Raw genomic sequence first — 70683 nt, 5'->3', positions numbered from 1 at the left:
GCCTAGTGGTTAGAGTGGAGGGGCGGCAGGGTAGCCTAGTGGTTAGAGTGTAGAGGCGGCAGGGTAGCCTAGTGGTTAGAGTGGAGGGGCGGCAGGGTAGCCTAGTGGTTAGAGTGTAGAGGAGGCAGGGTAGCCTAGTGGTTAGAGTGTAGAGACGGCAGGGTAGCCTAGTGGTTAGAGTGTAGAGGCGGCAGGGTAGCCTAGTGGTTAGAGTGGAGGGGCGGCAGGGTAGCCTAGTGGTTAGAGTGTAGAGGCGGCAGGGTAGCCTAGTGGTTAGAGTGTAGAGGAGGCAGGGTAGCCTAGTGGTTAGAGTGTAGAGACGGCAGGGTAGCCTAGTGGTTAGAGTGTAGAGGCGGCAGGGTAGCCTAGTGGTTAGAGTGTAGAGGTGGCAGGGTAGCCTAGTGGTTAGAGTGTAGAGGAGGCAGGGTAGCCTAGTGGTTAGAGTGTAGAGACGGCAGGGTAGCCTAGTGGTTAGAGTGTAGAGGCGGCAGGGTAGCCTAGTGGTTAGAGTGTAGAGACGGCAGGGTAGCCTAGTGGTTAGAGTGTAGAGATGGCAGGGTAGCCTAGTGGTTAGAGTGTAGGGGCGGCAGGGTAGCCTAGTGGTTAGAGTGTAGAGATGGCAGGGTAGCCTAGTGATTAGAGTGTAGGGGCGGCAGGGTAGCCTAGTGGTTAGAGTGTAGGGACGGCAGGGTGGCCTAGTGGTTAGAGTGTAGGGACGGCAGGGTAGCCTAGTGGTTAGAGTGTAGAGGCGGCAGGGCAGCCTAGTGGTTAGAGTGTAGAGGCGGCAGGGTAGCCTAGTGGTTAGAGTGTAGGGACGGCAGGGTGGCCTAGTGGTTAGAGTGTAGGGACGGCAGGGTAGCCTAGTGGTTAGAGTGTAGAGGGGGCAGGGCAGCCTAGTGGTTAGAGTGTAGAGGCGGCAGGGTAGCCTAGTGGTTAGAGTGTAGGGACGGCAGGGTGGCCTAGTGGTTAGAGTGTAGAGGCGGCAGGGCAGCCTAGTGGTTAGAGTGTAGAGGCGGCAGGGCAGCCTAGTGGTTAGAGTGTAGAGGCGGCAGGGTAGCCTAGTGGTTAGAGTGTAGAGGCGGCAGGGTAGCCTAGTGGTTAGAGTGTAGAGGCGGCAGGGTAGCCTAGTGGTTAGAGTGTAGGGACGGCAGGGTGGCCTAGTGGTTAGAGTGTAGGGACGGCAGGGTAGCCTAGTGGTTAGAGTGTAGAGGCGGCAGGGCAGCCTAGTGGTTAGAGTGTAGAGGCGGCAGGGTAGCCTAGTGGTTAGAGTGTAGGGACGGCAGGGTGGCCTAGTGGTTAGAGTGTAGAGGGGGCAGGGTAGCCTAGTGGTTAGAGTGTAGAGGGGGCAGGGCAGCCTAGTGGTTAGAGTGTAGAGGCGGCAGGGTAGCCTAGTGGTTAGAGTGTAGAGGCGGCAGGGCAGCCTAGTGGTTAGAGTGTAGAGGCGGCAGGGTAGCCTAGTGGTTAGAGTGTAGAGGCGGCAGGGTAGCCTAGTGGTTAGAGTGTAGAGGCGGCAGGTAGCCTAGTGGTTAGAGTGTAGGGACGGCAGGGCAGCCTAGTGGTTAGAGTGTAGAGGCGGCAGGGTAGCCTAGTGGTTAGAGTGTAGAGGCGGCAGGGTAGCCTAGTGGTTAGAGTGTAGAGGTGGCAGGGTAGCCTAGTGGTTAGAGTGTCGGGGCGGCAGGTAGCCTAGTGGTTAGAGTGGAGGGATGGCAGGGTAGCCTAGTGGTTAGAGTGTAGAGGCGGCAGGGTAGCCTAGTGGTTAGAGTGTAGGGACGGCAGGGTAGCCTAGTGGTTAGAGTGTAGAGGCGGCAGGGTAGCCTAGTGGTTAGAGTGTAGGGACGGCAGGTAGCCTAGTGGTTAGAGTGTAGAGGAGGCAGGTAGCCTAGTGGTTAGAGTGTAGAGGAGGCAGGTAGCCTAGTGGTTAGAGTGTAGAGGCGGCAGGGTAGCCTAGTGGTTAGAGTGTAGGGACGGCAGGGTAGCCTAGTGGTTAAAATGTAGGGACGGCAGGGTAGCCTAGTGGTTAGAGTGTAGGGACGGCAGGGTAGCCTAGTGGTTAGAGTGTAGGGACGGCAGGTAGCCTAGTGGTTAGAGTGTAGGGACGGCAGGGTAGCCTAGTGGTTAGAGTGTAGAGGCGGCAGGGTAGCCTAGTGGTTAGAGTGTAGAGGCGGCAGGGTAGCCTAGTGGTTAGAGTGTAGGGACGGCAGGGTAGCCTAGTGGTTAGAGTGTAGAGGCGGCAGGGTAGCCTAGTGGTTAGAGTGTAGGGACGGCAGGTAGCCTAGTGGTTAGAGTGTAGGGACGGCAGGTAGCCTAGTGGTTAGAGTGTAGGGACGGCAGGGTAGCCTAGTGGTTAGAGTGTAGAGGCGGCAGGGTAGCCTAGTGGTTAGAGTGTAGGGACGGCAGGGTAGCCTAGTGGTTAGAGTGTAGGGACGGCAGGTAGCCTAGTGGTTAGAGTGTAGGGACGGCAGGGTAGCCTAGTGGTTAGAGTGTAGGGACGGCAGGGTAGCCTAGTGGTTAGAGTGTAGGGACGGCAGGGTAGCCTAGTGGTTAGAGTGTAGGGACGGCAGGTAGCCTAGTGGTTAGAGTGTAGGGGCGGCAGGGTAGCCTAGTGGTTAGAGTGTAGGGGCGGCAGGGTAGCCTAGTGGTTAGAGTGTAGAGGTGGCAGGGTAGCCTAGTGGTTAGAGTGTAGGGACGGCAGGGTAGCCTAGTGGTTAGAGTGTAGGGGCGGCAGGGTAGCCTAGTGGTTAGAGTGTAGGGGCGGCAGGGTAGCCTAGTGGTTAGAGTTTAGGGGTGGCAGGGTAGCCTAGTGGTTAGAGTGGAGGGGCGGCAGGGTAGCCTAGTGGTTAGACTGTAGGGACGGCAGGGTAGCCTAGTGGTTAGAGTGGAGGGGCGGCAGGGTAGCCTAGTGGTTAGAGTGTAGGGACGGCAGGGAAGCCTAGTGGTTAGAGTGGAGGGGCGGCAGGGTAGCCTAGTGGTTAGAGTGTAGAGGCGGCAGGGTAGCCTAGTGGTTAGAGTGTAGAGGCGGCAGGGTAGCCTAGTGGTTAGAGTGTAGGGGCGGCAGGGTAGCCTAGTGGTTAGAGTGGAGGGACGGCAGGTAGCCTAGTGGTTAGAGTGTAGGGGCGGCAGGTAGCCTAGTGGTTAGAGTGTAGTGACTGCAGGGTAGCCTAGTGGTTAGAGTGTAGGGACGGCAGGGTAGCCTAGTGGTTAGAGTGTAGGGACGGCAGGGTAGCCTAGTGGTTAGAGTGTAGGGGCGGCAGGGTAGCCTAGTGGTTAGAGTGTAGGGACGGCAGGTAGCCTAGTGGTTAGAGTGTAGGGATGGCAGGGTGGCCTAGTGGTTAGAGTGTAGTGACTGCAGGGTAGCCTAGTGGTTAGAGTGTAGGGACGGCAGGGTAGCCTAGTGGTTAGAGTGTAGGGATGGCAGGGTAGCCTAGTGGTTAGAGTGTAGGGGCGGCAGGGTAGCCTAGTGGTTAGAGTGTAGTGACGGCAGGGTAGCCTAGTGGTTAGAGTGTAGGGACGGCAGGGTAGCCTAGTGGTTAGAGTGTAGGGACGGCAGGTAGCCTAGTGGTTAGAGTGTAGGGGCGGCAGGGTAGCCTAGTGGTTAGAGTGTAGGGGCGGCAGGGTAGCCTAGTGGTTAGAGTGTAGAGGTGGCAGGGTAGCCTAGTGGTTAGAGTGTAGGGACGGCAGGGTAGCCTAGTGGTTAGAGTGTAGGGGCGGCAGGGTAGCCTAGTGGTTAGAGTGTAGGGACGGCAGGTAGCCTAGTGGTTAGAGTGTAGGGACGGCAGGGTAGCCTAGTGGTTAGAGTGTAGGGACGGCAGGGTAGCCTAGTGGTTAGAGTGTAGGGACGGCAGGGTAGCCTAGTGGTTAGAGTGTAGGGACGGCAGGTAGCCTAGTGGTTAGAGTGTAGGGGCGGCAGGGTAGCCTAGTGGTTAGAGTGTAGGGGCGGCAGGGTAGCCTAGTGGTTAGAGTGTAGAGGTGGCAGGGTAGCCTAGTGGTTAGAGTGTAGGGACGGCAGGGTAGCCTAGTGGTTAGAGTGTAGGGGCGGCAGGGTAGCCTAGTGGTTAGAGTGTAGGGGCGGCAGGGTAGCCTAGTGGTTAGAGTTTAGGGGTGGCAGGGTAGCCTAGTGGTTAGAGTGGAGGGGCGGCAGGGTAGCCTAGTGGTTAGACTGTAGGGACGGCAGGGTAGCCTAGTGGTTAGAGTGGAGGGGCGGCAGGGTAGCCTAGTGGTTAGAGTGTAGGGACGGCAGGGAAGCCTAGTGGTTAGAGTGGAGGGGCGGCAGGGTAGCCTAGTGGTTAGAGTGTAGAGGCGGCAGGGTAGCCTAGTGGTTAGAGTGTAGAGGCGGCAGGGTAGCCTAGTGGTTAGAGTGTAGGGGCGGCAGGGTAGCCTAGTGGTTAGAGTGGAGGGACGGCAGGTAGCCTAGTGGTTAGAGTGTAGGGGCGGCAGGTAGCCTAGTGGTTAGAGTGTAGTGACTGCAGGGTAGCCTAGTGGTTAGAGTGTAGGGACGGCAGGGTAGCCTAGTGGTTAGAGTGTAGGGACGGCAGGGTAGCCTAGTGGTTAGAGTGTAGGGGCGGCAGGGTAGCCTAGTGGTTAGAGTGTAGGGACGGCAGGTAGCCTAGTGGTTAGAGTGTAGGGATGGCAGGGTGGCCTAGTGGTTAGAGTGTAGTGACTGCAGGGTAGCCTAGTGGTTAGAGTGTAGGGACGGCAGGGTAGCCTAGTGGTTAGAGTGTAGGGACGGCAGGGTAGCCTAGTGGTTAGAGTGTAGGGGCGGCAGGGTAGCCTAGTGGTTAGAGTGTAGTGACGGCAGGGTAGCCTAGTGGTTAGAGTGTAGGGACGGCAGGGTAGCCTAGTGGTTAGAGTGTAGGGACGGCAGGGTAGCCTAGTGGTTAGAGTGTAGGGACGGCAGGGTAGCCTAGTGGTTAGAGTGTAGGGACGGCAGGTAGCCTAGTGGTTAGAGTGTAGGGGCGGCAGGGTAGCCTAGTGGTTAGAGTGTAGGGGCGGCAGGGTAGCCTAGTGGTTAGAGTGTAGAGGCGGCAGGGTAGCCTAGTGGTTAGAGTGTAGGGGCGGCAGGGTAGCCTAGTGGTTAGAGTGGAGGGACGGCAGGTAGCCTAGTGGTTAGAGTGTAGGGGCGGCAGGTAGCCTAGTGGTTAGAGTGTAGTGACTGCAGGGTAGCCTAGTGGTTAGAGTGTAGGGACGGCAGGGTAGCCTAGTGGTTAGAGTGTAGGGACGGCAGGGTAGCCTAGTGGTTAGAGTGTAGGGGCGGCAGGGTAGCCTAGTGGTTAGAGTGTAGGGACGGCAGGTAGCCTAGTGGTTAGAGTGTAGGGATGGCAGGGTGGCCTAGTGGTTAGAGTGTAGTGACTGCAGGGTAGCCTAGTGGTTAGAGTGTAGGGACGGCAGGGTAGCCTAGTGGTTAGAGTGTAGGGATGGCAGGGTAGCCTAGTGGTTAGAGTGTAGGGGCGGCAGGGTAGCCTAGTGGTTAGAGTGTAGTGACGGCAGGGTAGCCTAGTGGTTAGAGTGTAGGGACGGCAGGGTAGCCTAGTGGTTAGAGTGTAGGGACGGCAGGTAGCCTAGTGGTTAGAGTGTAGGGGCGGCAGGGTAGCCTAGTGGTTAGAGTGTAGGGGCGGCAGGGTAGCCTAGTGGTTAGAGTGTAGAGGAGGCAGGGTAGCCTAGTGGTTAGAGTGTAGGGACGGCAGGGTAGCCTAGTGGTTAGAGTGTAGGGGCGGCAGGGTAGCCTAGTGGTTAGAGTGTAGGGACGGCAGGTAGCCTAGTGGTTAGAGTGTAGGGACGGCAGGGTAGCCTAGTGGTTAGAGTGTAGGGACGGCAGGGTAGCCTAGTGGTTAGAGTGTAGGGACGGCAGGGTAGCCTAGTGGTTAGAGTGTAGGGACGGCAGGTAGCCTAGTGGTTAGAGTGTAGGGGCGGCAGGGTAGCCTAGTGGTTAGAGTGTAGGGGCGGCAGGGTAGCCTAGTGGTTAGAGTGTAGAGGTGGCAGGGTAGCCTAGTGGTTAGAGTGTAGGGACGGCAGGGTAGCCTAGTGGTTAGAGTGTAGGGGCGGCAGGGTAGCCTAGTGGTTAGAGTGTAGGGGCGGCAGGGTAGCCTAGTGGTTAGAGTTTAGGGGTGGCAGGGTAGCCTAGTGGTTAGAGTGGAGGGGCGGCAGGGTAGCCTAGTGGTTAGACTGTAGGGACGGCAGGGTAGCCTAGTGGTTAGAGTGGAGGGGCGGCAGGGTAGCCTAGTGGTTAGAGTGTAGGGACGGCAGGGAAGCCTAGTGGTTAGAGTGGAGGGGCGGCAGGGTAGCCTAGTGGTTAGAGTGTAGAGGCGGCAGGGTAGCCTAGTGGTTAGAGTGTAGAGGCGGCAGGGTAGCCTAGTGGTTAGAGTGTAGGGGCGGCAGGGTAGCCTAGTGGTTAGAGTGGAGGGACGGCAGGTAGCCTAGTGGTTAGAGTGTAGGGGCGGCAGGTAGCCTAGTGGTTAGAGTGTAGTGACTGCAGGGTAGCCTAGTGGTTAGAGTGTAGGGACGGCAGGGTAGCCTAGTGGTTAGAGTGTAGGGACGGCAGGGTAGCCTAGTGGTTAGAGTGTAGGGGCGGCAGGGTAGCCTAGTGGTTAGAGTGTAGGGACGGCAGGTAGCCTAGTGGTTAGAGTGTAGGGATGGCAGGGTGGCCTAGTGGTTAGAGTGTAGTGACTGCAGGGTAGCCTAGTGGTTAGAGTGTAGGGACGGCAGGGTAGCCTAGTGGTTAGAGTGTAGGGACGGCAGGGTAGCCTAGTGGTTAGAGTGTAGGGGCGGCAGGGTAGCCTAGTGGTTAGAGTGTAGTGACGGCAGGGTAGCCTAGTGGTTAGAGTGTAGGGACGGCAGGGTAGCCTAGTGGTTAGAGTGTAGGGACGGCAGGGTAGCCTAGTGGTTAGAGTGTAGGGGCGGCAGGGTAGCCTAGTGGTTAGAGTGTAGGGGCGGCAGGGTAGCCTAGTGGTTAGAGTGTAGAGGCGGCAGGGTAGCCTAGTGGTTAGAGTGTAGGGACGGCAGGGTAGCCTAGTGGTTAGAGTGTAGGGGCGGCAGGGTAGCCTAGTGGTTAGAGTGTAGGGGCGGCAGGGTAGCCTAGTGGTTAGAGTGTAGGGACGGCAGGGTAGCCTAGTGGTTAGAGTGTAGGGACGGCAGGGTAGCCTAGTGGTTAGAGTGGAGGGGCGGCAGGGTAGCCTAGTGGTTAGAGTGGAGGGGCGGCAGGGTAGCCTAGTGGTTAGAGTGTAGGGGCGGCAGGGTAGCCTAGTGGTTAGAGTGTAGAGGGGGCAGGGTAGCCTAATGGTTAGAGTGTAGAGGTGGCAGGGTAGCCTAGTGGTTAGAGTGTAGGGGCGGCAGGGTAGCCTAGTGGTTAGAGTGTAGAGGTGGCAGGGTAGCCTAGTGGTTAGAGTGTAGAGGCGGCAGGGTAGCCTAGTGGTTAGAGTGTAGAGGGGGCAGGGTAGCCTAGTGGTTAGAGTGTAGAGGTGGCAGGGTAGCCTAGTGGTTAGAGTGTAGGGGCGGCAGGGTAGCCTAGTGGTTAGAGTGTAGAGGTGGCAGGGTAGCCTAGTGGTTAGAGTGTAGAGGTGGCAGGGTAGCCTAGTGGTTAGAGTGTAGAGGCGGCAGGGTAGCCTAGTGGTTAGAGTGTAGAGGCGGCAGGGTAGCCTAGTGGTTAGAGTGTAGAGGCGGCAGGGTAGCCTAGTGGTTAGAGTGTAGAGGCGGCAGGGTAGCCTAGTGGTTAGAGTGTAGAGGCGGCAGGGTAGCCTAGTGGTTAGAGTGTAGAGGCGGCAGGGTAGCCTAGTGGTTAGAGTGTAGAGGGGGCAGGGTAGCCTAGTGGTTAGAGTGTAGAGGCGGCAGGGTAGCCTAGTGGTTAGAGTGGAGGGGTGGCAGGGTAGCCTAGTGGTTAGAGTGTAGAGGCGGCAGGGTAGCCTAGTGGTTAGAGTGTAGAGGGGGCAGGGTAGCCTAGTGGTTAGAGTGTAGAGGGGGCAGGGTAGCCTAGTGGTTAGAGTGTAGAGGCGGCAGGGTAGCCTAGTGGTTAGAGTGTAGAGGGGGCAGGGTAGCCTAGTGGTTAGAGTGTAGAGGCGGCAGGGTAGCCTAGTGGTTAGAGTGGAGGGGCGGCAGGGTAGCCTAGTGGTTAGAGTGTAGAGGGGGCAGGGTAGCCTAGTGGTTAGAGTGTAGAGGGGGCAGGGTAGCCTAGTGGTTAGAGTGGAGGGGCGGCAGGGTAGCCTAGTGGTTAGAGTGTAGAGGGGGCAGGGTAGCCTAGTGGTTAGAGTGGAGGGGCGGCAGGGTAGCCTAGTGGTTAGAGTGTAGAGGCGGCAGGGTAGCCTAGTGGTTAGAGTGTAGAGGGGGCAGGGTAGCCTAGTGGTTAGAGTGGAGGGGCGGCAGGGTAGCCTAGTGGTTAGAGTGTAGGGACGGCAGGGTAGCCTAGTGGTTAGAGTGTAGAGGCGGCAGGGTAGCCTAGTGGTTAGAGTGTAGAGGCGGCAGGGTAGCCTAGTGGTTAGAGTGTAGGGACGGCAGGGTAGCCTAGTGGTTAGAGTGTAGGGACGGCAGGGTAGCCTAGTGGTTAGAGTTTAGGGGCGGCAGGGTAGCCTAGTGGTTAGAGTGTAGAGGCGGCAGGGTAGCCTAGTGGTTAGAGTGTAGGGACGGCAGGGTAGCCTAGTGGTTAGAGTGTAGGGACGGCAGGGTAGCCTAGTGGTTAGAGTGGAGGGTCGGCAGGGTAGCCTAGTGGTTAGAGTGTAGGGGCGGCAGGGTAGCCTAGTGGTTAGAGTGTAGAGGGGGCAGGGTAGCCTAGTGGTTAGAGTGTAGAGGCGGCAGGGCAGCCTAGTGGTTAGAGTGTAGAGGGGGCAGGGTAGCCTAGTGGTTAGAGTGTAGGGATGGCAGGGTAGCCTAGTGGTTAGAGTGTAGAGGCGGCAGGGTAGCCTAGTGGTTAGAGTGTAGAGGTGGCAGGGTAGCCTAGTGGTTAGAGTGTAGAGGCGGCAGGGTAGCCTAGTGGTTAGAGTGTAGGGACGGCAGGGTAGCCTAGTGGTTAGAGTGTAGGGACGGCAGGGTAGCCTAGTGGTTAGAGTGTAGGGGTGGCAGGGTAGCCTAGTGGTTAGAGTGTAGAGGCGGCAGGGTAGCCTAGTGGTTAGAGTGTAGGGACGGCAGGGTAGCCTAGTGGTTAGAGTGTAGGGACGGCAGGGTAGCCTAGTGGTTAGAGTGGAGGGGCGGCAGGGTAGCCTAGTGGTTAGAGTGTAGGGGCGGCAGGGTAGCCTAGTGGTTAGAGTGTAGAGGGGGCAGGGTAGCCTAGTGGTTAGAGTGTAGAGGCGGCAGGGTAGCCTAGTGGTTAGAGTGTAGAGGGGGCAGGGTAGCCTAGTGGTTAGAGTGTAGGGACGGCAGGGTAGCCTAGTGGTTAGAGTGTAGAGGCGGCAGGGTAGCCTAGTGGTTAGAGTGTAGAGGGGGCAGGGTAGCCTAGTGGTTAGAGTGTAGAGGTGGCAGGGTAGCCTAGTGGTTAGAGTGTAGGGGCGGCAGGGTAGCCTAGTGGTTAGAGTGTAGAGGTGGCAGGGTAGCCTAGTGGTTAGAGTGTAGAGGTGGCAGGGTAGCCTAGTGGTTAGAGTGTAGAGGCGGCAGGGTAGCCTAGTGGTTAGAGTGTAGAGGCGGCAGGGTAGCCTAGTGGTTAGAGTGTAGAGGCGGCAGGGTAGCCTAGTGGTTAGAGTGTAGAGGCGGCAGGGTAGCCTAGTGGTTAGAGTGTAGAGGCGGCAGGGTAGCCTAGTGGTTAGAGTGTAGAGGCGGCAGGGTAGCCTAGTGGTTAGAGTGTAGAGGCGGCAGGGTAGCCTAGTGGTTAGAGTGTAGAGGGGGCAGGGTAGCCTAGTGGTTAGAGTGTAGAGGCGGCAGGGTAGCCTAGTGGTTAGAGTGGAGGGGTGGCAGGGTAGCCTAGTGGTTAGAGTGTAGAGGCGGCAGGGTAGCCTAGTGGTTAGAGTGTAGAGGGGGCAGGGTAGCCTAGTGGTTAGAGTGTAGAGGGGGCAGGGTAGCCTAGTGGTTAGAGTGTAGAGGCGGCAGGGTAGCCTAGTGGTTAGAGTGTAGAGGGGGCAGGGTAGCCTAGTGGTTAGAGTGTAGAGGCGGCAGGGTAGCCTAGTGGTTAGAGTGGAGGGGCGGCAGGGTAGCCTAGTGGTTAGAGTGTAGAGGGGGCAGGGTAGCCTAGTGGTTAGAGTGTAGAGGGGGCAGGGTAGCCTAGTGGTTAGAGTGTAGGGGTGGCAGGGTAGCCTAGTGGTTAGAGTGTAGAGGGGGCAGGGTAGCCTAGTGGTTAGAGTGGAGGGGCGGCAGGGTAGCCTAGTGGTTAGAGTGTAGAGGTGGCAGGGTAGCCTAGTGGTTAGAGTGTAGAGGGGGCAGGGTAGCCTAGTGGTTAGAGTGGAGGGGCGGCAGGGTAGCCTAGTGGTTAGAGTGTAGGGACGGCAGGTAGCCTAGTGGTTAGAGTGTCGGGACGGCAGGGTAGCCTAGTGGTTAGAGTGTTGGACTAGTAACCGAAAGGTTGCAAGTTCGAATCCCCGAGCTGACAAGGTACAAATCTGTCGTTCTGCCCTGAACAGGCACTGTTCCTAGGCCGTCATTGAAAATAAGAATTTGTTCTTAACTGACTTGCCTAGTAAAATAAAGGTAAAAAATAAGCAGTGATATGGAATGATGGCAATTATTAATTGCTATATTATGTTACAACATTCAACCCACATAATGTGCATTTAACATTTTAAAAAAAATACATTTTTCCGAAACTGAAAACGGATTATATTTTAATTATCGAATTTAAACAGGCCTAAAAAAAAAGCACTAATCGCTCAGCACTATGAATAATTAATAGAGCCGTTAAGAGTTATTGGTTCTCTTCGCCTTGCTTCAAAACACTGAAACAGCATTTTGTAACAGTTCAACAATCCCACCAAGGCTGTAGAAAAGTCTGTCTCTGTGCATGACCTTTGGTTCTGCATCTCTGTAGAACTCTGGTAACTGAAGGGGACTACTTTTTTGAGGAGGGACAAGAAAGGGCTCCACGAGTATAGAGTTCCCATATCGAAGAATGAAGAGCCGGGTCACCTTGCACGACATGGGTGCAACTTTACATGCAATATTGTGGATCAAAACCTGAACCAAAATAGGTGGACGTGCTGTAAGACAGGATCCAGTGAAGGACAGGAAGACAGGATCCAGTGAAGGACACATTCATAAAGGGGAAAAGGTCAGAGTTTAAGAAAGAGCAGGAAGAGAAACTGTCACCTTTCTTAGCATCTCTTATTCTTTAATGATTCGCTGAATCTAAAACACAGATAAAACATGTTGAAAACTAAAACTCAAATGCTATATACAATAAATAATAATAAAATAAGCAATAACATGTTCATGTACTGCAAAGTAAGTCCATGATGATGTGTACATCAGCTGACGAGATTCCGGGAGTCTGACCTAGTGCTGTTCAGCAGAGAAACCATTACATCTGTCCGGTTCCCTGTGGAGAAGCAGGTCAGATTCCAGGAGTCTGACCTAGTGCTGTTCAGCAGAGAGACCATTACATCTGTCTGGTTCCCTGTGGAGAAGCAGGTCAGATTCCGGGAGTCTGACCTAGTGCTGTTCAGCAGAGAGACCATTACATCTGTCTGGTTCCCTGTGGAGAAGCAGGTCAGATTCCAGGGGTCTGACCCAGTGCTGTTCAGCAGAGAAACCATTTCATCTGTCTGGTTCCCTGTGGAGAAGCAGGTCAGATTCCAGGAGTCTGACCTAGTGCTGTTCAGCAGAGAGACCATTACATCTGTCTGGTTCCCTGTGGAGAAGCAGGTCGGATTCCAGGAGTCTGACCTAGTGCTGTTCAGCAGATAAACCATGACATATGTCTGGTTCCCTGTGGAGAAGCAGGTCAGATTCCGGGAGTCTGACCTAGTGCTGTTCAGCAGAGAGACCATTACATCTGTCTGGTTCCCTGAGGAGAAGCATGGCAATCAGTCAGACGAGGGTGTCAGTGGCAGTCAGACGAGAGTGTCAGTGGCAGTCAGACGAGAGTGTCAGTGGCAGTCAGACGAGAGTGTCAGTGGCAGTCAGACGAGAGTGTCAGTGGCAGTCAGACGAGAGTGTCAGTGGCAGTCAGACGAGAGTGTCAGTGGCAGTCAGACGAGGGTGTCAGTAGCAGTCAGACCAGGGTGTCAGTAGGGGTCAGACCAGTCAGACGAGGGTGTCAGTAGCAGTCAGATGAGGGTGTCATTAGCAGTCAGACCAGGGTGTCAGTAGCAGTCAGACGAGGGTGTCAGTAGCAGTCAGACCAGGGTCAGACCAGTCAGACGAGGGTGTCAGTAGCAGTCAGACCAGGGTGTCAGTAGCAGTCAGACCAGGGTGTCAGTAGCAGTCAGACCAGTCTGACGAGGGTGTCAGACCAGTCAGATGAGGGTGTCACTAGCATTCAGACCAGGGTGTCAGTAGCAGTCAGACGAGGGTGTCAGTAGCAGTCAGACCAGTCTGACGAGGGTGTCACTAGCATTCAGACCAGGGTGTCAGTAGCAGTCAGACCAGGGTGTCAGTAGCAGTCAGACCAGGGTGTCAGTAGCAGTCAGACCAGGGTGTCAGTAGCAGTCAGACCAGGGTGTCAGTAGCAGTCAGACCAGGGTGTCAGTAGCAGTCAGACCAGGGTGTCAGTAGCAGTCAGATGATCAGGAGAAAGTAGAGGGGACCGAAAGGGAACATGAAAAGTGCAATTGTCCAAAACATCCCTAAGGAAATCAAAATAATTCCACATCCATAAAATGATACTTGTCATGGTTGGTCTGCGTGAAGCCTGCATCCATCCCAAATGGCACCCTATATCCTACCTAGTACACTACTTTGGACCATAGCCCTATGGGTCCTGGTCCAAAGTAGTGCACTATGTAGGGTACCATTTTTGACGCAGACTATATCATCACCCTGCTCATTACGTCTTCATGAAGGGCTCTTCTGGGGCACACTTGATCTCCCAATATGAGTTGGAGGGGATTTCTCTTTTCCATTTTATTAGCAGCTAAGCTCTTTACACTTGTAGCATATTGCAGCAGGTTTCAAGCATATACTTTATTGTCTTACATTATTGAAAATCTAGGCCCTCAGAGCCATTTCCCCCAGGTCTAGCTTTGTGTGAGAACACATGGATTTCTCTGGCTAGTACACTGGGCTGTACTGGGGGAGGACAGGGGATATTGTAAGGGTAATACTCATTAATCCATCCTGGTTGACTTTCCTCAAAACTTTAGCCCTCCCCTATTGCATCCGTTGAGCCATGTTGATACCCTGACATCTATGAATATAATGATTCATCATGGCATTATGACTGCCAATGACTTCGTATCATATGAGGTGAACTGGAAACTGTCAGAAAGTTCTAGAAGGATAGGATACAGAGAGAGCATGCTAACGTTCTAGGAGAGATAGGATACAGAGAGAGCATGCTAACATTCTAGCAGAATAGGATACATAGAGAGAGCATGCTAACATTCTAGCAGAATAGGATACAGAGAGAGAGCATGCTAACATTCTAGCAGGATAGGATACAGAGAGAGCATGCTAACGTTCTAGAAGGATAGGATACAGAGAGAGCATGCTAACGTTCTAGAAGGATAGGATACAGAAATAGCATGCTAACGTTCTAGAAGGATAGGATACAGAGAGAGCATTCTAATGTTCTAGAAGGATAGGATACAGAGAGAGCATGCTAACATTCTAGAAAGATAGGATACAGAGGGAGCATGCTAACGTTCTAGAAGGATAGGATACAGAGAGAGCATGCTAACGTTCTAGAAGGATAGGATACAGAAATAGCATGCTAACGTTCTAGAAGGATAGGATACAGAAATAGCATGCTAACGTTCTAGAAGGATAGGATACAGAGAGAGCATGCTAACAGTCCATATCCTGTCCTTTGGAACATGCTAACATTCTAGAAGGCAGGGGAGTTGAAAAATACTGGAATAGAGAAGTGGCCTGAAAATGTGTGATCTAGTTAAACTCCATGGATAAGAATGTGGATGTTAGCTACAGTAGAAGCTACCTCCTGACATGATACATGTGAACCAAACACAGCTAGCAGTAATATGGAATTAAAACATAGTCAAACAAGAGAGACTAAAATTAAACAGAATAAATGCTGTTCACATATAATTCACTAGTTAACATACCAGACTGCCGAAGGGTAAAGATCCACAATGTACAGCAGGCAGCAGAAGCCCATGAATAGATGACATCTGGAAATAAACTTCATATAAAACACTTTTTTGAATGACAAAAACACATCTAAATGTCCACACATTGTTCATCAAAATCATACTTTATTGAAAGTTGTTTTTCCTAGTACTAAAAATAAACTATTACATTGAGTCATAACCTGAAATTTAACAGCATCAACTATAAAACTCACTGCTTGGCAAGGTGGAAATTGGCTTCAAATCATTCTAAGACGACACAAAACCAAATCTAGTGGGAAACAGACAAATCATTCTAAGACGACACAAAACCAAATCTAGTGGGAAACAGACAAATCATTGTCAAAACGGCTCTACATTTCAAGTGCAGATCAAACCATTGAAAACCGGCTGAAAACGTTCATGAGATTAACACAATTCAGGACACTATCCAAAATTAAACGATTAGCACAAATATTGGTTACAAACTTCTTATTTTATATTCAGCCAATTACATGTTAGAAAAATATATAAAATATTTATTTCACAAAAATATATTTGCAGACAGGATTATCCATTTCTAAAAAGGTTAACAATTATATAACTTTAAAACGTTTTTTACTTATCAATATTACTATTTACATGTATATTTTCTGGCAGCTTTAGAAAGCAGTCTTGATACTGGGACAATAAGTTTTTTATTTTTAAAAAACACATCCATTGACTTTAAAGGAGTATCCACATTACAGTGTAAAGTTACAGTATTAATTGTGGCTTGATGGCTCCTTCCTTATGGTTGTGTGTAGACTACACTGTAGTGGTTATCTTTCCATTCAAACAGAATGTTAGTAAGATGGTATGAAATCGTCATGTCTACTGTCTGGTTAGTAGCCATTTTCCCCATACCAGTGTTAGGTAGTGGAAACATGCGAGGCTGTACATGAAGCAGTACAGTGTTTGTGGTTAATAACAGCTAGAAAAGGCAAGGCACACTGATAAAACGGTTCACAGCCACATACACAATGGCTTGATCAAGCACTCAATCAATCGATCCGTCTCTTCATCCTCAAGGATCCTTCAGGTCTTCAAACGATCTCTGATCATGACGATAACCGATCAATACCCCATGATGTGGTTAATGTGGCCCTGAGAAGAGACTCATTATGTGACACAGGTAATCTTTATGGAATAAACAGTTTACATGATGGTAGCATTCCAAATGGCACCCTCTCCACTATATAGTGCACTATGTGGGGAACAGTGCACTGTATAGGGAATAGGGTAGTGCACTATATAGGGAATAGGGTAGTGCACTATAGGGAATAGGGTAGTGCACTACATATGGAATAGGGTAGTGCACTACATAGGGAATAGGGTAGTGCACTACATAGGGAATAGGGTGCCATTTGGGACTGAACCCATGTCATGTTCATTAATCAGTCCCTCCAGCATTTTGATGGGATTTTTGCAGAGCAAACGGCTTGATTTTGCTGCGGCAACCCTGACATTTTGCATGGCAATATGCTATGATTTAGTCCAATTTGTCGTGAAACTGAGCTGACGAGGGGGGGGGGGGGGGGGGGGGGGGGGGATAAGAGGTGTGGCTTCATTTAAACATATTATGCAGTAAATGGACTCCGATTGGTTGAAATTGCAAGCCCTATTTTTGTACTGCGGCGATGGGCCTGGTTTGTGTGACAACATTGCGATGATTTGACTTTTGCACGTGGAAAGAGTGCAGTGATTGGTCAAATTTACAAGCCCCCCCGCATAATACGCAGGGAATTATTGATTTAGCAATAAATAAATGAATAAATAAAAGTAATTGCAGAAACCTGGAGGGACTGATTAACCCGTTTAACATTAGAAAATCCAGAACGCCGACTCGGCCCAAGGTGAGCATGAAGAGCAAAGGGCTCCATGGTCAATATGGTAGGTTCTTTAGCCCGAGGGCCAACCCTTCTAAAATAGGCATCTTTTATTACGTTGATTTTATAGGTGCAACAATTGTCCCCAAAGTAAGAGACATAATATCCCATATTAGTTATAAGGAATGTTTGACTATATGTGCTATAGCTGTTAAATCCACAATTGCCACTGATGAGACATTTGTTTTGGTGTTTCTGGATGGCTTGTACAAAATGCTGGGTTATAGGCCTAGACACTGACATATGATATCAGTCACTACTGGGATATGTTCAGGCAAAAAAATCAGGACACTACTTACGGGCTCTCCTGCCAGGCACCGATTACAACATTGGCTGCCTTGGACTGCATAGACCTGTACAAGAGAAAACAAGAGCCTGGAGGGTTACTACGGCAATAATTACACTCGATTCATTTAACGGATTGTCATATTGTAGTTCTGCAATAAAACATTTTTGAGGATAAACACTGCATAGAAGACAAGACTATTCAAACTAAAATGAATTATGACAGAAGGACAAATCCACAGTGGAGTGAAAAGATACACAAATATAAATGTCAACATTGTGGCACTAGCCACATTCCTTGGGTAAGGATGAGATGCAATTTCCCAAACAGTTATTGCTTCCTTGACATCACCAGCAGTGAGGGAAAAAAACTGTCGTAAAGATAGCCAAGGCTACACCTTATAGAGATAAAGATATTGAGGAAGCATGTTGTCATGGATACGCCTAGTGTCCCTTACTGCTTGACCTATGAACCTTTATTACGACTCCAGCGTCATCATCATTCAAGGAGGAAAACATGGACCGTAAAAACACTCCTGCAATGCATGTGGGAGGCCAACTCCTTTCAAATATAGGCCTAGACTGTAGCAACAAAAGTATCCAAAATAGTTGAATATGCTAAATATATTTTGCATATTCAACTATATATATATATATATTCCAAAATAATTGAATACGCATATCTACCACGTTAGAAGCTGGGTGGTTGATGCCGACACCGATGTTTGGGACACCCTGCTGTTGCATGCTGGCATCCATGGCACCGTCAGTCACCATCCCGCCATGTTCAACCTGGACGCAGACTCCCGCTCCGTTGCACAGTCGTTTCTGAGGATTCAAACAATGCAGCATAGTTGTGTAACGTGACAGGTAATAATGATCGAGCTAGTTAGCTAAGTGGTTATAGGCATGCGTGCACTTAGCTAATGTACTAAGATAGCGTTTCTTCATGAGAGACTGTGTAGCACGTATTCATAGTGACACGTGCTTCTACATTTTGTAAACACGTTCGTTCCCTATGAGTTAGCTTAGCTTAGCTAGCTCCCATACAACCAAATATCCATGCAAGGTTAGCTAAACGAGTAGCAATCACAAATACATGCACACGTGATAACCAATACATCACTATTAACTGATTTAGCCTAAAAATAGCAACAAGCCAACTGGACAGCTATTTCAATAGCCAGATAGCTAGACTGGTGTTAGCTCAACTATAGAAATACACCAATAGCAATAATGTTTCCAGTAAAGCAAAAGGTTACTGTTTAACATTGGAAACCCGACGTTGAATTGCATTGAATTCTTCGCCGGACAGAAATGAGCTCTTGAATCAGGGAAGTTTCCTCTCACGGTCTCTCTACAATCCACAATGTTGTTGAATAGAATTGTATTTCATCGTTAATCGTTCAATGCAATTCAACGTCGGGTTTCAAGGCTATAAACTGGTTTTTAATAAGGACGGTTACCGTCATACCGCTTGGCAATCTTTTCGGGTTTGAAGGTCTCCTTCGTGGCGTCTCTTCTTCTGGAGGGCTGTCATATATTCCATGGTTGTGGAAGATTATTACACCTAGTTTTAGTATCTATCGACTGAATGTAATAACAAAATGTCAAAAGGTAACAGTAACGTTAGATATCTGGCAAGCAAACATACACAACACGTCCAGTGTCGCTAACTAGTTCAATACTAACGAGGTCTTTTCAGAAACGTCCGGCTGCGATTCCACAAATCAATGAAATTGCAACTAGAGAAGTGGCTACAAAACGGTTCGATCTCTGGCTACCTTGTTAGCTGGTTCACTATTTCACTTTCAGTTCGCTTTTCTACCGCAAGGACACGGCAACCGTCCTCTTGATTCCTCTGCTTCTGACTCTTCAAAGTGTCGTCCCCGTTTCCAAGTAGCGGGGGGCCTTTCTGGACAGCACTTTGTGACAGTGGCTGATGTAAAACGCGCTTTATTAAATACCATTGATTTGATTTATTTGTGGAATATGAGGACAATTTACCCCCGCTACCAAATGCATGCTCAACACATTTTCTCCATTATAATTATTATTATAATTATATTTTACATGCTGGTTATTCATTTTAGTTCATAGATCAGTCATAGACCGACTCTGTAGGTAGTTATGTCTTGTTCCATCCATATAGTTGCTAGAATATACCGACTGTACCATTAGCTTGTTTACACTGAGCTGCACTGGGGTCGGAAAGTCATCATTACATTCACTATGGAGCCAGGTGAGATATGGTTCGGGAAAATGTACCTCCATGCATGGGATGTGATATGCCACTGTAGTCCTCATGTTGGAGTACAGGGACATATCCCATCCCCTGCATGGAGGTACGTTTTCAGACTCTTATCTAGCGCAGGGTTTCACTGTGTTTTTCATATTAACCATGATATTGCGATCCGACCCCCGGTTCAGCTCAGTCTTAACAAGCATAAACAGTAAGGTTTGTGTCTGCTGGAAATCCACATAGAACACAATCACTCGGTGAGCGATTACACACGTCTGAAAGAACAGTAAGGTTTGTGTCTGCTGGAAATCCACATAGAACACAATCACTCGGTGAGCGATTACACACGTCTGAAAGAACAGTAAGGTTTGTGTCTTCTGGAAATCCACATAGAACACAATCACTCAGTGAGCGATTACACACGTCTGAAAGAACAGTAAGATTTGTGTCTTCTGGAAATCCACATAGAACACAATCACTCGGTGAGCGATTACACACGTCTGAAAACATGGCGACTTTAGTGGAGGCAACATCCTCGCAGCAGTTTGAGGACTTGCTATCAAAGGCTGGCAAGTATGTGTATCATTTCATAACATGACATTGAAGCCATTAGCCATTGAATGATTTTCATTCAAATAGGCCCCGTGTGATATTTAGCTTACTGTGATAGCTACTTTTCTGTTATATCGAAATCTAGCGTTAGCTAGCGTGATGTAGCTTCACCATGTTAGATGGAATGATAACTAGCTAATGTTGTCTAGCTGCTCCAAATGAAAGTGCAACTAACTAGCTAGCTATTTTAGCGGATATTTGCTTTTGCATGCTAGCTAATAACATACATGTTTATTGTACATGGTGTGAATGTAATTGATCATTGTACACGCTGATGTGTGTTACCTGATATAAACAGTCAGGCTCTTGTGTCTTGAACTCATGTGGATTTCTCTGTCACGATATGGCAGGGCTAGGCGACCTTTTCTATTAGGCCATTAGATCATGCCCGATATTCTATGCCTGATAATGTAACGTTAGGTTTAGCCCTTATATGAAAGGGAGAGATTAACCCCCCTTTATCAGACATGACTAGTGTTATCCTACATCACATCAGGTGCCTGCCCATTTCAGAGTTAGGTTGCTAACTAGGTCCATTCAGTTATTGTCCTTTTGAAATCCATCATTTACAAGTAGGCTATAAAAATAATGTTTAATTCCAGACGACCTGTTGTGATCCAGTGTCCTAGTCATGTGATGTTCAGTTGGTCAGTGATCTCGTGCATGATCATCAGTGTATGGGGAGTAAGAATTAAAGGATGTCATTTAGCTCAGCCTATTGATGGTGTATACCTATTATTGCTATGCTGAGATCTGACCCCTGTCTCTTCCTTGAGCCTCATCGGTGCACTAAAAATGTAGGACATGCATGCACACTTGCCATCTACTGTCTACCATCAATAGGCCGAGCTAACTGACATCCGTTCATTCTTACTTGCCATACAACGATGATCATGCACAAGATCACTGACCAACTGAACATCACCGTTCCAATCTAATGGGACTTTTCTGTTCCACCAGGTTCTTGACGGTGGTCCACTTCCAGGCAGCATGGGCCCCTCAGTGCAGTCAGATGAACGATGTGATGGGAGAGCTGGCAAAGGAGAACAAACACACCATGTTTGTCAAGGTACATACTATACCTTGTGATGGAGGTTACATGATGCCTGATACAAATACTATACCTTGTGATGGAGGTTACACGAGGCCTGATACACATACTATACCTTGTGATGGAGGTTACATGATGCCTGATACACATACTATACCTTGTGATGGAGGTTACACGATGCCTGATACACATACTATACCTTGTGATGGAGGTTATACGATGCCTGATACACATACTATACCTTGTGATGGAGGTTACACGATGCCTGATACACACCTTGTGATGGAGGTTACACGATGCCTGATACACATACTATACCTTGTGATGGAGGTTACACGATGCCTGATACACACCTTGTGATGGAGGTTACACGATGCCTGATATACATACTATACCTTGTGATGGATGTTGCATGTAGTGATGTTGAATTGGATACCGGAGCTTCGAGGCATGAGTCGAAATCGCTAAGCAGCTAACTTTGAAGCACAATGTGTCGAGGTGTCCATCTCTTTTTTTCAGAAGTGCGTCCTCAATATCCGAAGCATCGTTTGATCACTTGCTTTCTCAAACCGTGTGTTGCAGAGTGTGAGATCCCACTGATTTCTTCGTGCTTCCGGTGTTTTCTTCTATTCAAAGCTGCTTTCAAACACACTGACCTCTATTGGACACCGTACTTACAAATGTAGTTTCAGCTGACCGGTAGTGGAGCAGGTAGAGTAGGGAACTATGGGGATGGTCAGGTAGTTGAACGTCGTGAGGTCGAATCCCATTAGAAGGCACACTTTAAAAATATTTTTAAAATGTGAAAGCACACTTTCTGCACTGTTAAATTGTTTTATTCAGGATAGTATAAGCTTCTGTCTTAAGCATCCTAAATAATGCCATAGACAAACATGAACAACATCACTCCTGCCCAGAACCACCTGTTCTCTACTCTCTGCCATTTTGTTCCTCTACATCGCCCACGCTCTTTCAATGTGTAGATAAATGTAGACCGCATTATCTACCAAGAGAATTCTCTTCGATTATAATCACAGCCGTATATATCCCCCCCCAAGCAGACACATCGATGGCTCTGAACGAACTTTATTTAACTCTCTGCAAACTGGAAACAATTTATCCGGAGGCTGCATTCATTGTAGCTGGGGATTTTAACAAGGCTAATCTGAAAACAAGACTCCCCAAATTTTATCAGCATATCGATTGCGCAACCAGGGGAGGAAAGACCTTGGACCATTGTTACTCTAACTTCCGCGACGCATATAAGGCCCTGCCCCGCCCCCCTTTCGGAAAAGCTGACCACGACTCCATTTTGTTGATCCCTGCCTACAGACAGAAACTAAAACAAGAGGCTCCCACGCTGAGGTCTGTCCAACGCTGGTCCGACCAAGCTGACTCCACACTCCAAGACTGCTTCCATCACGTGGACTGGGAGATGTTTCGTATTGCGTCAGATAATAACATTGACGAATACGCTGATTCGGTGTGCGAGTTCATTAGAACGTGCGTTGAAGATGTCGTTCCCATAGCAACGATTAAAACATTCCCTAACCAGAAACCGTGGATTAATGGCAGCATTCGTGTGAAACTGAAAGCGCGAACCACTGCTTTTAATCAGGGCAAGGTGTCTGGTAACATGACCGAATACAAACAGTGCAGCTATTCCCTCCGCAAGGCTATCAAACAAGCTAAGCGCCAGTACAGAGACAAAGTAGAATCTCAATTCAACGGCTCAGACACAAGAGGCATGTGGCAGGGTCTACAGTCAATCACGGACTACAGGAAGAAACCCAGCCCAGTCACGGACCAGGATGTCTTGCTCCCAGGCAGACTAAATAACTTTTTTGCCCGCTTTGAGGACAATACAGTGCCACTGACACGGCCTGCAACGAAAACATGCGGTCTCTCCTTCACTGCAGCCGAGGTGAGTAAGACATTTAAACGTGTTAACCCTCGCAAGGCTGCAGGCCCAGACGGCATCCCCAGCCGCGCCCTCAGAGCATGCGCAGACCAGCTGGCCGGTGTGTTTACGGACATATTCAATCAATCCCTATACCAGTCTGCTGTTCCCACATGCTTCAAGAGGGCCACCATTGTTCCTGTTCCCAAGAAAGCTAAGGTAACTGAGCTAAATGACTACCGCCCCGTAGCACTCACATCCGTCATCATGAAGTGCTTTGAGAGACTAGTCAAGGACCATATCACCTCCACCCTACCTGACACCCTAGACCCACTCCAATTTGCTTACCGCCCAAATAGGTCCACAGACGATGCAATCTCAACCACACTGCACACTGCCCTAACCCATCTGGACAAGAGGAATACCTATGTGAGAATGCTGTTCATCGACTACAGCTCGGCATTCAACACCATAGTACCCTCCAAGCTCGTCATCAAGCTCGAGACCCTGGGTCTCGACCCCGCCCTGTGCAACTGGGTACTGGACTTCCTGACGGGCCGCCCCCAGGTGGTGAGGGTAGGCAACAACATCTCCTCCCCGCTGATCCTCAACACTGGGGCCCCACAAGGTTGCGTTCTGAGCCCTCTCCTGTACTCCCTGTTCACCCACGACTGCGTGGCCACGCACGCCTCCAACTCAATCATCAAGTTTGCGGACGACACAACAGTGGTAGGCTTGATTACCAACAACGATGAGACGGCCTACAGGGAGGAGGTGAGGGCCCTCGGAGTGTGGTGTCAGGAAAACAACCTCACACTCAACGTCAACAAAACTAAGGAGATGATTGTGGACTTCAGGAAACAGCAGAGGGAACACCCCCCTATCCACATCGATGGAACAGTAGTGGAGAGGGTAGCAAGTTTTAAGTTCCTCGGCATACACATCACAGACAAACTGAATTGGTCCACTCACACAGACAGCATCGTGAAGAAGGCGCAGCAGCGCCTCTTCAACCTCAGGAGGCTGAAGAAATTTGGCTTGTCACCAAAAGCACTCACAAACTTCTACAGATGCACAATCGAGAGCATCCTGGCGGGCTGTATCACCGCCTGGTATGGCAACTGCACTGCCCTCAACCGTAAGGCTCTCCAGAGGGTAGTGAGGTCTGCACAACGCATCACCGGGGGCAAACTACCTGCCCTCCAGGACACCTACACCACCCGATGTCACAGGAAGGCCATAAAGATCATCAAGGACATCAACCACCCGAGCCACTGCCTGTTCTCCCCGCTATCATCCAGAAGGCGAGGTCAGTACAGGTGCATCAAAGCTGGGACCGAGAGACTGAAAAACAGCTTCTATCTCAAGGCCATCAGACTGTTAAACAGCCACCACTAACACTGAGTGGCTGCTGCCAACACACTGACACTGACTCAACTCCAGCCACTTTAATAATGGGAATTGATGGGAAATGATGTAAATATATCACTAGCCACTTTAAACAATGCTACCTTATATAAATGTTACTTACCCTACATTATTCATCTCATACGCATACGTATATACTGTACTCTATATCATCGACGGTATCCTTATGTAATACATGTATCACTAGCCACTTTATACTATACTATGCCACTTTGTTTACATACTCATCTCATTTGTACATACTGTACCCGATACCATCTACTGTATCTTGCCTATGCTGCTCTGTACCATCACTCATTCATATATCCTTATGTACATATTCTTTATCCCCTTACACTGTGTACAAGACAGTAGTTTTGGAATTGTTAGTTAGATTACTTGTTATTACTGCATTGTCGGAACTAGAAGCACAAGCATTTCGCTACACTCGCATTAACATCTGCTAATCATGTGTATGTGACAAATAAAATTTGATTTGATTTGATGAAGCATATGATTTTTCCATTGTCTTAACAATGGAGTATTGCTTGATTTCCAGGTTTGAAATATACGTTTTTCCAAAAATAGTTAACGAGAAGAGTTATAGTACAACCCATCGGGCATCTCACTGCCCCCTAATCTGACATGTCTTGAAATATGCAGACAGAGGAATTACAAGTACATTTACATTGACAATACTTCTGACAGCCAACATTCTGTCTCCGCCCATCACTTTATGACATCACAACATTCCCAGAAGGCATGGATTATTGAGTCATTAATTAGTGTTACACTTAAAGACATGACTCTGCCGTTGTGCTGTAGAATTTATGAATTTTTGTCTCTTGTATAATGAATTCTGTACATTTTAGTTTGTACTGAATTTAAGCATACAAGTTATTTTGTTAGTTATGTTCCAAAATTCCCTCCAACATCTGTTATTTTTTAAGTCTTGGTTTTGGCTGTGGCAGTCATGAGACATTCAACACGTTGAGCATCTCCAGGCCTCCATCATACAAGCCACTGATGCGCCATTGGAACATCACATAAAAAAAATTGTCTAATAAATAAATGTGATATTACACCGTCACAATAAATCCAGGATTTATTTTGATTCAGGTCTAAAGAAACATGATGATATGAAGGAAATGTATTTCAGAAGAACAGAATATGAGTTGGTCTACTGTGGCTGTGATCTAATTCTGCTCCTTGCCAAAGTCAGCTAGTTCATTTAGCAGACAATATATATTTATAAGTCCTGTGCTATTATTTTATATTATATGATTTAATACTAAGAAGAATATAATTGAAGTTATCTGAATACATTAAGACGGATGTGTTTCCCGTTATGGAGCGAGTGAACATAGGAAGTGGCTATAACTAGTAGAAAGAGGAGGAAGGGAAGCGCTACTAAGGTACACAATAGTACATTTTGCTAGACAGAAGGTGCTCTTTGGTAGTAGAAAGAGGAGGAAGGGAAGCGCTACTAAGGTACACAATAGTACATTTTGGTAGACAGAAGGTGCTCTTTGGTAGTAGAAAGAGGAGGAAGGGAAGCGCTACTAAGGTACACAATAGTACATTTTGGTAGACAGAAGGTGCTCTTTGGTAGTAGAAAGAGGAGGAAGGGAAGCGCTACTAAGGTACACAATAGTACATTTTGGTAGATAGAAGGTGCTCTTTGGTAGTAGAAAGAGGAGGAAGGGAAGCGCTACTAAGGTACACAATAGTACATTTTGCTAGACAGAAGGTGCTCTTTGGTAGTAGAAAGAGGAGGAAGGGAAGCGCTACTAAGGTACACAATAGTACATTTTGCTAGACAGAAGGTGCTCTTTGGTAGTAGAAAGAGGAGGAAGGGAAGCGCTACTAAGGTACACAATAGTACATTTTGGTAGACAGAAGGTGCTCTTTGGTAGTAGAAAGAGGAGGAAGGGAAGCGCTACTAAGGTACACAATAGTACATTTTGGTAGATAGAAGGTGCTCTTTGGTAAAAGGGGTAAATTGGTCATCAAAAAGAGAGGACCAAGGCCCTCTTCATATAATTAATTAAAATGCCTTTATTTGTTCAATAGAAACAAAGTTGTTGTTTTAAACTTTGGAAGTGGCTATTTCAACAACAAATAGATAGGAAGTGGCTATTTCAACAACAAATAGATAGGAAGTGGCTATTTCAACAACAAATAGATAGGAAGTGGCTATTTCAACAACAAATAGATAGGAAGTGGCTATTTCAACAACAAATAGATAGGAAGTGGCTATTTCAACAACAAATAGATAGGAAGTGGCTATTTCAACAACAAATAGATAGGAAGTGGCTATTTCAACAACAAATAGATAGGAAGTGGCTATTTCAACAAAAAATAGATAGGAAGTGGCTATTTCAACAAAAAATAGATAGGAAGTGGCTATTTCAACAACAAATAGATAGGAAGTGGCTATTTCAACAACAAATAGATAGGAAGTGGCTATTTCAACAACAAATAGATAGGAAGTGGCCACTTTGTTGAGTGTAGAAGTCACCATTTGAAACAGGTCCTAAACACTAGACTTAGAGTTATTCAGCAGCTGTAGTTGTGAATGATACACACTTTAGATCGTCTTAGAAATCAAAACATACATAGGCTGCATGATGGGACAATAGACTATTGATGAGTTGAGAAAGTTGAGGGAAAAAAGCTTGTGCTCTTGTTCCTTGCCTCAGGCTGCACAGCTGTTCTCTCATCAAGTGGTCATGTTTTTACCCACCAGACTATTCTCAATTTAATCTCGTCTTTACTAGTATGGCAAATGACTTTCCATTTAGAATGGCCCATTATCAAGGGGCAGGAACAGGGGGGCAGGAACAGGGGGTAGGAACAGGGGGCAGGAACAGGGGGCAGGAACAGGGGGCAGGAACAGGGGGCAGGAACAGGGGGTAGGAACAGGGGGGCAGGAACAGGGGGGCAGGAACAGGGGGTAGGAACAGGGGGGCAGGAACAGGGTGTAGGAACAGGGGGGCAGGAACAGGGGGCAGGAACAGGGGGGGAGGAACAGGGGGCAGGGGACAGGAACAGGGGACAGGAACAGGGGTCGGGGGGCAGGGGTCGGGGGGCAGGAACAGGGGACAGGAACAGGGGTCGGGGGGCAGGAACAGGGGGCAGGAACGGGGGGCAGGGGGCAGGAACAGGGGCAGGAACAGGAACAGGGGGTAGGAACAGGAACAGGGGGTAGGAACAGGAACAGGGGGCAGGAACAGGGGGCAGGAACAGGGGGCAGGGACAGGAACAGGGGGCAGGGACAGGGGGCAGGAACAGAGGGCAGGAACAGGAACAGGGGGCAGGAACAGGGGAAAATGCATGTTATCTGTATGTACTCTAATAGTGAATGGAGACCCGCCAGCTTTCCCACCAGTCCGTTTTGTCGGATACTTGGGTTTTAAAGCAGCTGAGAAATACATATAACAACACTTATTTCACTCCACTGTTTTCATGTTCTCGCTGCCCGACAAGTGATATTCTACCCAAACTCTGTAAGCCACGGGCTCTCCAACCTTGTTCCTGCAGCTACCCAGTGATATTCCACCCAAACTCTGTAAGCCACGGGCTCTCCAACCTTGTTCCTGTAGCTACCCAGTGATATTCCACCCAAACTCTGTAAGCCACGGGCTCTCCAGCCTTGTTCCTGCAGCTACCCAGTGATATTCTTCCCAAACTCTGTAAGCCACGGGCTCTCCAACCTTGTTCCTGTAGCTACCCAGTGATATTCTACCCAAACTCTGTAAGCCACGGGCTCTCCAGCCTTGTTCCTGCAGCTGCCCAGTGATATTCCACCCAAACGCTGTAAGCCACAGGCTCTCCAGCCTTGTTCCTGTAGCTACCCAGTGATATTCTACCCAGTGATATTCCACCCAAACTCTGTAAGCCACGGGCTCTCCAACCTTGTTCCTTGGCCCTGAGTACCAGTACATTAGGACCTGATGGAGGAACAATAGAGCCCTGAGTACCAGGTCATTAGGACCTGATGGAGGGACAATAGAGCCCTGAGTACCAGGCCATTAGGACCTGATGGAGGGACAGTAGAGCCCTGAGTACCAGGTCATTAGGACCTGATGGAGGGACAGTAGAGCCCTGAGTACCAGGTCATTAGGACCTGATGGAGGGACAGTAGAGCCATGTGTACCAGGCCATTAGGACCTGATGGAGGGACAATAGAGCCCTGAGTACCAGGCCATTAGGACCTGATGGAGGGACAGTAGAGCCCTGATTACCAGACTATTAGCAACCTGATGGCGGGACATTAGAGCCCTGAGTACCAGGCCATTAGGACCTGATGGAGGGACAACAGAGCCCTGAGTACCAGGCCATTAGGTCCTGATGGAGGGACAATAGAGCCCTGAGTACCAGGTCATTAGGACCTGATGGAGGGACAATAGAGCCCTGAGTACCAGGCCATTAGGACCTGATGGAGGGACAACAGAGCTCTGAGTACCAGGTCATTAGGTCCTGATGGAGGGACAATAGAGCCCTGAGTACCAGGTCATTAGGACCTGATGGAGGGACAATAGAGCCCTGAGTACCAGGCCATTAGGACCTGATGGAGGGACAATAGAGCCCTGAGTACCAGACTATTAGCAACCTGATGGAGGGACATTAGAGCCCTGAGTACCAGGCCATTAGGACCTGATGGAGGGACAACAGAGCCCTGAGTACCAGGCCATTAGGACCTGATGGAGGAACAATAGAGCCCTGAGTACCAGGTCATTAGGTCCTGATGGAGGGACAATAGAGCCCTGAGTACCAGGACATTAGCACCTGATGGAGGGACAATAGAGCCCTGAGTACCAGACCATTAGCACCTGATGGAGGGACAATAGAGCCCTGAGTACCAGGCCATTAGGTCCTGATGGTAGTTGGGTACCACCAAAGCATGTGCATAGTGTATAAAAGGGGATTACCATGACTTAACGGTCACATAGAAGTTTTGAATTTGACTTGACTCATGACTGCCGGTGTGGCGGTAATATGGTCACTGCGAAAGCCCTAGATCCAATTGTTCATATTTTTTTGTTCTAAGAGGTTTGTCCATTGGACAGACTGAGGTTTAAACCACCCTCAGACTTAGGAAGATGAAAAACATTCCATTTAATTCAGTATATTATGGCCAAGCATTCTTAAATAAAAAAAATAATGTCTTCGGTGGGGGGGGTGATTGGTATTACCCAGAATGCATCTAAAACCTTCAGGATCCATTCCGTTCTGAAGAGGTTTCTTCTAACTGGAAGATTCATGGGAAGATATGGATCAAATTGATCCGTTTTAAATTTAAATATTTAAATGGATCAGATTTCATATCGTTGAGTATTGTTGAGTGCCTCGTTAAGTAAATGTTAAATAAAATAAATAAAAAGTTATCTTTATATATATATATATATGTTTGTTGTCCCTCCTTATTTAAGCATGTTAAACATTTGATATGTTTTGTGGTCCACTTAAAAGATTGCTGTAGATCAGAAGTTAGTGGTATTATTCTTTATTTGTAAGTTTTTTTTCCCACATTTTATTTTATATCCTGAGATTTTAGAGTATTCTGAAGAGATGTAGAATTACGTTCATAGTCCACTGCTTTTGACCAGAGCCCACAGGTGCAATGTTGTACACTAACTATATAAGGGAATATGGTGTCATTTTAAATCACATGCTATTTTGTCAAATGTTATTTGTCACATACACATGTTTAGCAGATGTTATTGGTCACATGGTTAGCAGATGTTATTGGTCACATGTTTAGCAGATGTTATTGGTCACATGGTTAGCAGATGTTATTGCGGGTGTAGCGAAATGCTTGTGTTTCTAGCTCCCAACAGTGCAGTAATATCTAACAAGTAATATCTTAACAATTCCACAACAATACACACAACACACAGAAGTAAAGGAATGAAATTAAGAATAGAGAGAGAGGGTAGCGACAGGGTAGCCTAGTGGTTAGAGTGTAGAGGGGGCAGGGTAGCCTAGTGGTTAGAGTGTAGAGGCGGCAGGGTAGCCTAGTGGTTAGAGTGTTGAACTAGTAACCGAAAGGTTGCAAGTTCAAACCCCCGAGCTGACAAGGTACAAATCTGTTGTTCTGCCCCTGAACAAGGCAGTTAACCCACTGTCATTGTAAATAAGAATTTGTTCTTAACTGACTTGCCTAGTTAAATAAAGGTAAAACAAATATATATATATATATATACATATATATAAATATTTAGACGAGTGATATTTAATCCTACATATTGTACACTGTAAAACAGCTTTTTTCTTAATTTGTGTTTCAAGTAATTTTTTTTCTCTCCAAATTATGAACAATATTCCTACATATTCCAATACGAGTCTGCAGTTCCCGTACCAGCCTAGCTTGTCTCTAACCAATCAATAGCACTGTTCTTACCCGTGTCACATGGAAACAAGCATTTTACTATAAATATTTAGTTTCCATTCTCATAGCAGTATTTCACTGCGTTGATGTAGGTTGTGTTCATATGGCCTATAAGTGTCTGTCGGCCATAATGCCTCATGGATCAGGAACACCAACAGCAGAGTTCTGCTCCAGGCAGGAAATAAGGGAAGTCTGTAATCGCCTGTCTGTAATGGCTGGCTGCGACAACCCGGGTCAGTGATTTATGGATTACAATATGTGCTCGCTAAATATGATTGAACAATCTCTTCTGGGTCAATTTGTGCATCAATGTTTGTTTTCTTTCCTCTGCCTGGGGGGGGGGGGGTGTTTCTGGAAATTCATGGTGAAATTACAAACCTTCAAAAGCCCTGTTTGTGTGATGCTCCAGTGTAGGACGGTAGCTAACTTGACCTTTTTAAAAAAAGTTAACCCCTGTTGATATCAGAAACATCATGGTGTTTCCTCACATGTAGCCTATTGTTTTTTTATACATTGAATTCACTTGAACATGTGAGAAATATTTATATATATTTAATGATTTTAAAGTAAATGAAAACTTGGAACTATTTTTATTCCTCTGTTAGTTTGAGGTGTGTGTGGTCACACCAGTTCCTTTAATTTGATCCTGGTGGATTACCACTGTCAAGATCAAAGCAACTATCCATCACCAATCATAGATCACAGCACCCCGAGCAGAGCAGGAGATGGTGCTGTTCTGCTCTCTCATTTGTCTTGCTTGTTAGACATATCAAAGTGGTGAATGTGTGCTTTATTTTCTCCCTGAAGGGTGATGCCTGCTGGCTAAATAAACCTAGTGTTGAGGGGAAACTCAGTAGGGTGCAGTGGGGTTCTTCATGTGTGGATGCAGACATTGTTTGATGGCTTGGAAAGGGAACAAAGGGGTATCAACATTTATGTGGATGATCCCTCATTCACTCCATCTCTTTCTCCCTTCCTCTTCCCTTGCTTTGTCCTCTCTCTCCCTCCATCCCTTCCCTCCACCCCTTCCTCCCTCCTTCCCTCCCCCTTTCTCTCTCCATCCCTTCCTTCCTCCCTCCTTCCCTCCTCTCTCTCTCTCTCCCCATCCCTTCCTCCCTCCTCTCTCTCACCCTTCCTCCCTCCTTCCCTCCTCTCTCTCACCCTTCCTCCCTCCTTCCCTCCTCTCTCTCCCTCCACCCCGTCTTCCCTCCTTCTCTCCTCTCTCTCAACCTTCCTCCCTCCTTCCCTCCTCTCTCTCTCCCTCCACCCCGTCTTCCCTCCTTCTCTCCTCTCTCACCCTTCCTCCCTCCTTCCCTCCTCTCTCTCTCCCTCATCCCTTCCTTCCTCCCTCCTACCCTCCTCTCTCTCTCCCTCCACCCCTTCCTTCCTCCTCTCTCTCTCTCCCTCCACCCCTTCCTCCCTCCTCTCTCTCTCCCTCCACCCCTTCCTCCCTCCTACCCTCCTCTCTGTCTTACAGCTGGAGGCAGAAGCAGTGCCAGAGGTATCAGAGAAATATGAGATTACCTCAGTCCCTACCTTCCTCTTCTTTAAGGTGAGTCTTATTACCTCAGTCCCGACCTTCCTCTTCTTTAAGGTGAGTCTTATTCCCCAGTCCCGACCTTCCTCTTCTTTAAGGTGAGTCTTATTCCCCAGTCCCGACCTTCCTCTTCTTTAATAAGGTGAGTCTTATTACTTCAGTCCCGACCTTCCTGTCCTTTTAAGGTGAGTCAAGTAGTGTAAAAAACTAAGTTCCACTACTTGGCCAAAAGTATTATTGGATTCGGCTATTTCAGCCCCACCCGTTGCTGACAGGTGTATAAAATCAAGCACACAGCCATGCAATCTCCATAGACAAACATGGGCAGTAGAATGGCCTTACTGAAGAGCTCAGTGACTTTCAATGTGGCACCGTCATAGGATGTCACCTTTCCAACAAGTCAGTTGGTCACATTTCTGCCCTGCTAGAGCCGCCCCGGTCAACTGTAAGTGCTGTTATTGAGATATGGAAACGTCTAGGAGCAACAGCAGCTCAGCCGTGAAGTGGTAGGCCAAACAAGCTCACAGAACGGGACCGTTGAGTGCTGTAACGCTTAAAAATCGTCTGTCCTCAGTTGAAACACTCACTACCGAGTTTAAAACTGCCTCTGGAGGCAACGTCAGCACAATATCTCTTCGTCGGGAGCTTCATGAAATGGGTTTCCGTGGTTGAGCAGCCGCACACAAGCCTAAGATCACCATGCGAAATGCCAAGGGTCAGCTGGAGTGATGTGAAGATCGCGGCCATTGGACTCTGGAGCAGTGGAAACGCATTCTCTGGAGTTATGAATCACGCTTCACCATCTGGCAGTTCGACAGACAAATCTGGGTTTGGCAAATGCCAGGAGAACGCTACCTGCCCCAATGCATAGTGCCAACTGTAAAGTCTGGTGGAGGAGGAATAATGGTCTGTTTTTCATAGTTTGGGCCAGTCCAAGTGAAGGGAAATCTTATCGATACAATGACATTCTAGACAATTCTGTGCATCCAACTTTGTGGCAACTGTTTGGGGAAGGCCATTTCCTGTTTCAGCATGACAATGCCCCCGTGCACTAAGTGAGGACCATACAGAAAGGGTTTGAAGATCGGTGTGGTAGAACTTGACTGGTCTGAACAGAGCCCTGACCACAACCCCATCAAACACCTTTGGGATGAATTGGAACGCCGAATGCGAGCCAGACCTAATCACTCAACATCAGTGCCCGACCTCACTGATACTCTTGTGGCTAAATGGAAGCAAGTCCCAGCAGTAATGTTCCAACATCTAGTGGAAAGCCTTCCCAGAAGAGTGGAGGCTGTTACAGCAGCAAAGGGGGGGACCAACTCCATATTATGGCCATGAACATACCTTTGGTCATGTATTTTGTGTGTGTGTGTATAAACTCAGCAAAAAAAGAAACGCCCCTTTTTCAGGACCCTGTCTTTCAAAGATAATTCGTAAAAATCCAAATAACTTCACAGATCTTCATTTTAAAGGGTTTGAACACTGTTTCCAATGCTTCTTCAATTAACCATAAACAATTCATGATTATGCACCCGTGGAACGGTCATTAAGACACTAACAGCTTTACAGACGGTAGGCAATTAAGGTCACAGTTATGAAAACTTAGGACACTAAAGAGGCCTTTCTACTGACTCTGACAGATGCCCAAGGTCCCTGCTCATCTGCGTGAATGTGCCTTAGGCATGCTGCAAGGAGGCATGAGGACTGCAGATGTGGCCAGGGCAATAAATTGCAATGTCCGTACTGTGAGAAGCTTAAGACAGCTCTACAGGGAGACAGGACGGACAGCTGATCATCGTCGCAGTGGCAAACCACGTGTAACAACACCTGCACAGGATCGGTACATCCGAACATCACACCTGCGGGACAGGTACAGAATGGCAACAACAACTGCCCGAGTTACACCAGGAACGCACAATCCATCAGTGCTCAGACTGTCCACAATAGGCTGATAGAGGATGGACTGAGGGCTTGTAGGCCTGTTGTAAGGCAGGTCCTCACCAGATGTCACCGGCAACAACGTCGCCTATGGGCACAAACCCACCCTCGTTGGATCAGACATGACTGGCAAAAAGCGCTCTTCATTGACGAGTCGCGGTTTTGTCTCACCAGGGGTGATGGTCGGATTCGCGTTTATCGTCGAAGGAATGAGCGTTACACCGAGGCCTGTACTCTGGAGCGAGATCGATTTGGAGGTGGAGGGTCCGTCATGGTCTGGGGCGGTGTGTCACAGCATCATCGGACTGAGCTTGTTGTCATTGCAGACAATCTCAACGCTATGCGTTACAGGGAAGACATCCTCCTCCCTCATGTGGTACCCTTCCTGCAGGCTCATCCTGACATGACCCTCCAAGCATGACAATGCCACCAGCCATACTGCTCGTTCTGTGTGTGATTTCCTGCAAGACAGGAATGTCAGTGTTCTGCCATGACCAGCGAAGAGCCCGGATCTCAATCCCATTCAGCATGTCTGGGACCTGTTGGATCGAAGGGTGACGGCTAGCCATTCCCCCCCAGAAATGTCCGGGAACTTGCAGGTGCCTTGGTGGAAGAGTGGGGTAACATCTCACAGCAAGAACTCGCAAATCTGGTGCAGTCCATGAGGAGGAGATGCACTGCAGTACTTAATGCAGCTGGTGGCCACCAGATCCTACTGTTACTTTTGATTTTCACCCCCCTATGTTCAGGGACACATTATTACATTTCTGTTAGTCACATGTCTGTGGAACTTGTTCAGTTTATGTCTGTTGCTGAATCTTGTTATGTTCATACAAATATTTACACATTAAGTTTACAGAAAATAAACACAGTTGACAGGGAGAGGACTTTAAAAAAAAATTGTTGCTGAGTTTATATCTATCTTCCTACCTACATACAGTACCAATCAAAAGTTTGGACACACCTTTTCATTCCAGGGTTTTTCTTTATTTTTACTATTTTCTACATTGTTGAATAATAGTGAAGACATCAAAACGATGAAATAACACATATGGAATCATGTAGTAACCAAAAAAAATGGTAAACAAATCTAAATATATTTGAGATTATTCAAAGTAGCCACCCTTTGCCTTGATGACAGCTTTGCGCACTCTTGGTATTCTCTCAACTAGCTTCACGTGGAAGGCTTTTCCAACAGTCTTGAAGGAGTTCCCACATATTCTGATCACTTGCTCTACTGAAGTTGCGAGACATTGCAAGCCAAGAAATTGTGAGCAACATTATTTCGTTGCGAGCTACAACTTTTCATTGCTGATAGAGTCAGAACCGTGCACTAGGCCTGTCTGCCCTCTCGCTCCGTCCCTCACTAGCTCGCTATGAAAGATGCCAGTGTTTGTGTTCTCGGAAGTACGACAACTAAACAACATCTCCTCCATTCCAAAAATGCTGGATCTGAGGAGTCGATTCCTGGCGGAATTGAATCTTGACACCCCCTGAAATAGGAGTCGATTCCTGGCGGAATTGAATCTTGACTCCCCCTGAAATAGGAGTCGACATGACATGAGTCAAGGAATCAACTTATTTTGGGGTCGACTCTTCACCGCTACGTCATCAACAGTTGGACAAATGGCAGAGAAAGACCAGCAGTACTTTATGACAATACTTTAATTTTATTTTTTACCTTTATTTAACTAGGCAAGTCAGTTAAGAACGAATTCTTATTTTCAATGACGGCCTACGGGGGAACAGTGGGTTAAATGCCTGGTACAGATTTGTACCTTGTCAGCTCGGGGATTTGAACTTGCAACCTTCCGGTTACTAGTCTAACGCTCCAACCACTAGGCTACCCTGCCGCCCCAGGGTAGAAGGAAATGAGAAGGAAATGCAGACTTTGTGAGGTGGAATTGAGGTTCAGTAACAGTAGAGCAGGTAGAATGCTTCACCATCTGAAAGGGACTCACCGTGAGACCCAGGTCTGAAAGGGACTCACCGTGAGACCCAGGTCTGAAAGGGACTCACCGTGAGACCCAGGTCTGAAAGGGACTCACAGTGAGACCCAGGTCTGAAAGGGACAGACCCAGGTCTGAACGGGACCCAGGTCTGAAAGGGACTCACCGTGAGACCCAGGTCTGAAAGGGACTCACAGTGAGACCCAGGTCTGAAAGAGACTCACCGTGAGACCCGGGTCTGAAAGGGACTCACAGTGAGACCCAGGTCTGAAAGGGACTCACCGTGAGACCCGGGTCTGAAAGGGACTCACCGTGAGACCCGGGTCTGAAAGGGACTCACCGCGAGACCCGGGTCTGAAAGGGACTCACCGCGAGACCCGGGTCTGAAAGGGACTCACCGTGAGACCCGGGTCTGAAAGGGACTCACCGTGAGACCCGGGTCTGAAAGGGACTCACCGTGAGACCCGGGTCTGAAAGGGACTCACCGTGAGACCCGGGTCTGAAAGGGACTCACCGTGAGACCCGGGTCTGAAAGGGACTCACCGTGAGACCCGGGTCTGAAAGGGACTCACCGTGAGACCCGGGTCTGAAAGGGACTCACCGTGAGACCCGGGTCTGAAAGGGACTCACCGTGAGACCCGGGTCTGAAAGGGACTCACGGTGAGACCCGGGTCTGAAAGGGACTCACGGTGAGACCCGGGTCTGAAAGGGACTCACCGTGAGACCCGGGTCTGAAAGGGACTCACCGTGAGACCCGGGTCTGAAAGGGACTCACCGTGAGACCCAGGTCTGAAAGGGACTCACCGTGAGACCCAGGTCTGAAAGGGACTCACCGTGAGACCCAGGTCTGAAAGGGACTCACCGTGAGACCCAGGTCTGAAAGGGACTCCCCGTGAGACCCAGGTCTGAAAGGGACTCACCGTGAGACCCAGGTCTGAAAGGGACTCCCCGTGAGACCCAGGTCTGAAAGGGACTCACCGTGAGACCCAGGTCTGAAAGGGACTCACCGTGAGACCCAGGTCTGAAAGGGACTCCCCGTGAGACCCAGGTCTGAAAGGGACTCACCGTGAGACCCAGGTCTGAAAGGGACTCACCGTGAGACCCAGGTCTGAAAGGGACTCACCGTGAGACCCAGGTCTGAAAGGGACTCACCGTGAGACCCAAACCGCTGCTGCCAGCAGCACAGCTGCGTTTGTTGTGGAGTTTATGAATTTTTCTTGTCGTTTTATAACGGAAAACTGGAAGAAAAAAACAAGTGTTTGAAATAAACATTTACTGTGTCAAGTTCATTAGTTATTTTATTCATTTTTTTGTACAGCATGGTAAGTAACATGCTCCCCTTGGGATGCCTCTATCAGCCTCCGAGGCTGCTGGTAAGTGCTTGTCTGTTAGGAGAGGTAACACACACTGGGTATCAGGATCAGTAGGAGAATAAAACCTAGTTTACAGCTTCTCCACAGTACCATAATAACCTAGTTTATAGCTTCTCCACAGTCAGTACCATAATAACCTAGTTTATAGCTTCTCCACAGTTAGTACCATAAAAACCTAGTTTACAGCTTCTCCACAGTCAGTACCATAATAACCTAGTTTACAGCTTCTCCACAGTCAGTACCATAATAACCTAGTTTATAGCTTCTCCACAGTCAGTACCATAATAACCTAGTTTACAGCTTCTCCACAGTTAGTACCATAATAACCTAGTTTACAGCTTCTCCACAGTTAGTACCATAATAACCTAGTTTATAGCTTCTCCACAGTCAGTACCATAATAACCTAGTTTACAGCTTCTCCACAGTTAGTACCATAATAACCTAGTTTACAGCTTCTCCACAGTTAGTACCATAATAACCTAGTTTACAGCTTCTCCACAGTTAGTACCATAATAACCTAGTTTACAGCTTCTCCACAGTTAGTACCATAATAACCTAGTTTACAGCTTCTCCACAGTTAGTACCATAATAACCTAGTTTACAGCTTCTCCACAGTTAGTACCATAATAACCTAGTTTATATAACCTAGTTTATAGCTTCTCGACAGTCAGTACCATAATAACCTAGTTTATAGCTTCTCCACAGTCAGTACCATAATAACCTAGTTTATAGCTTCTCCACAGTTAGTACCATAAAAACCTAGTTTATAGCTTCTCCACAGTACCATAATAACCTAGTTTACAGCTTCTCCACAGTTCGTACCATAATAGCCTAGTTTACAGCTTCTCCACAGTCAGTACCATAATAACCTAGTTTACAGCTTCTCCACAGTTAGTACCATAATAACCTAGTTTATAGCTTCTCCACAGTCAGTACCATAATAACCTAGTTTATAGCTTCTCCACAGTCAGTACCATAATAACCTAGTTTATAGCTTCTCCACAGTTAGTACCATAAAAACCTAGTTTACAGCTTCTCCACAGTCAGTACCATAATAACCTAGTTTACAGCTTCTCCACAGTCAGTACCATAATAACCTAGTTTATAGCTTCTCCACAGTCAGTACCATAATAACCTAGTTTACAGCTTCTCCACAGTTAGTACCATAATAACCTAGTTTACAGCTTCTCCACAGTTAGTACCATAATAACCTAGTTTACAGCTTCTCCACAGTTAGTACCATAATAACCTAGTTTACAGCTTCTCCACAGTTAGTACCATAATAACCTAGTTTACAGCTTCTCCACAGTTAGTACCATAATAACCTAGTTTACAGCTTCTCCACAGTTAGTACCATAATAACCTAGTTTACAGCTTCTCCACAGTTAGTACCATAATAACCTAGTTTATATAACCTAGTTTATAGCTTCTCCACAGTCAGTACCATAATAACCTAGTTTATAGCTTCTCCACAGTCAGTACCATAATAACCTAGTTTATAGCTTCTCCACAGTTAGTACCATAAAAACCTAGTTTATAGCTTCTCCACAGTACCATAATAACCTAGTTTACAGCTTCTCCACAGTTCGTACCATAATAACCTAGTTTACAGCTTCTCCACAGTTCGTACCATAATAACCTAGTTTACAGCTTCTCCACAGTTCGTACCATAATAACCTAGTTTACAGCTTCTCCACAGTTAGTACCATAATAACCTAGTTTACAGCTTCTCCACAGTCAGTACCATAATAACCTAGTTTATAGCTTCTCCACAGTCAGTACCATAATAACCTAGTTTATAGCTTCTCCACAGTCAGTACCATAATAACCTAGTTTACAGCTTCTCCACAGTCAGTACCATAATAACCTAGTTTACAGCTTCTCCACAGTCAGTACCATAATAACCTAGTTTACAGCTTCTCCACAGTTCGTACCATAATAACCTAGTTTACAGCTTCTCCACAGTTAGTACCATAATAACCTAGTTTACAGCTTCTCCACAGTCAGTACCATAATAACCTAGTTTATAGCTTCTCCACAGTCAGTACCATAATAACCTAGTTTATAGCTTCTCCACAGTCAGTACCATAATAACCTAGTTTACAGCTTCTCCACAGTCAGTACCATAATAACCTAGTTTACAGCTTCTCCACAGTCAGTTCCATAATAACCTAGTTTACAGCTTCTCCACAGTCAGTACCATAATAACCTAGTTTACAGCTTCTCCAGAGTTAGTACCATAATAACCTAGTTTACAGCTTCTCCACAGTCAGTACCATAATAACCTAGTTTACAGCTTCTCCACAGTCAGTACCATAATAACCTAGTTTACAGCTTCTCCACAGTTAGTTCTGTCAGGCCTTCACTGATGATTTAACATGCCAAACATTAAACTGGGAGAGGACTCCTGTCCTTGAATCTCTTTCTCTCTCTCTCTTTTTCTCGGCCTCTCTCTCTCTTTCTTGGATCTCTCTCTCAACCCTCCTCCTCTAGAATAATACAAACATGCAAACAAAAAGAAAAACCATTACGTTAAAATATTAATGTTATTTTTCTATCCTCTGGTGGGTCTCAGGGTGGCCAGAAGATTGACAGGCTGGACGGAGCTCATGCCCCAGAGCTGACCAGTAAGGTCCAGAGGCTGTCGGTCAGCTCGGGGGGGCTGGGCGGGCCAGGGGCGGAGCCCCCTAAAGAGGACCTTAATGAGCGTCTGAAGAGACTGATCAACGCAGCACCCTGCATGCTCTTCATGAAGGGCTCCCCCCAGGAACCCCGCTGCGGTAAATAGAGAGAGAGTGTGGGGGTGTGGTCTTCATGAACAGGCTCCCGCTGTGGAAAACACACAGGGGCCAGGCCTGGTAATTAGAGAGAGACAGGGGGATTGGTGGTGGTGGTGGAGGAGAGGCAGGCCTGGTGGTGGTGGTGGTGGAGGAGGAAAGGCAGGCCTGGTGGTGGTGGTGTAGGAGGAGGAAAGGCAGGCCTGGTGGTGGTGGTGTAGGAGGAGGAGAGGCAGGCCTGGTGGTGGTGGTGGAGGAGGAGGAGAGGCAGGCCTGGTGGTGGTGGTGGAGGAGGAGGAGAGGCAGGCCTGGTGGTGGTGGTGGAGGAGGAGGAGAGGCAGGCCTGGTGGTGGTGGTGGAGGAGGAGGAGAGGCAGGCCTGGTGGTGGAGAGGCAGGCCTGGTGGTGGTGGTGGAGGAGGGGAGGCAGGCCTGGTGGTGGTGGAGGAGAGGCAGGCCAGGTGGTGGTGGTGGTGGAGGAGGAGGAGGAGAGGCAGGCCTGGTGGTGGAGAGGCAGGCCTGGTGGTGGTGGTGGTGGAGGAGGGGAGGCAGGCCTGGTGGTGGTGGAGGAGAGGCAGGCCTGGTGGTGGAGGAGGAAAGGCAGGCCTGGTGGTGGTGGTGGAGAGGCAGGCCTGGTGGTGGAGGAGAGGCAGGCCTGGTGGTGGAGGAGAGGCAGGCCTGGTGGTGGAGGAGAGGCAGGCCTGGTGGTGGTGGTGGTGGAGGAGGGGAGGCAGGCCTGGTGGTGGTGGAGGAGAGGCAGGCCTGGTGGAGGAGGAGAGGCAGGCCTGGTGGTGGAGGAGAGGCAGGCCTGGTGGTGGAGGAGAGGCAGGCCTGGTGGTGGAGGAGAGGCAGGCCTGGTGGTGGTGGTGGTGGAGGAGGAGAGGCAGGCCTGGTGGTGGAGGAGGAGAGGCAGGCCTGGTGGTGGAGGAGAGGCAGGCCTGGTGGAGGAGGAGAGGCAGGCCTGGTGGTGGAGGAGAGGCAGGCCTGGTGGTGGAGGAGGAGAGGCAGGCCTGGTGGTGGAGGAGGAGAGGCAGGCCTGGTGGAGGAGGAGAGGCAGGCCTGGTGGTGGAGGAGAGGCAGGCCTGGTGGTGGAGGAGAGGCAGGCCTGGTGGTGGAGGAGAGGCAGGCCTGGTGGTGGAGGAGAGGCAGGCCTGGTGGTGGTGGTGGTGGAGGAGGAGAGGCAGGCCTGGTGGTGGAGGAGAGGCAGGCCTGGTGGTGGAGGAGAGGCAGGCCTGGTGGTGGAGGAGAGGCAGGCCTGGTGGTGGAGGAGAGGCAGGCCTGGTGGTGGTGGTGGTGGAGGAGGAGAGGCAGGCCTGGTGGTGGAGGAGAGGCAGGCCTGGTGGTGGAGGAGGAGAGGCAGGCCTGGTGGTGGTGGAGGAGAGGCAGGCCTGGTGGTGGAGGAGGACATTACACTGTAAGGGGTTGAGGTTCCACTCCCAACCACACCACTGTTTATAAGTATCAGTATTAGGTTCAAGGCAGTTTTAGTTTATAATCTAAACCCATAAGTGTTATTTTTCACCTCATCCTGAAATGTATCTCTAAATATTTTTCTTCTTTATAAAGAAGCCAAGTTGTAGTGTTTGTGAACTCTAGTTTAATCTATTCCCCACCAAGCCACGTGAGGCTGTGACTACGACCTCGCTAGTTCTTTAAAGAAGCCCTCTAAGAGGTTACACACTCATACACCATGTAGAACACATTCTCCTAACACATTACACGCTCTGTGTGTGTCTGTGAGTGTGTGTGTGTGAGTGTGAGTGAGTGTGTGTGTGTGTCTGTGTGTGTGTGTCTGTGTGTGTGTGTCTGTGAGTGTGTGTGTGTGTGTGTCTGTGAGTGTGTGTGTGTGTGTGTGTGTGTGTGTCTGTGAGTGTGTGTGTCTGAGTGTGTGTGTGTGTGTGTCTGTGAGTGTGTGTGTGTGTGTGTGTCTGAGTGTGTGTGTGTGTGTGTGTGTGTCTGAGTGTGTGTGTGTCTGAGTGTGTGTGTGTCTGAGTGTGTGTGTCTGTGTGTGTGTGTGTGTCTGAGTGTGTGTGTGTGTGTGTGTGTGTGTGTGTGTCTGTGAGTGTGTGTGTGTGTATGTGTGTCTGAGTGTGTGTGTGTGCGTGTGTGTGTCTGAGTGTGTGTGTGTGTGTGTTTGTGTGTGTGCATAATAACCTAACTTTCCTTGAAATAAGAAATCAGTTTTTTTATGTTCCTTTCTCCTGGAGCTGTATGGTCTGTCTGCGGTGCGCGACCCCCCCCTGACCCTTTAGGAGAAGGAGAGAGGGGCAACAACCCCTCGCCAATCAATCGTGCGTGTCTGGGTCTAGGATAGAGAGCCTCTAGCCAGAGAAAGCAGCTGGGTCTGGTGTAGTAGAAACAAGTTAATATAGTGGCATGTAGCTGAATAACCATTAGTTAGGGGCCTCTAGCTGTTTTATAATGAATTCCCCCATGAATGAATGAAGTATCAGAATGAGAGTTTCACTGCAGGCTCTACATGCAGGCAACATATCACCCCTCCTCTACTCCTGTTCCCTCTTTCTGTTCCCTTCTCTTTTTCTCTGCCTCTCTCGCTTTCTTTCTTGATCGCTCGCTCGCTCGCTCTCCTCTCCCTCTCTTTCTCCTCTCTCCCTCTCATTCTCCTCTCTCTCCCTCTTTCTCCTCTCTCCCTCTTTCTCCCTCTTTCCCCTCTCTCCCTCATTCTCCTCTCTCTCCCTCTTTCTCCTCTCTCCCTCTTTCTCCTCTCTCCCTCTTTCTCCTCTCCCTCTTTCTCCCTCTCTCTTTCTCCCTCTTTTCCCTCTCTCCCTCTTTCTCCTCTCTCCCTCTTTCTCCTCTCTCCCTCTTTCTCCTCTCCCTCCTTCTCCCTCTTTCCCCTCTCTCCCTCTTTCTCCTCTCTCCCTCTTTCTCCTCTCTCTTGCTGTCTTTCACTCGCTCTCCTCTCTCATTCTTTCTTTCTCTCGTTCTCTCCCTCCACCCTCGTTTCCATCTGTCTATTCCCCTCTGTCACAGTCTCTTCTCAAACACTGACTCACACTCATGTATCAAGGACATAACACATACCTGCCTCATATTTAAACAGTGATCCTGTCCATGCCAATGTGGACCCATGTCAGTCGTAAGATACACTGCATTTGGAAAGTATTCAGACCCCTTGACTTTTCCCACATTTTGTACGTTACAGCCTTATTCTAAAATTGACAACAAAAAAATGTCTCATTTCCTATCAATCTACACACAATACCCCATAATGACAAAGCAAAAACAAGTTTAAAAATGTTTGCTAATTTATTAAACATTAAAAAAGCGGATCATATTTACATAAGTATTCAGGCCCTTTACTCAGTACTTTGTTGAAGCACTTTTGGCAGCAATTACAACCTCAAGTCTTCTTGGGTATGACGCAACAAGCTTGGCACACCTGTATTTGGGGAGTTTCTCCCATTCTTCTCTGCAGATCCTCTCAAGCTCTGTCAGGTTGGATGGGGAGCGTCGCTGCACAGCTATTCTCAGGTCTCTCCAGAGATGTTCAATCGGATTCAAGTCCGGGCTACTCAAGGACATTCAGAGACTTGTCCCGAAGCTACTTCTGTGTTGTCTTGTCCGTGTGCTTAGGGTCATTGTCCTGATGGAAGGTGAACCTTCGCCCCAGTCTGAGGTCCTGAGCGCTGTTGAGCAGGTTTTCATGAAGGATCTCTCTGTACTTTGCTCCGTTCATCTTGCCCTCGATCCTGACTAGTCTCCCAGTTCCTCCCTCTGAAAAACATCCCCACAGCATGATGCTGCCACCACCATGCTTCACCGTAGGGATGGTGGCAGGTTTCCTCCAGACGTGATGGTTGGCTTTCAGGCCAAAGAGTTCAATCTTGGTTTCATCAGACCAGAGATTCTTGTTTCTCATGGTCTGAGAGTCTTTAGGTGCCTTTTGGCAAACTAAGCGGGCTGTGATGTGCCTTTTACTGAGGATTGGCTTCCGTCTGGCCACTACCGTAAAGGCCTGATTGGTGGAATACTGCAGAGATGGCTGTCCTTATGGAAGATTCTCCCATCTCTACAGAGGAGCTCTGTCAGAGTGACCATTGGGTTCTTGGTCACCTCCCTGACCAAGGCCCTTCTCCCCTGATTGCTCAGTTTGGCTGAGCGGCCAGCTCTAGGAAGAGTCTTTGTGGTTCCTAAGTTCTTCCATTTAAGAATGATGGAGGCCACTGTGTTCTTGGGAAAATTACTTAAAAATCATACAATGTGATTTTCTGGATTTTTGTTTTAGATTCCGTCTCTCACAGTTCAAGTGTACCTATGATAAAAATTACAGACCTCTACATGCTTTGTAAGTAGGAAAACCTGCACAATCGGCAGTGTATCAAATAATCAAATCAAATCAAATTGATTTATATAGCCCTTCGTACATCAGCTGATATCTCAAAGTGCTGTACAGAAACCCAGCCTAAAACCCCAAACACCAAGCAATGCAGGTGTAGAAGCACGGTGGCTAGGAAAAACTCCCATGAAAGGCCAAAACCTAGGAAGAAACCTAGAGAGGAACCAGGCTATGTTGGGTGGCCAGTCCTCTTCTGGCTGTGCCGGGTGGAGATTATAACAGAACATGGCCAAGATGTTCAAATGTTCATAAATGACCAGCATGCTCCAATAATAATAAGGCAGAACAGTTGAAACTGGAGCAGCAGCACGGCCAGGTGGACTGGGGACAGCAAGGAGTCATCATGTCAGGTAGTAGTGAGGCATGGTCCTAGGGCTCAGGTCCTCCGAGAGAAAGAAAGAGAGAAAGAGAGAATTAGAGAGAGCACACTTAAATTCACACAGGACACTGAATAGGACAGGAGAAGTACTCCAGATATAACAAACTGACCCTAGCCCCCCGACACATAAACTACTGCAGCATAAATACTGGAGGCTGAGACAGGAGGGGGCTGAGACAAATAATTGCTCTCCCCACTGTATGTATCTATATACACACTTTGTATTACTTAAAATGAATGTGATGATACCAGGCTAGAGTTTGGGACCATCTTTATTTTAGCTTTTCTTGTCTTGTTCATGTGTTTCCAAATGGCCCTTTTTATATGAGGGTAACAAACATGCTGCTGACCAAACTCATCTGCAATTATGTCCTGACTTAATATCCTGACTCTGTTCATATGGACATACAATAACATTAAACTAACAACCTGACTTAATATCCTGACTCTGTTGTTCATATGAACATACAATAACATTAAACTAACAACCTGATTTAATATCCTGACTCTGTTGTTCCTATAAACATACAATAACATTAAACTAACAACCTGAGTTAATATATATTTAATATCCTGACTCTGTTGTTCATATGAACATACAATAACATTAAACTAACAACCTGATTTAATATCCTGACTCTGTTGTTCCTATAAACATACAATAACATTAAACTAACAACCTGAGTTAATATATATTTAATATCCTGACTCTGTTGTTCCTATTAACATAAAATAACATTGAACTAACAACCCGTTGATTTCTCCTCAGCCGCGCTTTTCAAGGACCATGCTATCCAGTATAACAGCCGTGTCTTATACTAGGTTTACAAACACACTGTGTTGTCCCCATCACCCAGGTTTCAGCTGTCAGATAGTGGCGCTTTTCAAGGACCATGCTATCCAGTATAACTGCCGTGTCTTATACTAGGTTTACAAACACACTGTGTTCTCCCCATCACCCAGGTTTCAGCCGTCAGATTGTAGTTCTATTGAAGTATCATGCTATCCAGTATAACTGCCGTGTCTTATACTAGGTTTACAAACACACTGTGTTGTCCCCATCACCCAGGTTTCAGCCGTCAGATAGTGGCGCTTTTCAAGGACCATGCCATCCAGTATAACAGCCGTGTCTTATACTATGTTTACAAACACACTGTGTTGTCCCCATCACCCAGGTTTCAGCCGTCAGATAGTGGCGCTTTTCAAGGACCATGCCATCCAGTATAACAGCCGTGTCTTATACTAGGTTTACAAACACACTGTGTTCTCCCCATCACCCAGGTTTCAGCCGTCAGATAGTGGCGCTATTCAAGGACCATGCCATCCAGTTCAGCAGTTTTGACATCCTGTCAGACGAGGAAGTGAGAGGGGGGCTGAAGACCTTCTCCAACTGGCCCACCTACCCTCAGGTTTACGTTAACGGAGAACTCGTAGGGGGACTGGACATTGTCAAGGTGAGTCATGTTAAACACACATTTTTCTTCGAGTCTATAGACATTATACCAGCATCCCGGAATCGCCTCTTCACTGTTGATGTTAAGACGGATGTTTTGCCTAGAAGGCCAGCATCCCGGAATCGCCTCTTCACTGTTGATGTTGAGACGGATGTTTTGCCTAGAAGGCCAGCATCCCGGAATCGCCTCTTCACTGTTGATGTTGAGACGGATGTTTTGCCTAGAAGGCCAGCATCCCGGAATCGCCTCTTCACTGTTGATGTTGAGACGGATGTTTTGCCTAGAAGGCCAGCATCCCAGAATCGCCTCTTCACTGTTGATGTTGAGACGGATGTTTTGCGGGTCCTATTTAATGAAGCTGCCAGTTGAGAACTTGTGAGGCGTCTGTTTCTCAAACTAGACACTCTAATGTACTTGTCCTCTTGCTCAGTTGTGCAGTTGTTCTTTGGACACTGTGTTAACTAACTCTCCTTCCGTGGCCTCCAACTGCTCTTAAACGCTAGTAAAACTAAATGCTTGCTCTTCAACCGATCGCTGCCCACACCTGCCCGCCCGCCCGTCCAGTATCACTACTCTGGACGGGTCTGACTTAGAATATGTGGACAATTACAAATACCTAGGTGTCTGGTTAGACTGTAAACTCTCCTTCCAGACTCACATTAAGCATCTCCAATCCAAAATTAAATCTAGAATCGGCTTCCTATATCGCAACAAAGCCTCCTTCACTCATGCTGCCAAACACACCCTCGTAAAACTGACTATCCTGCCGATCCTTGACTTCGGCGATGTCATTTACAAAATAGCCCCCAACATTCTGCTCAGCAAACTGGATGCAGTCTATCACAGTGCCTTCCGTTTTGTCACCAAAGCCCCATACACCACCCACCACTGCGACCTGTATGCTCTCGTTGGCTGGCCTTCGCTTCATATTCGCCGCCAAACCCACTGGCTCCAGGTCATCTATAAGTCTTTGCTAGGTAAAGCTCCGCCTTATCTCAGTTCACTGGTCACTATAGCAACACCCATCCGTAGCACGCACTGCAGCAGGTATATTTCACTGGTCATCCCCAAAGCCAATTTCTCCTTTGGCCGCCTTTCCTTCCAGTTGTCTGCTGCCAATGACTGGAACGAACTGCAAAAATCACTGAAATTGCGTTGCACTGCTTTGCTTTATCTTGGCCAGGTCGCAGTTGTAAATGAGAACTTGTTCTACTACTCGGTGAAAGAAATAAATACATTTTTTTTAAATGATGAACTTGGATTAGCTAACACAACCTTGCCATTGGAACACAGGAGTGATGGTTGCTGATAATGGGCCTCTGTACGCCTATGTAGATATTCCATAAAAAATATGCCATTTCCAGCTACAGTTGTCATTTACAACATTAACAATGTCTACACTGTATTTCTGATCAATTTGATGTTGTTTTAATGGACAAAAATGTGCTTTTCTTTAAAAAACAAAGACATTTCTAAGTGGCCACAAACTTTTGAACGGTAGTGTGTGTGTTTTAGTGTGATTCAGACTGTAGGTGTGTGTATTAGTGTGATTCAGACTGTAGGTGTGTGTGTTAGTGTGATTCAGACTGTAGGTGTGTGTTTTCGTGTGATTCAGACTGTAGGTGTGTGTGTTAGTGTGATTCAGACTGTAGGTGTGTGTTTTCGTGTGATTCAGACTGTAGGTGTGTGTATTAGTGTGATTCAGACTGTAGGTGTGTGTATTAGTGTGATTCAGACTGTAGGTGTGTGTGTTAGTGTGATTCAGACTGTAGGTGTGTGTGTTAGTGTGATTCAGACTGTAGGTGTGTGTTTTAGTGTGATTCAGACTAGGTGTGTGTGTGAGTGTGATTCAGACTGTAGGTGTGTGTATTAGTGTGATTCAGACTGTAGGTGTGTGTATTAGTGTGATTCAGACTGTAGGTGTGTGTATTAGTGTGATTCAGACTGTAGGTGTGTGTGTTAGTGTGATTCAGACTGTAGGTGTGTGTATTAGTGTGATTCAGACTGTAGGTGTGTGTATTAGTGTGATTCAGACTGTAGGTGTGTGTATTAGTGTGATTCAGACTGTAGGCGTGTGTATTAGTGTGATTCAGACTATAGGTGTGTGTATTAGTGTGATTCAGACTGTAGGTGTGTGTTTTAGTGTGATTGAGACTGTAGGTGTGTGTTTTAGTGTGATTCAGACTGTAGGTGTGTGTGTGTTAGTGTGATTCAGACTGTAGGTGTGTGTGTTAGTGTGATTCAGACTGTAGGTGTGTGTGTTAGTGTGATTCAGACTGTAGGTGTGAGTGTGATTCAGACTGTAGGTGTGTGTGTTAGTGTGTAGGTACAGTAGAACGAAGGGCCTCTGCAGTGACCCAGTGACCCATCTCAGTGTTGATACCTGTTGTAGGAACTAGCTGAATCTGGAGAGCTGGAGAATACCTGTCCCAAGGCTGTCACACTGGAGCACAGGTAAAACACACACACACACAGACTCACACACACACACACACACACACACACACACACACACACACACGCACACGTGGAAGATGGCACGTTGTATTGTGTGACTTATGGACTGTCCTTATAACCTCCAGGTTGAAGTCGACCATCAACAGGAGTCCAGTCATGCTGTTCATGAAGGGCAATAAAGAGGTACGTAGGTGTCACTGTATCATAACAGGGCAATAAAGAGGTGCGTAGGTGTCACTATATCATAACAGGACAATAAAGAGGTACGTAGGTGTCACTATATCATAACAGGACAATAAAGAGGTATGTAGGTGTCACTATATAACAGGACAATAAAGAGGTATGTAGGTGTCACTATATCATAACAGGACAATAAAGAGGTATGTAGGTGTCACTATATAACAGGACAATAAAGAGGTGTGTAGGTGTCACTATATAACAGGACAATAAAGAGGTATGTAGGTGTCACTATATAACAGGGCAATAAAGAGGTGTGTAGGTGTCACTATATAACAGGACAATAAAGAGGTGTGTAGGTGTCACTATATAACAGGACAATAAAGAGGTATGTAGGTGTCACTATATAACAGGACAATAAAGAGGTATGTAGGTGTCACTATATAACAGGACAATAAAGAGGTATGTAGGTGTCACTGTATCATAACAGGGCAATAAAGAGGTACGTAGGTGTCACTATATAACAGGACAATAAAGAGGTACAGTGCCTTGCGAAAGTATTCGGCCCCCTTGAACTTTGCGACCTTTTGCCACATTTCAGGCTTCAAACATAAAGATATAAAACTGTATTTTTTTGTGAAGAATCAACAACAAGTGGGACACAATCATTAAGTGGAACGGCATTTATTGGATATTTCAAACATTTTTAACAAATCAAAAACTGAAAAATTGGGCGTGCAAAATTATTCAGCCCCCTTAAATTAATACTTTGTAGCGCCACCTTTTGCTGCGATTACAGCTGTAAGTCGCTTGGGGTATGTCTCTATCAGTTTTGCACATCGAGAGACTGAAATGTTTTCCCATTCCTCCTTGCAAAACAGCTCGAGCTCAGTGAGGTTGGATGGAGAGCATTTGTGAACAGCAGTTTTCAGTTCTTTCCACAGATTCTCGATTGGATTCAGGTCTGGACTTTGACTTGGCCATTCTAACACCTGGATATGTTTATTTTTGAACCATTCCATTGTAGATTTTGCTTTATGTTTTGGATCATTGTCTTGTTGGAAGACAAAGCTCCGTCCCAGTCTCAGGTCTTTTGCAGACTCCATCAGGTTTTCTTCCAGAATGGTCCTGTATTTGGCTCCATCCATCTTCCCATCAATATTAACCATCTTCCCTGTCCCTGCTGAAGAAAAGCAGGCCCAAACCATGATGCTGCCACCACCATGTTTGACAGTGGGGATGGTGTGTTCAGCTGTGTTGTTTTTACGCCAAACATAACGTTTTGCATTGTTGCCAAAAAGTTCAATTTTGGTTTCATCTGACCAGAGCACCTTCTTCCACATGTTTGGTGTGTCTCCCAGGTGGCTTGTGGCAAACTTTAAACGACACTTTTTATGGATATCTTTAAGAAATGGCTTTCTTCTTGCCACTCTTCCATAAAGGCCAGATTTGTGCAATATACGACTGATTGTTGTCCTATGGACAGAGTCTCCCACCTCAGCTGTAGATCTCTGCAGTTCATCCAGAGTGATCATGGGCCTCTTGGCTGCATCTCTGATCAGTCTTCTCCTTGTATGAGCTGAAAGTTTAGAGGGACGGCCAGGTCTTGGTAGATTTGCAGTGGTCTGATACTCCTTCCATTTCAATATTATCGCTTGCACAGTGCTCCTTGGGATGTTTAAAGCTTGGGAAATCTTTTTGTATCCAAATCCGGCTTTAAACTTCTTCACAACAGTATCTCGGACCTGCCTGGTGTGTTCCTTGTTCTTCATGATGCTCTCTGCGCTTTTAACGGACCTCTGAGACTATCACAGTGCAGGTGCATTTATACGGAGACTTGATTACACACAGGTGGATTGTATTTATCATCATTAGTCATTTAGGTCAACATTGGATCATTCAGAGATCCTCACTGAACTTCTGGAGAGAGATTGCTGCACTGAAAGTAAAGGGGCTGAATAATTTTGCACGCCCAATTTTTCAGTTTTTGATTTGTTAAAAAAGTTTGAAATATCCAATAAATGTCGTTCCACTTCATGATTGTGTCCCACTTGTTGTTGATTCTTCACAAAAAAATACAGTTTTATATCTTTATGTTTGAAGCCTGAAATGTGGCAAAAGGTCGCAAAGTTCAAGGGGGCCGAATACTTTCGCAAGGCACTGTACGTAGGTGTCACTATATAACAGGACAATAAACCTGTGTGTTTGTTTGGTCTGTGTACTTAATTAATGGAATAGAATGGGGGCAGCAGGTAGCCTAGTGGTTAGAGCGTTGGACTTGTAACCGAAAGGTTGCTAGATCGAATACCTGAGCTGACAAGGAAAAATTCTGTCATTCTGCCCCTGAACAAGGCAGTTATCCCACTGTTCCTAGGCCGTCATTGTAAATAAGAATTTGTTCTTAGCTGACTTGCCTAAAAATATATGTGTATATTTATATATAAAATGGAATAGAAAAGGAGAATAGGACTTGAATATAATTGCAGCTAATCATAAATAAATGCTATGCACAAACATACAGGCTTGTGTTTGGCCTATATAATACTATTCTAATATAACTCCAGTACGTTACTTCAAGAGGTACCAGTTGGCCTATATAATACTATATAATACTATATAATACTATTCTAATATAACTCCAGTACATTACTTCAAGAGGTACCAGTTGGCCTATATAATACTATATAATACTATTCTAATATAACTCCAGTACGTTACTTCAAGAGGTACCAGTTGGCCTATATAATACTATATAATACTATTCTAATATAACTCCAGTACGTTACTTCAAGAGGTACCAGTTGGCCTATATAATACTATATAATACTATTCTAATATAACTCCAGTACATTACTTCAAGAGAGGTACCAGTTGGCCTATATAATACTATATAATACTATTCTAATATAACTCCAGTACATTACTTCAAGAGGTACCAGTTGGCCTATATAATACTATATAATACTATATAATACTATTCTAATATAACTCCAGTACATTACTTCAAGAGGTACCAGTTGGCCTATATAATACTATATAATACTATTCTAACATAACTCCAGTACATTACTTCAAGAGGTACCAGTTGGCCTATATAATACTATTCTAACATAACTCCAGTACATTACTTCAAGAGGTACCAGTTGGCCTATATAATACTATTCTAACATAACTCCAGTACATTACTTCAAGAGGTACCAGTTGGCCTATATAATACTATATAATACTATTCTAATATAACTCCAGTACATTACTTCAAGAGGTACCAGTTGGCCTATATAATACTATTCTAACATAACTCCAGTACATTACTTCAAGAGGTACCAGTTGGCCTATATAATACTATATAATACTATTCTAACATAACTCCAGTACATTACTTCAAGAGAGGTACCAGTTGGCCTATATACTCTGCCAATCTAGTAGATAAGGACAATTGGTATTGCATACATTTCAACTGAATTGAGGCTAATCTGAAATCAATAATGTTCTGCACCTCACAGAGCAGTGGGAACACCCCCCCTCACACACACACACACACACACACACAGACACTAATGGTTCAGGAGTACCTCCCCCCTCCTACCTCTTCATATTGATTGCTGCTGCTCACAGATGAAGAGTAGTTTAAACCAGGTCCCCTGTGAATCCCGTCTCTCCCTTTTCACTCGCTGGGGTTCTATTTGTAGATACGGATCTATATTTAGTTTTCCATTTCTTAAAAGACCGTTTCTAAGTGGGGTCCTGTGAAACCAATAGGAGTTGAAGACCGTTTCTAAGTGGGGTCCTGTCAAACCAATAGGAGTTGAAGACCGTTTCTAAGTGGGGTCCTGTCAAACCAATAGGAGTTGAAGACCGTTTCTAAGTGGGGTCCTGTCAAACCAATAGGAGTTGAAGACCGTTTCTAAGTGGGGTCCTGTCAAACCAATAGGAGTTGAAGACCGTTTCTAAGTGGGGTCCTGTGAAACCAATAGGAGTTGAAGACCGTTTCTAAGTGGGGTCCTGTCAAACCAATAGGAGTTGAAGACCGTTTCTAAGTGGGGTCCTGTGAAACCAATAGGAGTTGAAGACCGTTTCTAAGTGGGGTCCTGTGAAACCAATAGGAGTTGAAGACCGTTTCTAAGTGGGGTCCTGTGAAACCAATAGGAGTTGAAGACCGTTTCTAAGTGGGGTCCTGTGAAACCAATAGGAGTTGAAGACCGTTTCTAAGTGGGGTCCTGTGAAACCAATAGGAGTTGAAGACCGTTTCTAAGTGGGGTCCTGTGAAACCAATAGGAGTTGAAGACCGTTTCTAAGTGGGGTCCTGTGAAACCAATAGGAGTTGAAGACCGTTTCTAAGTGGGGTCCTGTGAAACCAATAGCAGTGGAAACTTGCTCAATGAAAGCTTGCGTTTGGTTTCATTCTGGAGGGAAGAAGTCCTAACTCCTCCTGCTTAACGAGGCAAGTCAATTAAGAACAAATTCTTATTTACATTGACGGCCTAGGAACAGGGCCTTGTTCAGAATGACATATTTCTTACCTCGTTAGCTCGGGGATTCGATCTGGCAACCTTTCGGGTTTCTGGCCCAACGCTCTAACCACTAGGCTACCTGCCGCCACTTATCCATGTGTTATCTTGAAAGCATTTCTCCTACTCACACAGAAAGCACCAATTTGTTTTTGAAATTATCTTTGTTTTAAAAAGAAACATTGCTTCCTGTGATTTTGTTCCACAATAAAATGGTTTTGTGTGGATTCACCTGTTGAAGGATCTGAATTGAGTTAATATATTAAATATAAAGTGTATGTTCTTTGTTAAGATATGGGTATGATTAAGTTATCTGTTTGTTTTCTAAAGTCTGTTTTTCTTCCTGTATCTGTAGCAAGCCAAATGTGGATTCAGTCTTCAGATACTGGAGATAATGAACAGCGCAGGGTGAGATGACACCACTATATCACGATACTGGAGATAATGAACAGCTCAGGGTGACATAACACAAATATATCATGATACTGGAGATAATGAACAGCTCAGGGTGAGAACACCACTATATCACGATACTGGAGATAATGAACAGCTCAGGGTGAGATAACACCACTATATCACGATACTGGAGATAATGAACAGCTCAGGGTGAGATAACACCACTATATCATGATACTGGAGATAATGAACAGGGTGAGGTAACACCACTATATCATGATCATGAACAGCTCAGTTCATTATATCATGTCTGTGTTTATAATAATGGTTAATATCATGTCTGTGTTTATAATAATGGTTAATATCATGTCTGTGTTTATAATAATGGTTAATATCTTCCCTGTGTTTCCTGTTTTCAGGGTGGAATATAGCACCTTTGATATCCTGGAAGATGAGGAGGTAAAAGAGGCTGTATCTGTCTATGACATTTGCAAAACCATGTTGGTGAAACCTAAAGATGTTTTTCTACATGTTAACATGGTTTTCTTCATTTATCTTCCAATCACCAACGTCCAGGTTAGACAGGGTCTAAAGACATACTCAAACTGGCCAACGTACCCTCAGCTATACGTCAATGGGGAACTCATTGGCGGGCTGGACATTGTGAAGGTGAGAAGTGATTTTTGTTTTACACCTCAGACCATAATTGCGCTTATTACCTCCACTTAGTTCTGGACTAGTCTGAATATGTCTATAAACCATTCACAATGGAGATTGTCCATTTAAAATAGCTTTTTAGTCCTAAACTAGGCTGAATCTGGTGTCTGGGGAAACGAACCCTTATAGGATCAGCCAGGTATGTCACAGTGTCACAGACAGAGGCAACAGCAGTACCACAGACTCTCCACCAGGTGTCACTAAAGCACCGTGTTCTGTTTTCTTAGCCTGCTTAATGTCGTCATGCCATGTACAGTCAGACAGGCAGCATGGAGGGGGGGCGGGGGGGGTCATCCTCGGTAGTAAAAAGCACAGAGGAAAAGATTGGTGTAATGTAAATACCAAGGTTTCTTAGTGAACTACATTAAACCATGCTAAGGGAAGGTTACACAACATTGAGATAGTAAGGTCCCCAGTGTGCGTCTAACTGTAATCCTCTGTTTGGATATGCCTACTTATTTCACCAAGGGCCTTGCTTTGCATAAACTAGGCCTGTAGTCCGGCTGGGTTTAAAGCAGCGTATTGCCCAGCAGTGGCTAGTGATTGATGTCAGCTGGAGTTCAGTTTTAATAGATCACCTGTCAATCACGGTTCTTTATAAGGACTGCATTGTGATAACATGTCACTGAGTTTCAGGAGACAGTAGTTCTCTGTGTATCTATCTATACATAATTTAATGAGACAGGAGTTCTCTGTGTATCTATCTATACATAGTTTAATGAGACAGGAGTTATCTGTGTATCTATACATAGTTAGTTTCATGAGACAGGAGTTCTCTGTGTATCTATACATAGTTATTGTGCATCAATAGAGTATTTGTTTCTGATGCTGTTGGAAGGTTACATGACAGGTCCAGTAGGCTGTTATTTTCTCATGTATCAGCTGGTATGAAGATCAGACCTGTATTGACATGTGTTCTGTGTTTTTACAGGAGCTTAAAGACAGTGGAGACCTTTCTTCTGTCCTGAGGGGTGAATGCTAGGTTCCTGTAGTACTGTGATGGGAATGAGCTATGGACTACTGCACTCTTCCTTCCCCTCTCTACCCTCTTCATTCCCCTCTCTACCTTCCTCTTCCTCTCTCTGCCCTGTTCTTCCTCTCTCTAACCTCTTCGCCCTCTCTCTAACCTCTTCGCCCTCTCTCTACCCTCTTCTTCCTCTCTCTATCCTCTTCTTCCTCTCTCTACCATTTTCTTCCCCTCTCTACCCTCTTCTTCCTCTCTCTACCCTCTTCTTCCTCTCTCTAACCTCTTCGCCCTCTCTCTACCCTCCTCTTCCCATCTCTACCCTCCTCTTCCCCTCTCTATCCTCTTCCCCTCTCTATCCTCTTCCCCTCTCTACCCTCCTCTTCCCCTCTCTACCCTCCTCTTCCCCTCTCTACCCTCCTCTTCCCCTCTCTATCCTCTTCCCCTCTCTACCCTCCTCTTCCCCTCTCTACCATCCTCTTCCCCTCTCTACCATCCTCTTCCCCTCTCTACCATCCTCTTCCCCTCTCTACCATCCTCTTCCCCTCTCTACCATCCTCTTCCCCTCTCTACCCTCCTCTTCCCCTCTCTATCCTCTTCCCCTCTCTACCCTCCTCTTCCCCTCTATATCCTCTTCCCCTCTCTACCCTCCTCTTCCCCTCTCTACCCTCCTCTTCCCCTCTCTACCCTCATCTTCCCCTCTCTACCCTCCTCTTCCCCTCTCTACCCTCCTCTTCCCCTCTCTACCCTCTCTACCCTCCTCTTCCCCTCTCTATCTTCCTCTTCCCCTTTCTACCCTCCTCTTCCCCTCTCTACCCTCTTCCCTTCTCTATCCTCTTCCCCTCTCCATCTTCCTCCCCTCTCTATCCTCTTCCCCTCTCTACCCTCCTCTTCCCCTCGCTACCCTCCTCTTCCCCTCTCTACCCTCATCTTCCCCTCTCTACCCTCCTCTTCCCCTCTCTACCCTCCTCTTCCCCTCTCTACCCTCTCTACCCTCCTCTTCCCCTCTCTATCTTCCTCTTCCCCTTTCTACCCTCCTCTTCCCCTCTCTACCCTCCTCTTCCCCTCTCTATCCTCCTCTTCCCCTCTATCCTCTTCCCCTCTCTACCCTCTTCCCTTCTCTATCCTCTTCCCCTCTCCATCTTCCTCCCCTCTCTATCCTCTTCCCCTCTCTACCCTCCTCTTCCCCTCGCTACCCTCCTCTTCCCCTCTCTATCCTCCTCTTCCCCTCTCTACCCTTTTCTCTACCCCTCTCTGAAATACATGGTATATTATCCATCCATTGATTTTTCTGAACTTAGCACAGGTGTCCAAATTAACCTGATTGATCAAACTGCATTCTGCCACCAGCTGCAAATATAATAAAGTCATCCATGATGCTACCTGACTGGTTTCCTTATGTCTTTTGAACCTTAAAGAACACAGCAGTCAGAGCAAAGAACTAGAACCTTAGAGAACACAGCAGTCAGAGCAAAGAACTAGAACCTTAGAGAACACAGCAGTCAGAGCAAAGAACTAGAACCTTAGAACACAGCAGTTAGAGCAAAGAACTGGAACCTTAGAGAACACAGCAGTCAGAGAAAAGAACTAGAACCTTAGAACACAGCAGCTAGAGCAAAGAACTAGAACCTTAGAGAACACAGCAGTCAGAGCAAAGAACTAGAACCTTAGTGAACACAGCAGTCAGAGCAAAGAACTAGAACCTTAGTGAACACAGCAGTCAGAGCAAAGAACTAGAACCTTAGTGAACACAGCAGTCAGAGCAAAGAACTAGAACCTTAGTGAACACAGCAGTCAGAGCAAAGAACTAGAACCTTAGTGAACACTGCAGTCAGAGCAAAGAACTAGAACCTTAGAGAACACTGCAGTCAGAGCAAAGAACTAGAACCTTAGAACACAGCAGTCAGAGCAAAGAACTAGAACCTTAGAGAACACAGCAGTCATAGCAAAGGGAGGTCCGTGGGGCGACGCACAATTGGCCTAGCATCATCCGTGTTAGGGAAAAATTGGCGGTAGGGATATTCTTGTCTCATCGCACACTAGCGACTCCTGTGGCGGGCTGGGCGCAATGTGCGCTGTCCAGGTCGCTAGGGGAATGGTGTTTCCTCCGACACTGACTGGCGGCTGGCTCCCGGGTTGGATGCGGGCTGTGTTAAGAAGCAGTTGGTTGTGTTTCTGTTTCCATTGATCATCCTTGAGATGTTTCTACAACTTGATTGGAATCAACCTGTGGTAAATTCAATTGATTGGACATGATTTGGAAAGGCACACAGCTGTCTATTTAAGGTCACACAGTTGACAGTGTGTGTCAGAGCAAAAACCAAGCCATGAGGTCGAAGGAAATGTCCGTAGAGCTCCGAGACAGGATTGTGTCGAGGCACGGATCTGGGGAAGGGTACCAAAACATTTCTGCAGCATTCAAGGTCCCCAAGAACACAGTGACCTCCATTTTTAAATGGAAGCATTTTGGAACCACCAAGACTCGTCCTAAACCTGGCTGGCTGGTCAAACTGAGCAATCGGAGGAGAAGGGCCTTGGTCGGTGGGTGGGTGGGTGGGTCGGTCGGTCGGTCGGTGGGTGGGTCGGTTGGTCGGTGGGTGGGTGGGTGGGTGGGTCGGTCGGTGGGGGGGTTGGTGAGTGGGTGGGTGGGTCGGTCGGTCGGTGGGTCGGTCGGTCGGTGGGTCGGTCGGTGGGTGGGTGGGTCGGTCGGTGGGGGGGTGGGTCGGTGGGTGGGTGGGTGGGTCGGTCGGTCGTTCGGTGGGTCGGTCGGTTGGTCGGTGGGTGGGTGAGTGGGTGGGTCGGTCGGTGGGGGGGTCGGTCGGTCGGTCGGTGGGTCGGTCGGTGGGTGGGTGGGTGGGTCGGTCGATCGGTGGGTCGGTCGATCGGTGGGTCGGTCGGTCGGTCGGTTGGTCGGTGCTCTGCACACCGGAGTCAATGTAAGTAAACAAAGCATTCATATTAATTGCCGGTGGTGAGCCGGGTGTCCGTGTGCTCACCTCACCTGATACACACACACACACACACACACACACACACACACACACACACACACACACACACCTGGCTCTAAGCCAGGGGCCTAGTGGTGGTGCCATTAGGGCTGAACAGCCACCCTCATCTTCCCCTCATCCTCCCTACTCCTCCTCATTTTCCTCTCCTGACTTGGAGTACATCTGTGTGTCTCCTGAGGTAATTCTGGTAATTCTGGTTCTCCACTGTGTGACTGACTGAGGCCCTGTGTTACCCTCCTCCTCCTTCTCTTCCTTCCCTCCTCAATTTCCTCTTCCACCTCTACTCATCCCAGCCTCCTCACATACCATGGTATTTACTCAACACAGCTCTCTCTTGCTCCCTCTCTCGAACACTAGCACACACACACACACACACACACACACACACACACACACACACACATCCTCTCTCCACACGACTGTGCTCAGGAGGACTGTCTCCTCTCCACCAAATCACTCAGATTGCCATGTTGTTATTCCAGTCTGTTAGTGACTGCTGACAGAGAGATGCTGCCTGTTAGTGAGTGCTGACAGAGAGATGCTGTCTGTTAGTGACTGCTGACAGAGAGAGATACTGTCTGTTAGTGACTACTGACAGAGAGAGATGCTGACTGCTGACACAGAGAGATGCTGTCTTTTAGTGACTGCTGACAGAGAGATGCTGCCTGTTAGTGACTGCTGACAGAGCTGCTGCCTGTTAGTGACTGCTGACAGAGAGAAATGCTACCTGTTAGTGACTGCTGACAGAGAGAGATGCTGCCTGATAGTGACTGCTGACAGAGAGAGATGCTGCCTCTTAGTGACTGCTGACAGAGAGAGATGCTGTCTGTTAGTGACTGCTGACAGAGAGAGATACTGTCTGTTAGTGACTGCTGACAGATAGAGATGCTGTTAGATGTTAATAGGTGTTTATAATGTGTTTAGACACCAATGTGTAATTCCCTAGATCAACCACCAGGTGGAGCACTCATTTAGTCTGTCCAATAACCCAACAACATGTTGTGACTGGGCCTGTATACACACTGCTCAGAAAAATAAAGGGAACACTAAAATAACACATCCTAAATCTGAATGAATTAAATATTCTTATTAAATACTTTTTTCTTTACATAGTTGAATGTGCTGACAACAAAATCACACACAAATTATAAATGGAAATCAAATTTATCAACCCATGGAGGTCTGGATTTGGAGTCACACTCAAAATTAAAGTGGAAAACCACACTTCAGGCTGATCCAACTTTGATGTAATGACCTTAAAACAAGTCAAAATGAGGCTCAGTAGTGTGTGTGGCCTCCACGTGCCTGTATGACCTCCCTACAACGCCTGGGCATGCTCCTGATGAGGTGGCGGATGTTCTCCTGAGGGATCTCCTCCCAGACCTGGACTAAAGCATCATGGATGGAGCGAGACATGATGCCCCAGATGTGCTCAATTGGATTCAGGTCTAGGGAACGGGCGGGCCAATCCATAGCATCAATGCCTTCCTCTAGCAGGAACTGCTGACACACCAGCCACATGAGGTCTAGCATTGTCTTGCATTAGGAGGAACCCAGGGCCAACCGCACCAGCATATGGTCTCACAAGGGGTCTGAGGATCTCATCTCGGTACCTAATGGCAGTCAGGCTACCTCTGGCGAGCACATGGAGGGCTGTGCGGCCCCCCAAACAAATACCACCCCACACCATGACTGACCCACCGACAAACCCGTCATGCTGGAGAATGTTGCAGGCAGCAGAACATTCTCCACGGCGTCTCCAGACTGTCACGTCTGTCACATGTGCTCAGTGGGAACCTGCTTTCATCTGTGAAGAGCACAGGGGCCAGTGGCGAATTTGCCAATCTTGGTGTTCTCTGGCAAATGCAAAACGTCCTGCACGGTGTTGGGCTGTAAGCACAACGCCCACCTGTGGACGTCGGGCCCTCATACCACCCTCATGGAGTCTGTTTCTGACCGTTTGAGCAGACACATGCACATTTGTGGCCTGCTGGTTGTCATTTTGCAGGGCTCTGGCAGTGCTCCTCCTGCTCCTCCTTGCACAAAGGCAGAGGTAGCGGTCCTGCTGCTGGGTTGTTGCCCTCCTACGGCCTCCTCCACGTCTCCTGTTGTACTGGCCTGTCTCCTGGTAGCGCCCCCATGCTCTGGACACTACGCTGACAGACACAGCAAACCTTCTTGCCACAGCTCGCATTGATGTGCCATCCTGGATGAGCTGCACTACCCGAGCCACTTGTGTGGGTTGTAGACTCCGTCTCATGCTAACACTAGAGTGAAAGCACCGCCAGCATTCAAAAGTGACCAAAACATCAGCCAGGAAACATAGGAACTGAGAAGTGGTCTGTGGTCCCCACCTGCAGAACCACTCCTTTATTGGGGGTGTCTTGCTAATTGCCTATAATTTCCACCTGTTGTCTATTCCATTTGCACAACAGCATGTGAAATTTATTGTCAATCAGTGTTGCTTCCTAAGTGGACAGTTTGATTTGACATTGTGTTGTTTAAGTGTTCCCTTTATTTTTTTGAGCAGTGTATATTGTAATGCAGATCTGTTCCACTATATACCCCATCTTTGTATGCATTTTTTCATTGTTTGTTTAGATTGGTTTTAGGACGGAATCTTGTACGGAATGGTGGAGTTTCTACTGTTGTTAAATCCTAAATTGCAGTGCAGACCCATGATTAAAATATATCAATTCATAAAGATGTCATGAGCTCAAATAGCTTTCTAGACAGGAAGTAACATTTGGGAGATCAGAGATGTTTCGTAGAGAGAGAGAGAGAGATAGAGGGAGGCTTCCTTCCTTCCTAGACAGGAAGTAACATTTGGTAGATCAGAGACGTTTCGTAGAGAGAGAGAGAGAGAGAGAGGCTTCCTTCCTTCCTAGACAGGAAGTAACATTTGGTAGATCAGAGACGTTTTGTGTCAGTACTGTGTGTGTGTGTGTAGCTTCCAGAAATAAATGTCCATCCTTTAGGCTACTGTTGGATAAGTGCTCTCATTACCAGTTGTGATTCAGCTATTCAGGTTTATGCTCATTACATTGAGCCATTTTTCCATGCAGAATATGTTCCGAGAGTCAAGACATGATTGGTCTTTAGAATAGAACGTTCTCCCCTCCAGAGAAGCTCTATCACCCCGTCTGTCTGCAGCCGGAGCTATAAATATATCTGTCTGTTTCCTCAGAGCTGGCGGTGATGATGTCGTGGTGTCAATATATTCAGACTCCCTCCAGCGTTTTTATATCATCCCAAATCGTGAGGATGAGCTCTGGAGACCACCGTAAAAAAAAAACTGTTCCACCCCTTCTTTGACTTGTGGGATATTGGTTTATTAAGATGATTACATTAACAGATGTTTTATCGGACTATTTAGCAATGTGAGCATGATACATTTCATGACATAGGCCTAGACATAGAAATATCATGACATAGGCCTTGCCATAGAAATATCATGACATAGGCCTAGCCATAGAAATATCATGACATAGGCCTAGCCATAGAAATATCATGACATAGGCCCAGCCATAGAAATATCATGACATCGGCCCAGCCATAGAAATATCATGACATAGGCCTAGCCATAGAAATATCATGACATAGGCCTAGCCATAGAAATATCATGACATAGGCCTAGCCATAGAAATATCATGACATAGGCCCAGCCATAGAAATATCATGACATCGGCCCAGCCATAGAAATATCATGACATAGGCCCAGCCATAGAAATATCATGACATAGGCCTAGCCATAGAAATATCATGACATAGGCCTAGCCATAGAAATATCATGACATAGGCCCAGCCATAGAAATATCATGACATCGGCCCAGCCATAGAAATATCATGACATAGGCCTAGCCATAGAAATATAATTTATTTAAAAAATATATGTAATTGGCCCTTTATTTTATCAGGGTTTCATACTGAGACCAAGGTCTCTTTTACAAATGAGCCCTGAGGGACAGAGAATACACACATCAATGTAAATACAAAATGCTAGTATAAAGAACATAAGGACCTCGATCATCTTTCTGAATTCACCAAGAGGCACCAGAACATCACATTCATCAGTAATAAGGACCTCAATCATCTTTCTGAATTCACGAAAAGGCACCAGAACATCACATTCATCAGTAATAAGGACCTCGATCATCTTTCTGAATTCACCAAGAGGCACCAGAACATCACATTTCAGAACATTTTAAAGATAGTTCTACAAATAAGGTGCAAGAAAATTAATATCTGATTTACCGAACTCAGTAGAGGCATTTCCAGAGTGTGATAACTCGTATGTCTAAAGTGTAGTAATGATGTTAGGTACACAGTGGGACTTTTTGTAAAAAGAGCTTTATACATTAAAACATAGCAATGTACCAACCTACGTGACATCAAAGAGGTCTAACCAACGTTCTGGTAGAGAACGCAGGGAACGCAGTACTAAACCTGTCACCCGTAATAAAGCACAGTGCACTATGAGCTGAGGACCTCCACATCCAGCTTCTTCACCTGCGGGATCGTCTGACACCAGCCACCCGGATAACTGATGAAACTGACGAGTATTTATGTCTGAAATAAAGCCCTTTTTGTCCGGGAAAAACTCTTGATTGGCCATAGTCTAGGACCGATAGGAACGTTGACTGAATCATATGCGTTCTACTATTCAGAGAGAGGCTGGACCTATTTCTGTTACAAGAAGCCCATTTTTATTCTCAGTGTCTTCACTAAGCCTCTCATCGTTCCAGATGCCCAGACATTTGTTAGCAGGGACACGATCATTATGGACACCATCCGAAGTACATATGCTGAAATCAGAGTTATTTTTATGCACTCTAGAGAACAACATATACTTAGTTTTACCTGCATTCAAAAACTAATTTTAGGTCAGTAAAGTTTTTCTGTAATACAACGAAGGCAGACTGTAGTTGAGATAGAGCCTGGTCAACCGTGGGCACAATAGTATCATCGGCATACAAGTACAAGTTACATTGTTTTTAAAAGACAAGTCCATATTGTTAATGTAAACACTCAAATGTACAGGACCCAGACCTGACCCCTGTGGGATACCTTTAGTAATGTCCAGGAAACCTGATTTAACACCATCAGTAGATACACATTGAGTTCTATCTGTCAAGTCATTTCTAAACCAGTTACATGCAGCCTGGCCAAATGAAGAAAAGTCTCTGAATTGGCAGTGAGGGATCAACAGTGTTGAAAGCCTTTGAAAGGTCTTCTACGTACTTCTACACCTGCATTGCTTGCTGTTTGAGGTTTTAGGCTGGGTTTCTGTACAGCACTTTGAGATATCAGCTGATGTACGAAGGGCTATATAAATACATTTTATTTGATTTTGATTTGATTTGTCAATGAAAAGAGCAGCACAAAATTGTCTTTTATCCATACAGTTAACCACACCATTTATAACTAGGGATGCAGCAGAGATAGGTCTATGACCTGGTCTAAAACCTGACTGATTTACATTTACAATACATTTCAAAGATAAGATCTTAGCTGAGAATCTATGAAGATTTTTTATATTTTAGCGAGGCAAGAAAGAAATAGGGAGATTAATTATTTAGGTCACAAAGTTCACCACCTTGGGCCGCCTTCCAAACCTTAGTACCAGATATCTGGATAGTACCAGATAGTACCAGATATCTGGATAGTACCAGATAGTACCAGATATCTGGATAGTACCAGATAGTACCAGATATCTGGATAGTATCAGATGGTACCAGATATCTGGATAGTACCAGATAGTACCAGATATCTGGATAGTATCAGATAGTACCAGATATCTGGATAGTACCAGATATCCTCATCAGGTAAAAAAATATGGGTTAATGATTCAGCAATCGGGGGCAAAAATGGATAAAAAATGGATCAAGCATATCCTCCCCAGTGGATTTGTTTTAAACATACATCTTAATCAAGGCATGTAGCACATCACACATAATAAATTGTTGAAATGAAAACAAAGATTCACTAGAAGTTGATGGGTTAACCGTTGAGTCAGCTGAGAGGCTGGTAGTGGGAAGACCTGTAGATGGACTGACCAGGATCAATTACACCACCGTTTCCCTCAAACAAAACGCCTGCCACGATACAATTATCATTAAAAGCATCACTTATTTAATTCTTCTCGGTTATGGTGGCAGAGTCAGACAGAACTTGCTCAGGAAGGGAAGAAGAGGAATTTATACGTTTCAGTGCATTTACTGTTTTTCCAACATTTAGAAGGATCAGAGATGGAGCTTAAAAAATTTAAAATATCTTGATTTGGATTTTCCTAATCAAGGTAGTACATCTGTTTCTCAATTGTCAGAAAGATTGCCAGTCCCATTACGGAGTCAGTTTTCCTTCCTTTAATGAACGTAACCCAATACTGTCTGATGACTGAGGTTACAGAGGACTAGATAATAGTTAAACAGGAGCAGAGTAATGAACGTAACCCAATACTGTCTGATGACTGAGGTTACAGAGGGCTAGATAATAGTTCAACAGGAGCAGCATAATGAACGTAACCCAATACTGACTGATGACTACAGAGGGCTAGATAAAGGGAAGGGGTACCAGGTACCTCTTCAAAGCCTTAAACACGGGCACCCTCATAGATATCATCCTAACCAACTTGCCCTCTAAATACACCTCTGCTGTCTTCAACCAAGATCTCAGCGATCACTGCCTCATTGCCTGCATCCGTAATGGGTCAGCGGTCAAACGACCTCCACTCATCACTGTAAAACGCTCCCTGAAACACTTCAGCGAGCAGGCCTTTCTAATTGACCTGGCCGGGGTATCCTGGAAGGATATTGATCTCATCCCGTCAGTAGAGGATGCCTGGATATTTAAAAAAAAATGCCTTCCTAACCATCTTAAATAAACATGCCCCATTCAAGAAATTTAGAACCAGGAACAGATATAGCCCTTGGTTCTCCCCAGACCTGACTGCCCTTAACCAACACAAAAACATCCTATGGCATTCTGCATTAGCATCGAACAGCCCCCGTGATATGCAGCTGTTCAGGGAAGCTAGAAACCATTATACACAGGCAGTTAGAAAAGCCAAGGCTAGCTTTTTCAAGCAGAAATTTGCTTCCTGCAACACTAACTCAAAAAAGTTCTGGGACACTGTAAAGTCCATGGAGAATAAGAACACCTCCTCCCAGCTGCCCACTGCACTGAATATAGGAAACACTGTCACCACTGATAAATCCACCATAATTGAGAATTTCAATAAGCATTTTTCTACGGCTGGCCATGCTTTCCACCTGGCTACTCCTACCACGGTCAACAGCACTGCACCCCCCACATCAACTTGCCCAAGCCTTCCCCATTTCTCCTTCTCCCAACTCCGTTCAGCTGATGTTCTGAATGAGCTGCAAAATCTGGACCCCTACAAATCAGCCGGGCTAGACAATCTGAACCCTTTCTTTCTAAAATTATCTGCGAAATTGTTGCCACCCCTATTACTAGCCTGTTCAACCTCTGTTTCGTGTCGTCTGAGATTCCCAAAGATTGGTAAGCAGCTGCGTTCATCCCCCTCTTCAAAGGGGGGGACACTCTTGACCCAAACTGCTACAGACCTATATCTATCCTACCATGCCTTTCTAAGGTCTTCGAAAGCCAAGTCAACAAACAGATTACCAACCATTTCGAATCTCACCATACCTTCTCTGCTTGCAATCTGGTTTCAGAGCTGGTCATGGGTGCACCTCAGCCACGCTCAAGGTCCTAAACGATATCTTAACCGCCATCGATAAGAAACATTACTGTGCAGCCGTATTCATTGATCTGGCCAAGGCTTTCGACTCTGTCAATCACCACATCCTCATCGGCAGACTCGACAGCCTTGGTTTCTCAAATGATTGCCTCGCCTGGTTCACCAACTACTTCTCTGATAGAGTTCAGTGTGTCAAATCGGTGGGTCTGCTGTCCGGACCTCTGGCAGTCTCTATGGGGGTGCCACAGGGTTCAATTCTTGGAACGACTCTCTTCTCTGTATACATCAATGAGGTCGCTCTTGCTGCTGGTGAGTCTCTGATCCACCTCTACGCAGACGACACCATTCTGTATACTTCTGGTCCTTCTTTGGACACTGTGTTAACAACCCTCCAGGCAAGCTTCAATGCCATACAACTCTCCTTCCGTGGCCTCCAATTGCTCTTAAATACAAGTAAAACTAAATGCATGCTCTTCAACCGATCACTACCTGCACCTACCCGCCTGTCCAACATCACTACTCTGGACGGCTCTGACTTAGAATACGTGGACAACTACAAATACTTAGGTGTCTGGTTAGGCTGTAAACTCTCCTTCCAGACCCATGTCAAACATCTCCAATCCAAAGTTAAATCTAGAATTGGCTTGCTATTTCGCAACAAAGCATCCTTCACTCATGCTGCCAAACATACCCTTGTAAAACTGACCATCCCACCAATCCTCGACTTTGGCGATGTCATTTACAAAATAGCCTCCAATACCCTACTCAACAAATTGGATGCAGTCTATCACAGTGCAATCCGTTTCCAATCCAAAGCCCCATATACTACCCACCATTGCGACCTGTACGCTCTCGTTGGCTGGCCCTCGCTTCATACTCGTCGCCAAACCCACTGGCTCCATGTCATCTACAAGACCCTGCTAGGTAAAGTCCCCCCTTATCTCAGCTCGCTGGTCACCATAGCATCTCCCACCTGTAGCACACGCTCCAGCAGGTATATCTCTCTAGTCACCCCCAAAACCAATTCTTTCTTTGGCCGCCTCTCCTTCCAGTTCTCTGCTGCCAATGACTGGAACGAACTACAAAAATCTCTGAAACTGGAAACACTTATCTCCCTCACTAGCTTTAAGCACCAACTGTTAGAGCAGCTCACAGATTACTGCACCTGTACATAGCCCACCTATAATTTAGCCCAAACAACAACTCTTTTCCTACTGTTTTTAATTTATTTATTTATTTTGCTACTTTGCACTCCATTATTTGTATTTCTACTTTGCACATTCTTCCATTGCAAATCTACCATTCCAGTGTTTTACTTGCTATATTGTATTTACTTTGCCACCATGGCCTTTTTTTGCCTTTACCTCCCTTATCTCACCTCATTTGCTCACATCGTATATAGACTTGTTTATACTGTATTATTGACTGTATGTTTGTTTCACTCCATGTGTAACTCTGTCGTTGTATCTGTCGAACTGCTTTGCTTTATCTTGGCCAGGTTGCAATTGTAAATGAGAACTTGTTCTCAACTAGCCTACCTGGTTAAATAAAGGTGTTCTCAACTAGCATACCTGGTTAAATAAAGGTGTTCTCAACTGGCCTACCTGGTTAAATAAAGGTGTTCTCAACTGGCCTACCTGGTTAAATAAAGGTGAAATAAATACAAAAATGGTTACAGAGGGCTAGATAAACGGAAGAGAATCGAGGTGATGAGATCCAGGTGTGTGTGATGATGGTTCCAGGACCTGTGGTTAGTAGACCAGTGACGTGGAGACCTGGAGAGGGAGAGCAGCAGGAGGCGTGACAGTAGTAAAAATGACCCCAGCTTCAGTTTAGATCTTCAAATGGATCCCATAGTGTAGAGGACGACGATGGTCTCTCCTGTCGTGGAAATTCAGTACTGAGAGAGACTGAGAAAAACAATCATCTTTATTTAATATCGATTAATTATTGCAATAATGAGACTGTAGGCCCACCAGTCTTGACTGAATGTTAGGCTGAGAGTCTAGCCTTTACAGACGATGCACAGTTTTTATATAGCTGATACCTAAGATTGCTTCGTCAGTCACTTCGAACCTTCCCATAAGCCACATTGGTTATCTACACAGGATGGTCTTTTACCTAGTTTCCCAGATGCCAGGAAGATGAGACAATGAGGCATTGTTCTTAACTCTTCCAGGCTCTCTCTATCTCGAGTCACACACACCACATCTTGTCTATAGAATGATAGCTTTTAGGTTTTTATCACCAACACAAATCAATTGTCAGCTTCAAGCTCTCTCTAGTAGAACCCATGTCCTCAACACACAGACTAGCTGCAGGGTGCCAGAGTGGAGACCATAAAACACAGCATTAGCAGGACAGAAATATCTTACTGTTCGTTAAGTAAAAGGCCCCTTTCATCTCCCTGTTGTAATGGTATGGTAACTCTCTCTCTCTCTAGTCTCTCTCTGGTCCCTTTCATCTCCCTGTTGTAATGGTATGGTAACTCTCTCTCTCTCTAGTCTCTCTCTGGTCCCTTTCATCTCCCTGTTGTAATGGTATGGTAACTCTCTCTGTCTCTAGTCTCTCTCTCTAGTCTCTCTCTCTCTAGTTTCTCTCTCTAGTCTCTCTCTCTAGTCTCTCTCTCTAGTCTCTCTCTCCCTAGTCTCTCTCTCTAGTCTCTCTCTCCCTAGTCTCTCTCTCTCTCCGTCTCTAGTCTCTCTCTCTAGTCTCTCTCTCTAGTCTCTCTCTCCCTAGTCTCTCTCTCTCCGTCTCTAGTCTCTCTCTCTAGTCTCTCTCTCTCTAGTCTCTCTCTCTCTCCCTCTCTAGTCTCTCTCTCTAGTCTCTCTCTAGTCTCTCTCTCTAGTCTCTCTCTAGTCTCTCTCTAGACTCTCTCTAGTCTCTCTCTCTAGTCTCTCTCTCTCTCTCTCTCTCTCTCTAGAGTCTCTCTCTAGTCTCTCTCTCTCTCTTTCTCTAGTCTCTCTCTCTCTAGTCTCTCGCTCTTGTCTCTCTCTCTAGACTCTCTCTCTAGTCTCTCTCTCTCTAGTCTCTTTCTCTATTCTCTCTCTCTTTCTATCTAGTCTCTCTCCAGTCTCTCTCTCTAGTCTCTCTCTCTCTCCCTCTTTAGTCTCTCTCTCTAGTCTCTCTCTCTAGTCTCTCTCTCTCTAGACTCTCTCTCTAGTCTCTCTCTCTCTAGACTCTCTCTCTAGTCTCTCTCTCTCTAGTCTCTCTCTCTCTCTCTCTCTCTCTCTCTCTCTCTCTCTCTCGTCTCTCTCTCTCTCTCTCTCTCTCTCTATAGTCTCTCTTTAGTCTCTCTCTCTCTAGTCTCTCTAGTCTCTCTCTCGCCCTCTCTCTCTCACTCTATTCTCTCTCTAGTCTCTCTCTCTCTAGTCTCTCTCTCTCTCTCTCTCTCTCTCTCTCTCTCTCTCTCTCTCTCTCTCTCTGGTCCCTTTCATCTCTCTGCTGTAATGGTATGGTCCTTAACTGTACCAGTAGTTTCTATTCATCCATTTTTTTCCATTATTCAGTGAAGGATGAGAGAGAGTTGGAGAGTGAGGGAGAGAAAGGGATAGAGAGAGAGAGAGAGAATGTGAGTCTAGTGTTATGATGATGTGTAACCAGACAGGAACCAACCAGGACTCTTCATTTCCTAGTACAGTACAAGACACACAGGCTACGCCTTGGCTTGAAGAATAGATGACTTGATATTGAAATATTTACCAAGAAATGAACAGTCAACTGCCCTCAATTTTAACAAGACCATATTTCTGACGTCTATGGCATTTCATCGGCTTGGAATTAAAATTCCTTTCAGTTGTAAGAGGAATGCTGAGACGATACACTCTTTATAAATCCCCCTTGTTGCCTTATTGTGTAGAACTAATGGAAGGGATTTAATGCCATGAAGAAAAAAGAACCTTTCCATTTTTTTTCCCCAGCCAAAGATTTCTCTCTCGAATGCAAGAACCGTTTTAAAGTCTGTGTCTCCCTTTCGCACAATTTCAGTTTCCAAGTCTCTCCGGAGGCCCGTAGTGAATTCAGTGCCTAAAAACCATTAAAATACCTTCGATTCCAAGTGGAAGGGACTTTTTTTCCAGCTGGATAGCTCTGGATTGATTGTATTTCTGAGGGTATTAGTATTGCTCTGATGCGCTGGCCAAGGTGGGCATGCCACACGCTGGCTGTCCCTGAAAACACTTCCAGAATCCCACAATGCAAATATATAGTGGTGATTAAAGCAGGCAAACCCACTCTATAGAGACAGGGGGGGGATGGAGGGAGGGAGAGATGGAGGGAGGGGAGACTGAGACACACACAAGAAACAGAGAGAAAAACAAAGAGAGACTAAGAGAGAGTGACTAGAGAGAGATGGCTTGGGATCCTTTCATTTCTCCTGGAATCTCTCCGTTCTTGTTCCTCCATCACACCCTACTGATTGAGCTTCATCCAGTCAAAAGGGAGTCCCAAACGGCTAACTATTCCTTATATAATGCAGTGCACTACTTTTGATTAGGTCCTAAAGTAGTGCACTACACAGGGAATAGGTACATTTCTTGTTACTTTTTATCTCTATATATTTATTTTTAACTTTAGTTTATTTACTAAATATTTTCTTGACTATTTATTGAACTGCATTGTTAGTTAAGGGCTTGATAGTAAGCATTTCACAGTAAAGTCTATTACCCCTGTTGTATTGAGCGCATGTGACAAATAAAATTAGATTTGAATAGGATTCCATTTGGAATGGGAACAGGAACACTTCAACCACCAGGTGGCGCCAAAGACCAGGCAACCATCAATGGTAAAGGATTCTACTATTGGTCGTATGAACAGGAAGGGGGGGCTCACTTGGCCTGTCAGATGATGGGTAATGGGTAACTGATATGAAGGTTGTTTTTAGAATGAGCCAGAGAACATACATATGATTGACAGTCAGTTAAAGCTTGTGTTTCTCTCGACAACCAACACAAAAGGTTCAAGGATGCAAACTACAATGTTTTCACTGTTAGTCTGTTGATTACACAACATGTGACAAATA

The 70683-nt window shown here is 46.7% G+C and overlaps 2 protein-coding genes across 3 annotated transcripts; one reads left to right on the top strand and one right to left on the bottom strand.

Moving 5' to 3' along the window:
- Positions 1-14256: 14256 nt before the first annotated feature.
- LOC139381717 (uncharacterized) lies at positions 14257-18221 on the bottom strand. Its single transcript, XM_071125443.1, has 4 exons — positions 17814-18221; positions 17027-17167; positions 16354-16407; positions 14257-15272 (listed from the first exon to the last, which is right to left on the bottom strand). The coding sequence occupies exons 1-4, from the start codon at positions 17886-17888 to the stop codon at positions 15243-15245; spliced, it is 300 nt and encodes a 99-aa protein (XP_070981544.1). The 5' UTR covers positions 17889-18221; the 3' UTR covers positions 14257-15242.
- Positions 18222-19064: 843 nt separating this feature from the next.
- On the top strand, positions 19065-56311 carry LOC139381813 (glutaredoxin 3-like). Of its 2 annotated transcripts, XR_011628580.1 has the most exons (12): positions 19072-19154; positions 20154-20262; positions 31423-31497; positions 39321-39525; positions 45538-45710; positions 48103-48164; positions 48293-48350; positions 53208-53260; positions 53668-53707; positions 53825-53917; positions 54897-55001; positions 55103-55216. XR_011628580.1 is itself a non-coding variant. In XM_071125590.1 (11 exons), the coding sequence occupies exons 1-11, from the start codon at positions 19090-19092 to the stop codon at positions 54945-54947; spliced, it is 984 nt and encodes a 327-aa protein (XP_070981691.1). In that variant the 5' UTR covers positions 19065-19089; the 3' UTR covers positions 54948-56311. The 2 variants fall into 2 exon arrangements, 1 of the variants encoding a protein (XP_070981691.1); XM_071125590.1 differs by having other exon boundaries at positions 19065-19154; positions 54897-56311.
- Positions 56312-70683: the final 14372 nt, after the last annotated feature.

The sequence above is a fragment of the Oncorhynchus clarkii genome, chromosome 23 (assembly GCF_045791955.1).
Source record: "Oncorhynchus clarkii lewisi isolate Uvic-CL-2024 chromosome 23, UVic_Ocla_1.0, whole genome shotgun sequence".
Lineage (NCBI taxonomy): Eukaryota > Metazoa > Chordata > Actinopteri > Salmoniformes > Salmonidae > Oncorhynchus > Oncorhynchus clarkii.
Note: the sequence above shows the minus strand (reverse complement) of the source record. Positions and strands in the feature narration are given on the sequence as shown.

Excerpts from the sequence above, each read along its gene's own strand:
- LOC139381813 (XM_071125590.1), top strand. The coding sequence starts at position 19,090 with ATGGCGACTTTAGTGGAGGCAACATCCTCGCAGCAGTTTGAGGACTTG. Across the intron at positions 19,155-20,153 it reads TTGCTATCAAAGGCTGGCAA|GTTCTTGACGGTGGTCCACT; the intron begins GTATGTGTATCA and ends CTGTTCCACCAG. Across the intron at positions 45,711-48,102 it reads GGGGACTGGACATTGTCAAG|GAACTAGCTGAATCTGGAGA; the intron begins GTGAGTCATGTT and ends TACCTGTTGTAG.
- LOC139381717 (XM_071125443.1), bottom strand. The coding sequence starts at position 17,888 with ATGGAATATATGACAGCCCTCCAGAAGAAGAGACGCCACGAAGGAGAC. Across the intron at positions 17,168-17,813 it reads CCCGAAAAGATTGCCAAGCG|AAACGACTGTGCAACGGAGC; the intron begins GTATGACGGTAA and ends TTGAATCCTCAG. Across the intron at positions 15,273-16,353 it reads GGTGCCTGGCAGGAGAGCCC|GGCCACATTAACCACATCAT; the intron begins GTAAGTAGTGTC and ends GTCTCTTCTCAG.